Source organism: Stegodyphus dumicola, chromosome 9 (genome assembly GCF_044657685.1).
Source record: "Stegodyphus dumicola isolate Sdum_Otavi_A_Nest chromosome 9, ASM4465768v1".
Classification (NCBI taxonomy): domain Eukaryota; kingdom Metazoa; phylum Arthropoda; class Arachnida; order Araneae; family Eresidae; genus Stegodyphus; species Stegodyphus dumicola.
The window spans coordinates 181,093,941-181,166,029 of record NC_140776.1 but is presented as its reverse complement, the minus strand read 5'-3'; the positions used below and the strand labels follow the sequence as shown (position 1 = coordinate 181,166,029).

General features: G+C 35.0%; 1 protein-coding gene across 2 annotated transcripts; it reads left to right on the top strand.

Annotated features, from left to right (window-relative positions):
* The first annotated feature begins 22,413 nt into the window (after positions 1–22,413).
* LOC118186065 (uncharacterized) lies at positions 22,414–71,789 on the top strand. Of its 2 annotated transcripts, XM_035356057.2 has the most exons (16): positions 22,414–22,589; positions 29,075–29,178; positions 33,683–33,977; positions 37,488–37,757; positions 38,939–39,247; positions 44,353–44,604; positions 46,357–46,975; positions 49,921–50,084; positions 50,198–50,376; positions 57,832–57,980; positions 58,090–58,235; positions 60,693–60,786; positions 62,400–62,547; positions 65,227–65,434; positions 68,648–68,781; positions 71,363–71,789. In XM_035356057.2, exons 1-16 carry the CDS (start codon positions 22,520–22,522, stop codon positions 71,549–71,551), a joined length of 3,330 nt encoding a protein of 1,109 aa, XP_035211948.1. In that variant the 5' UTR covers positions 22,414–22,519; the 3' UTR covers positions 71,552–71,789. The 2 variants fall into 2 exon arrangements, with proteins under 2 accessions (XP_035211948.1, XP_035211949.1); XM_035356058.2 differs by lacking the exon at positions 44,353–44,604.
* The last annotated feature ends 300 nt before the right edge of the window (positions 71,790–72,089 follow it).

Sequence of the window (72,089 nt, the reverse complement as noted above, 5' to 3'; positions counted from 1 at the left end):
GTATGCTGACCACTACACCACGAAGGCACGCTTGGAAAACAGGAGAAATACCTTATACTACGTCTTTCCATTTCTTGCGTTACTTTGCAAAGGAACTGCCCCATTTCCAGCATTACCCGTTATTCGTCCCTTTTAGCCTTTTATTCCCAATGAAATTCAGTTAATTTCTCTAATTTTAATGCTAACCTCATTTTGGCTTGATTTTGAATAAATTTCTATCGATTTGGAGGCCGATCAGACACATGTCCCTCTTCTTCAGAAGCAAAAATATTTCTGGAAATTGTTAGGGTTGTATTAATCCGACAGCAAAGGGAGCCAAGTGAACACGAACGTAGCGCCATCTATCTTCGAGGAAAATAACAATGCAGCATGAAGAGTGAAGATATTAGAAAATTTATCTTCTTTGGTTAATGATATTAATTTCAATAACGTTTTTCCTAACGACTTTACAGTTCTAATACCTTAATTTTTCATGCATCAGTACTATTTTCCTGGACAAATGACTTTCCGTTCGAGTCCGCTTTCTCTCCTAACCCATTGTATCCGATATAAATATTGTCTTCACTCCTCCCATTTTGCAAAACTCATTTTGCTTCAGAAGAAGAAGGATCACCCTCAAAATCGATAAAGTTGCATTCAAAATTTACACCAAAAAAGTTTCTGTGATGAACAACCAAATTAATACCAAAATAAGGTTGCTGTGATTTTAAGTATTAGTAATCGAATAATTCAATGCATGTACTACAAACATCAATAAAATACCAAGAAGATTATAAAACTATAATTTGTGAAACTCATTCTTATAAAACAAATGAAAGAGCGTACAGAGCGAAGAAGTATACATCTAAACCTGCAGGCTTCTAACTACAGGGAACAGCAGCTTTCATAGTAGGATATTAAAAGCACACCATAAGGCAGTAACTGTAATTTATTTATTACCTCTTGCGTCAATTAATAGTTAAAAGTATGCCATTTACTAATGTGTAAGCCATTGTCCATTGCGCGGATTACTTTTTGAATATGATGCCCTCTCTGCACAACATATTCATCTAGGCGGCATTGGAAGCTTGCCATAACTCGGCGTAACGTGTTCCCTGGGACATTGCCGACGGCAGTTCCGATGCGATCCTTCAGCTCAGGAATGGTGGCACAACGTATTCGGAAAACTTCTTGCTTCAGGTAGCCCCAAAGGTGAGGTGAGTGAGGCGGCTAGGAAATGTAACCAAAACGGGAAATTACTCTAGCTGGAAATGTCTGTCGCAATGGTCCGTCCATCTGGAATTTTTCCATGACGTCCCAAGTTGAAATGTTGCTGAAATAGACGCTGAGTAGCAATAACAGAGTGGTTATTCTTGAAATAACTTTCAACAGCAAAGGCACGATGCTGTGTATTCCACCGACCGATCCATGTCATTGTCATACTCGAAATAGCAGCTCATGAGTACAAGAATGCGGCACGAGCTGACGCGCATTCATGCAGTACGTCATTGTACTACACAAGTAAAAAATTACGTTATGAATGCTGCCGCACCCTGTATGAAGAAAACATTTAAATCACTATCAATGGCTTTAATTAATGTAGTTAATAAATTGGCAAGTGCTAAAGTATTTGACATCAGTTACATGTCTTGGTAGCAGTGAAAACTAAATCGCTTCTTTTACTCTGCGAACTGTTTTTCTTACTCTGAGATGGCCTGACAATGGCCACATCACGCAAAAAAAGTTCACGCAAAATACTTAAACTCTCTGAGATAAATGGTCGTAGTTCATTGTTTATATTAGTTTCTTTCGAATGAAAACAGAAGGTTGTCCATGACTTCATAATTGACGACCCTGATCCTAATTCCAGTTGATCATGATGTTGAGATCAGGATCCTTCAAATAAGCGTGGATATTTTTAAATGCTGGGTCTTCCTGTAGCCCTGAAATCATTGTTTCTCGTAAATCTAAAATTGAAGTAAAGATAGCACATTTTAGTTCTTTTCCTGAATCACTTAGCTTATACAGTGCCTGCTACAACATTTTCTTTCCCCGGCGTATATTTAATTTTAAAATTATACTCCTGTAATTTAAGAGCACATCTTATGACTCTGAGTGACAAATTTTTCTAAGAATATAGATCTACTATCGTTGCATCATCTGTGTATACGGTAACAGGTTCCTTGCCATAATAAATCCGAAATCTCTAAACGACGAAGAGTATTATTAGTATTGTTAGTATTTCTCTCGCGGTAGAGGTATAATTTCTTTGAGTTGAATTAGGTGTTTTGCTAAAATATTCTCTACATTTCTTAAGAATCACCGCTAGCTCAATAAATAAAGGTGATTTAAGCAATAAAATGTTAATTCACATGTCAAAAATCTCTTGTACACAACATTTCTTGTGTAGATCTTTCCATCATTTTTAAGCTCGCCTTGCAGAGGACCATCCATTATTTTTAATTTTACGTCCGTTCTTTCACGAACTCTTGAACAGACAACATAAAGCTGACAGTGTCCAAATGCAGGGTCAGGTAAAAAAATGCCAACACGCTTAAGCGTTTGGCCCTGAGACTTATGGATGGTCATAGCAAAGGCAAGTTTTACAGGAAATTGTCTACGTCTCAATTGAAACGGCAACCCTGTGCCGTGGCAACTTCACCCCATTAGCTAGTACAGTTACGCAAGCAACCCATAAACTATCGGCGACAAACAGACACTTAAGATAAAGATATTTATTTATTTCATTTCATTTGCTTTTTAATCGTTGCCGGTTTTTGCCGGTTGCATATTTCCGAATTTTATTATATATAGATGTTAAATTTATTTATTAAATGTTAAATGCACGTGCTCTTGTATTTTTAATTTTTCCGGCTTAACTTCTTCATAATATTCGTCACGCGCTGCATTGCACGGGGAATAAAACAATTAACAGTTACGCAAGCAACCAATCGACGACAAACATTTAAGCCGCTTATATATAAACAGATATTGTTTAGTTATCTGTAATCGGTAACGAATCGATAACCTACTAGATAACTTCTGCTTCGCTTTTTCCATATTCTATTATATATAGATGTTAAATATTTTACCACCTGAACGTTTTTTAGAATGAAACCAGTTAGCTCATGCTCATTCGTCTGGTATTTACCATATAGTTCCTGAAGCTTTCGACAAACGTCAAAACCGAGCATCTGCGATCAAAACCATTTGACTGTTTCATTGATGCACGCAATGTATCTAAATGTTTCCATTGGGTTCCTTAGAATTATAAAAACTTGGGGGATAGGACAGGCTAAAAATGCACCATCAAAAGGCATAGTTCGTGAGACTTCTAGACAGATCTAGAATTCTGACTGTGTAGAAGTTTAAAGCAATAACTTTCAGATCCTGCTACACTAACAAGAGAGTTATCACTCCAGTCTGAATTAAGATGACAAATTTCTACAAAGGTTAAAATAACCTTTTTTTATTTAAATCTTTAAATTAAAAAGATTTATACATACAGATCAAAACTCTACCATTTGCGGGTATTTAAAGCATCATAAGATGAAATTCAGTTTTAAAGTAATATACTCGGTGACTTTCCAAAATGGTACTGTTGATTTTTCCCGTTAAATTCTATGTGATATATCTGACTTCGAACCTAAAATTTCTGAAGAACACAAAACCTTGTCTAAAACTTAAAGGTTTATTCAACTAGAACTTCAAAAATGATGAAAAACTTAACATCATAAACGAAAACTTAACATCTTAGGCGGAAACATTCAACATTTCCAGGCAATGCTTTAAACTGTCAGCTATTCCGGCACGGTGAAGAACACTTTCTTTAAAAGGACAAAATCCATCTGGCTCTTTCGGCATATATCTCCATTTTAGTTTCGCTGGATTCAGACTTCAGCTCTTACGTGTTTTGGACTTAAACGGCCGCACTGGAACTGGAACAGGACCAGATCAGGACCGGAACAAGACTGGAACCGGAACAAGACGGAAACCGGAACAAGACTGAACCGGAACAAGACGGGAACCAGAACAGGATGGGGACCGGAAACTACCATCCCCTGGCTTCTCCCCCGGGCAGGTCTATACTCTGGCTCGAACTGAAAATGAACTGCGCCGCTACCAAGGAAAGCACCTTCTTTTATTGACGGCGGTTGCCGTTACTACAGACGATTATTCAAAATATTTAACAGGTACATTTAAGCTGGCTCAAATATTTATATGGCGTGAATTTAGCATCGGCTAGAAAAACGTCTAAAGCGGGAATAATCTAGGGTAGAATTGTCTATAGGACGCAAGCAAGTTATGGTGCTAAAAGCTCTAACTCTAATACATTCGAACCTTCCGCATAAATACTCACACAAATAATTTGCATTCTGGTGAAGACTACGGAAAGAAGAAATTAATGTAAGGATTCAAATCATAATTATTGATTAATTAATATAATACCTTTTTCATGCCATTAACAATTCTTAGAGGTTTAAATCTCAATAATTAATATCAAATTCTGAAAGAAACCTTTTATTTTAAAAGAGGAATTTGGAATGGTATTTAAATAAATATAACTTTTTTGGTATTTCAACTAAAGCTGTAGAGCGATGTTTCCCAAACTTGTAAGGTATTTCTCTCGCTTTCCTAGCGTGCCTCCGTGGGGTAGTGGTTCTGCACACTGGGTCGGTATTATAGAGATCCGTGGTTCGATTCCCGGCGAAAGCGGTTGCTCATTTTTCATCTCTATTGCTTTTCCAATTAACCTAATGTCTCTACAGTGACCCTCGAACTAAAAGGGTTGTGGATGATGATTCTCCACACCCAGGATTTGGCGACTAGGTCCGCTAAAACCCTAGTCGCGCTTTCAAAAGGGCAGTATGTAAGGTATTTCTCCCGCTTTCCTAGCGTGCCCTCGTGGTATGGTGGTTCTGCACACTGGGCCGGTTTTCCATAGGTCCGTGGTTCGATTCTCGGCGAAGGCCATTGCTCATTTTTCATCTTTATTGCTTTTCCAATTAACCTAATATCTCTACAGTGACGCCCGAACTAAAAAGGTTGTGGATGATGATTCTCCACAGCCAGGATTTGGCGACTAGGTCCCCTAAAACCTTAGTTGCCCTTTAAAAACGGGAGTATGTATGTTATTTCTCCCGCTTTCCTAGCGTGCCTTCGTGGTGTAGTGGTTCTGCACACTGGGTCGATATTCCAGAGGTCCGTGGTTCGATTTCCGGCGATGGCAGTTGCTAATTTTTCATTTCTCATGCTTGGAAAAAAATCCTAATGTCTCTACAACCCATTTTGTGTTGTGCCCCACCTAATCCTCTCTAAAATTCTTATACTCTCCATAGCACACACATAATTTTTAATATTGAAAAATTTAAATGTTCATGAACGAAACTTGAAAGATAGATTTTAGGAAGAAATCGCTGGGAAATTTTGTGAGCAAACACACCAAGTAAACTTTCAAAACACATAATGGAGAACTGAAATTCAAGTAAAAATAATTTTAATGTAAGTTTTTTCTAAATTATTTTAAGTATTAGTAATTATGTACTATTCAAATTTAGTAATATTCTTGCACTTGATGCTTCCCGCAAAGAGATTTTATGTCAGGTTCCAATTTATTAACTTCAGTCTCAAGTCTCCCCGTTTTACTATATCCAGCCGATTTGTTTTCAGTAGCAAATTATTCAGTTAATTATCAAGATGGAAACAGTAACAATAGCTCTCTTACACATTTTGTTGGATTTGGATATTCGATTTCGCTTTCCTCACAACGCGCTCCTTTTATATTAAATAATGTTTTAATTGACTCATCATTTTGCACTCTGAGAAATATTTTCAGACGATCGACTATAGCATGTATAGCGGTATCCGTCACTTCGCATTTTTGGAGCCAATGAAAATTTTCAAAATTTTTGCCTTAAATATATGCGTGACATAATTCAATAAAGGTAATGAAACCAAATATCTTTGCTTTCGCATCGACAAGAGTTTTATTTTCTCCTTGAATTTGTTTATTTAATACAGTTAGCTTCTCAAAAATATTGGCTAAATAACTCACAAATGCCTTACCAGCATCGTTAAAAGATTTTTCGTTTCAGGTTTGCCGCTTAAAAAATAACTAAGAGTATCAAATAGTTCTATAAATCTTTTCAAGCAGTTCTTTTTCAACAGCCATCTTACTTCAGCCTGAAGTATAAGTCTCATGCTGTCTTCATTTTCTTCTTCACAAAATAATTTGAAGAGATGTTCACATTGTGCACTAGCTTTAACAGTACTGAAATACTTTATAACTGAATTTAGTACTTCATTTACAGCAGGCGAAATGTTTTTAGCTGCAAGTTTTTCTTTATGAGTAATAGCAACATAACATGAAACATTTCTGGATTCTCATCTTTCATTTAAGCAATCCTTTTTCTTCCCCATCATATTAGACCATCTGCAGCACAAGACGTTATAGTTTTCATTGGTATATTTTTGACATCTAAGTAATTTTTTAGCTTACTATAAATATCTTTGAAGGTAGTGGTGCTTTCTAGTGATTTACAGAACAACATTTCTTTCCCAAAAATCACTTTTATCAATATATCATATCTGATAACAGTACTGTTACTTAGTGGCATAGCTTTAACGTCTTCGTCATCTTTTTCTAGAACCGTTTTAAGAAATGCTGATATTGATGATTTGATTAAATTCTCCCCTATAATAAGACTTTTCCCAGATTTAGCGTTAAGTAATGAAATTTAATTACAATTGCATATGCTTGATGAGTAATGAAATTTTATTACATTTGCTCGATTAACAGTTGCATTATGAGTCGTAAATAAAGACTTTAATGTTACTCTTTTTTCAAATTTTTTCTTTAAAGTTTGAAGATAATTCAAATCTGAATTAATATGAGCATTATGTTTCGCCTTCAAATGTTCCTCGAGACGACCTCGTTTCATTGATCAGGCATTGCTGGCATAAAAGACAAAAAGGTAACCTATCATCGTGTTCAGTGGGTATGAAGCCAAATTTTAAATATTCCTCCGAATGTTGAGGAATGTTTTCTTGCTTGCATCACTCATTTCACTAACAGCTGAAAGAAATAAACATAAGATAACTAAAAACTTCATCACTCAGATAAATATAAACAAAGCTAAAAGCAGTTGCTGTTGCCATTCAAGGGAAGAATAATATACCTGTTGCCGTTCCTACAAATAAAAATAAAATGAATTCATTCGCCGACATGTGCGAAAAAGTCTCGAAAGCGTAATGTGTCAGCTATTTAAATGCCCTTTAAAATCATTCAAATGCCCATGTCTACAACGAAAATTCTTTATAAAATATTTTAAATTTTAATCTTATCGCAATTTAAAATCTTTGTTACGTATACATCACGTAATTAGTCTTTATCTTCGGAAATAAAAAAACGATATTTCGAAAGATTTCGACTTCTTGAGGAAAATTTGGAAATTTGAACATCTCTTATCCCCTTAAACTCTAGATAAGTCCATTTTTCAAATTGCCCCTTTAACAATTGAATTGCCCCCCCCCGTGGGGCGTGGGCCCCACTTTGGGAAACATTGCTGTAGAGTAAAGAATTTGAAAAAGTGCTCAATTAATGAAGATGTTTATTAATAACAGTTTAGGGACTTCAAATTTACGTTATTGATTTCTGAAGGCAAATGCATTGCTAAAGAGAGAAATGACGAAACAGCTATATTTCTGAAAAGAAAAACGGGACAGCTAACTAGCAAGTTGACAGGAGAGCTATGGATTGATAAACTATTAAATACCTTGCAGAAGAAATACGAAGATTACAGTAATTCTTCATCTGCTTTCTTTTCAAGCCACGTAATCTTTGTTTATGGCTCACAGACTGTGTTAGCAACTCAAAGCCACTTTCTCTATATTGAAGCAGAATCCACGGACACCATTAAGTGTCCGCACGCCTGAATATGGCAACAGATCTTAATTACATACAAGTGATTCATGCAAGATGCATCTCGCCCACATACTGCAGATCTTTCTGGATAACTTTTATGAGATGTTTTATGCCTTTGGAATGCCACGTCGGTCTCCTGAATGTTATGAAAGGGAAAGACAGTGGCCGTTTGATAGCCCGGATATTAAAGCATGTGATTTCTTTCTAAAGGGTGTAGAGTTCCTCACTTTGTAAAGGCTAAGTTACTGTTGAACGTGAAGAATCTTAAGAACTAATAAGCGAATAATCGCTTGAGTTCGTGTGACAGGAAACAACAAGATGGAAGGGTAAATAACCCTTTGTTATGCCTTTGTAACCCTTTGTTAACCCTTTGTAAATAACCCTTCAAATAAGATTTAACAGAACTCCGTCTTGGAGTGTACAATAAAAAGCCGACACTTGAGCTTTAACTTAAGAGGCTAAAAAGTAAACTAAAACTAATCTAAACTAAAGAAATATAGCCGAAGCTATCAAGATTCTAACCGAGTTGGCCCCTTAACGCTAATTGACTGCGAAGCTATCAAGGGCCTAAGTACGGCCGAGCGTGATAATAGCTTACGAGAGAGTAGCCTAAAAGGCGGACGCGTGCAGACAGAATACCTGGTAACTCTCTCCCTAAGACCAAAGAACTTCGCGGTTAAATACCGCTCCTCCTCATTATGTATTTAGATGTGATTCTAAAACTACGTTCTGGAAGTAGTAAGTTGAAGTTAAGAATTTGACAGGAAAGAAGTTTAACTCAAAATTTAACTGTTAATAAAATTAACATAATCCTTACAAGGGGTTTGGAAAAGCTGAAATTCTCAAGAAAGCCTGCAATGCAGCGCAACTCTTGTGCAGGTGAGCTGCGCAATTTCGGAAATCGTGTGAAGTTTAGAAGTTGTGGCAAATGCGAAATTTCACTTGCAAGAAGTTTCAAAACAACATGATGGACACGTTGACCCCATATTCTGCGCTAAAGTCACTTTCCATGTTACCTATGCTTGCAATTTTTAAAATTTTCAAAATAAATAGATATGTAATGCACAAAACAAAAGTATGACATTTTGTGCACCTCACTGCATTTAGAACATGAAATCTTTTGTTCTTTCAGAGGATCATCTGTCCATGTTTTCTAATAACATGGCGTCCATTTATGATGATAGTATATCATAGCACCTTTTACCTACAGCATTGCATCGCAAATGTGAACGCTTTATTTTAGATACAGAATTTTATGTCCTGTACCTTGAATTCCACAAGAAAAATATTTAATGCAGTTGGTGTCTATGTAAATATTTAGCTTAAAACATTCTTCCTATGTTAAACTGAAGTCTAAATATAAAGATCACATTTCAGAAATCATAGTTTTAGAAAATTTTTACATTTTAGTTTACAGAAACATTAGCATTTTTTTAAAGCAGGAGAGATGAAATTGAGCAATGCTCTCGCCGGAACGTGCTGACCACTACACCCCGATCACGTGCTAAGAAGACTGCAGAAATACCTTAAAATTTTAACAATTTTTGATTTTTTGAAATTTTTAAAAGTAAAATTTTCTTTGAGGTGTTAAGCTTACAACTTTACACTTCGAGATTGTTATTATTTTTTTATATTATTAAGAACCCTTGAAGAAATGTTATTGTTTTCAGTTAACGATAAAATCCTGTCGTTTCAAATAAAGATCAGAAACACGTTAGTGCTTATCTGTGGTGCATGGGAAATTTTTATTATTTTTTTAAAGTAGAAATGCAGGACAGACGTAACATAAATAATGTATAATTAAAATAAATCTCACAATGTTGCTGTAAAGGCGACCACATAAATTTTGCAGATAAATGGAAAATGTGATGAAGTTGCTAAAACAATTCTTAAAAATTACTAGTCGTTTTCCATATGAATGCTGTAACGACACCTATAAAAAATTTTATATATAAAAATCAAGTCATTGAGTGATTTTGCGACATTTACCTTGAGGTAAATATTTACCTTTTACTTAAGAGTTAAACATTTCCCATATGCAGGAAAGGAAATGACTGGTGATTAGAGAGTAGACGGCCTTCAGCTGCAGTGGTCGACAAAAACATTGTTCATGTGTTGTGTTTTGAGCACAGAGCCCTAGCTAAGGTTTTTCAGCGAATGGGGACAACTGGAGATCAAACCCCCCTCCTGTTTGCCAAGAATGAAAAATATTTCCTTCTAAAATTTCGTGACATCAAATTGGCGCCAACAGAATAGTTATACTTCCTAGCTGCGCAGGGCGATCGACGACTAACTGCTGAATTTAGGAAAAATTATTCTTCACGTGGTTTTAGTCAAGAAATTTGGAATGAGAAAACATTGTGCAAAGATTGTCCTAGAAGGACAGGACTACTGTTCCTTCTAATTGCCTTGTAAAACATCCAGAAATCCTCAGGTGACACGTGACAGCAGGGCTGGACAACCGGATGGCTTTCAAAGACTAATCGGGTATAGTCCGGGACCCGCTCCAGCTAGAGCATAATATGTTTAAAAATAAAATAGCTAGCGTTGCATTATCTACACGACGGATGGACACTGCATGGCGACATAACATAGATCAGCATAGACATGACATGACATAACATTTCGACGTGACATAGTATAGAATATAGTCATTGTTTAACGAAATAACATATTTATAACATTAAATACACACCGTAATGTAACTTACACGACAGGTGGATATATTGGGTCAATCCATACGTTCGTGCGCATTAAGAGTATGCGTGGAATTTACTATGACGCATTTACTAAAACAATACAATTTTGAACCTATTGAAACTTGTCATCGTTTGACTAACATATTATTCAGTTCATCACCAACTTTCGTAAATATCGAACGCATTTTAGTACCCATTTTTGTAGCATAGAAAATGAATATAGATAATCAATACAAACGTGCCGTGCTGCATTTTTTTATTTTCGTGTGGTGAATCTGCCAGGTTTGCAGCGATAAAAATTAACTATTAATTGTTATAACATACTATTTTACACGGTAAACATACTTTTTTACAAGGTAAGCATACTATTAGTGTAAGGACTACCCAGAAATGGTTTAAAAAATTTAAAGTTGGAAAAAGCAACATGGATGATGAACCCCGTTCAGGACATTTTGAACTGTTAGAACCAAATCAAACGATTCATTTGGAAGTTTATAGTGAACAACTTTGCCGTCTAAACTCACAATGGATCAAAAAATGCCCACGATGGGTGAATATCAAGAAGGTTTCATCATGATAACGTTAGTCCGCATACGGCTCGAACAACGCCGCAGTGTATTTAATTGGGAGCTGTTGCCACATCCTGCTTACTCCCCAGATATCGCCCCAAGTTTCACTTATTTCGTGCCTTACAAACTTTTTACGGGGAAAAAGGTAAATTATAAACAGGATGTACACAATGAACTTTCAAGTTTTTTTGCATCGAAACCAGAGTCTTTTTACAGCAATGGCATAAAAAAAGCTGTCTGTGAGATGACGAGACATTGTAGATAATGGAGGAAAATATATAATTGATTAAAATGTTAAATTGTATTTTTTTATATTATTTAAAAATTTACCAAAAAATGCGCACGAATTTATGGACTGACCCAATAGTATAGTGACATAACATAGTTAAGCATAGATAAGACATAGCATAATATTGCAACATAGCATTGCATGGTATATGGATACAGCAGTACTCAAGCTATATTGGTGTGCGCGTGGAATAGAAAAACAACTTAAGAAGGGTTACCTTTGCCCTTTATTTCTCACAGCGTACAGTTACTCTCGCACTTCGGGATACAGAGATCAACACTTTTGGTCCAAAACGTAAAAAATAAGAAATATTCACTTAATAACTAACTTAATAAGAATTAAACTTAAATGCTTCACAGAGGCTATTAACGCCAAGGTTGGCCTTTTGAACCTGCGTAGGTAGTGAGTTAGGTGCAAATACTACAATACACCTAATTATATCAGCAGGAACTAAGTTCTGGCCTAAAGGCATACGCGAACTGACTGAAAAGCTCGTGCGTAGCAAGGCAGCAGGAAGGCTCTCTTTCTCTTGGCTAGAAGCCACTTATTAAATCCCTTTTTACAGTTCACAGCATAAAAAAATCTACTCGAGCTTATTTTGGCCGGAAATGGGAAATAAGAGAGGATAGCAAAGTTTAAAATAAAATAAACGTTAGTAAAACTTAAAATCCTTATACGTTCAATTAATGAAAAAAATTAAATGAAAGATGTGCTGTATTAAGTAGTCAACTCATGATTTTTTTCAACACAGAGATTACGGATGATGAACCTTTTTTGAATTACCATCATAGGATCGGCACAGCACAGAATCAATATTGCACAATATCGATATTACTCAAATTTGGCATGGAAACATTAAATAAAACTGTCTTAGAACAAGATCGACATCGAGTAAAATCGACATAGAATAATATCAACATTTCGTGAAATCGACATAACGTAACCCTCACATGAAACAAGATCAGCCTTGCGTAGTGTCGACAGAGCATATGGAAGCGACACTGGCATACAAAAAAAAAAAAGAAATTAGGATAATATTATAACGAGTAAAAGGATTAATGCACGTTTGTCACCTGCACCATCGACACGACGATAACATTAGTTTATGATAAAATTGTTGAAATTGTTTGTTGGTTGATGAATTAAGACAAAATTACGGAAGAGCTTTCTGCCTAAGAAGGATATTTTCACTGCGAACTTTGTAAGTAAAATGCCTTGTATTCAAGTTACGCGTGGAAAAAATATTCCGAGGCAGCCATCTCATCCGTCGGAATGTGAACTGGGATCGAGTTACAAATATTCAAAAATTTGACCCCTCGGGCAGCGCATAATGAAGTGGGTAAAAATTTACATAGACCTATCACCGGCATAGAATCGACATGGAGTAGAATCGATACAGGTTTATGATCGGATGCATAGAATTGGCACAAGTATTGAATGGTGGAAGACATGTACAGGTTAAAGCAAGGACGGAAACTGTGCATTCCCTTAAGTATACATTAAGATTCTACCCAAGTTTTGAGCAATAACATCCCGCAGAGAGCTCGAAGGTCTCCTACCACCAGCCACTTGACAGGACTTTCGGCTCACCGTGTACTCTTTGAGTGCCCCTTTACTGCACAACCTCTAGACTCTTACAAACATCCAAGCCTTCTCCGGAATTCGAACTCAGGCACATAGGTACGGCAGTCAACGTTACTAACTACTATACCGACTGGGCGGCGGCGTGGAATATACAGGCATAAGGTATACATAGGAGGAATACTAAATATTTACTAACAGGGGATTCAAATGTCGTCCCCGTATACAAACTATCCAGATACACCAACGCCCTACAGGTCCACGAGTGTGCTCATGTTTCGCCTCACCCTACAAAGGCAAAGGACCACAAGCCTGCCATCGTTAGCGACATCTGGATTCTCTTCTGTTTGCTCCGGTTACTTTATTGGTGTAGAATATACACAGACTTAAGATAGTAATAAATAGAATAGATACCGGTGTACAATCCGCTCGGATATTTATAGACAAAGAGTTTGATTAGCAGCGGAGCGTAATCAAAAAAGGTATTTGATTAAATTATTATTTTTTAAAAGTACCTGAAATAAGATCTATACTTGTGTGTAAGACTGTGTAGAGATATTAGGTATTTTTGGAAGCAGGCAAGATGAAAAATGAGCAATCGCCTTCGCCGGGAATCGAATCACGGACCTCTGGATACCGGCCCAGCGTGCAGAACCACTACACCACGAAGGCATGCTAATAAAGTGGGAGAAATACCATATATACTCCTCTTTTTTAAAGTGCGACTGGTGTTTTCAGTTGACCCAATCGCCAGATCCTGGGCGTGGAGAAACCTCATCCAACACCCTTTTAGTTCGGGCGCCACTGTAGAGACATTAGGTTAATTGGAAAAGCCAGAGAGATGAAAAATTAGTAACCGTCTTCGCCGTGAAGCGACCTCTGGAATACCGGCCTGGTGTGCTGACCACTACACCACGAAGGCACGCTAGGAAAGTGGGAGAAATAGCTTGTACCTGAACTCGTTGAAATCGGTTTTCTGAGCTACCGTGCCGACTTTGTACCAGAAAGGAGAATGGCAATCCTGTCCGCATTCCATGTGTAGTTTAGAAACACAAATTCTCAAAAAAAAAAAAAAAAAAAAAGGCATGGGTGATGAAAGGGGGGCTGAGAAAAACGCGACTTCAAAGAAGCATAATCAAAATCAAAATAAGTGTTTTATCTTTGATATTGGCATCTGAGATACATCATTGTCTCTTAGACATATAATCAGCACCGGAGATAGGTCAATAGCATCAGAATCGAAATGGCAAAGTAGTTCATGGCTCTTCAAAAATAGACCTGGAGCAATTTCAGTATTAGAAACTGCATGGAAAAAGTGCGTTAAAAGTGGAAAAGACTCTCATAAAAATCTGAAATTCACATAAAATTAGACAATCTCTTAAAATTCTTAGATACTCGCGGCGCAATATAGTTATCGCTTTGACAACGAGCAATCAGTATTAGTAAACCTTGTTCCTCATAAAAGGCTGCAAGAGGATCATATCCGGTTTGTCTGCAATATATATCTGTTTAATAACTTGATAGCTGTCACACTGAAATTTTGCGAACGATTTAAATTATAAGATGACTTACAACGCCGTACTTTCACATTACCTTCGCTATTCGCGATTTAGTTCTTCTAGAGACTTATTTCGGACATTAAAAGAACTGTCTATCTGCTAGGAAGAAATTTGAAATTTTTTCCAAAAGAATGTTTATAAATTTAAGTTTTACTAACAACAACTTGTGTTTATTTCTTTCCTGTGTGCCTTGTGCCATTACACAAGTCGCTCGCTTCAGAGGTTTACGCAAATTTTACGGCCAGAGCCAAATTTAAAACTAGAGTGTATGTAATCTTGATCGACAGCTCAATAGAATATATTTTGGCTACGTTAGGTTATTTGATTACTGCAAGTACACTAGGGCTACCTGCCTAAAGGAAGCAATGTTTTCGTGAAGCCCTTTCTAAGAGAAAATGGTTCGCATTCAAGTTACACATGGAGAAAGCCATGCGAAATAAGCATATACACAGTACGTTAGTTTGGGTTTGAAACTAACAGTATTCAACGGGTTTAAAAGATCGGCCACTGGTAGGGCCACAGAATCTGTTCAGGAGTACCGCCCTTTTACTTCTGAAGCCGCTCGGAGAGTAGGAGTTTAGAAATATCGAAGTCTGTCAGAGTTTCGTAAGTGTCAGAAAGTTAACTAAAAAATTCGGAAGGGCCAACGGTCTTTTTCTCTTCCATTTTTTTCTTTTGTCTCATGACATTCGCCTGAGTAAAATGCGTTAAATTATTAGCTTATAAGGATTATGTTAATTTTATTAACAGTTAAATTCTGAGCTAAACTTCCTTTCCTACCGCTTCTTAATTTCCGAACAGAACGTAGTCTTAGAATCACGTCTGAATGTCAATTGGGGAAGAGCGGTATTTAACCGCGAAGTTCTACTGTCTTAGTTGGAGAGATACCAGATATTCTTCTAGCACACGTCCGCCTTTTTAGGCTACTCTCTCGTAAGCTATTATTACGCTCGGCCGTACTATAGGCCCTTGAAAGCTTCGCAGTCAATTAGCGGTAAAGGGCCAACTCCGTTAGAATCTTGATAGCTTTGGCTATATCTCTTTAGTTAAGATTAGTTTAGTTTAATTCTTAGTCTCTTAAGTTCAAGCCCGAGTGACGGCTTTATTATACAACTCCAAGACGGAGTTCTGTTAAATCTTATTTAAATAATAAAGGGTCTTTTAACTCTTTCCAAGTTTATTTACTGTCTCACGAACTCAAGGGATTATTCATTTACTAGTTCTTAAGATTCTTCAGATTCAACTGCAACTTAGAATTACACAGTGGGGAATCCTACAAGCTTGGTCATTTTAAAGTTCTCTACGAACCAGGTAAGCATCCCAGGCAAGCAAAGCGTCGTCAAGAATTCAAAGGCTCTTATACTACGAATTCATTTTCAAAAATATTCTCAAGCACTAATGTTTTCTCCTTGCTTTCTTTTCCCTCACGGTGTTTTGCACGATGGTATTTTCTATAATGATGCTTTTTGAGTCGTTTTCCCCACGAAGTTTTCGTCACGATGTTTCAGCGAATACTTTTATCTAGAAATTTTCTGTGCTTATTACAATCATATTCCCATAGCAGTATCAACAATCTAGTTGCAGGAACATTCGTTGAACCATTCACTGGGAGCAACTTGATACATAGTAAATCCGTGGTATTAGCGATTTACTGTGTATTAGCTCGGACGAACGTTCGCAGTTAATACAAAGGCAGATAAACTACGCAGGAAAACAGTAATCGGTGTCCTAATTAACAGATAAATACGATTAATAATTTACCTTTATTTTCAAGCAGTTTAAGTCCGAGAATAGGTTTATTTGCTTACATAAATTAAATCAGAATTTACAGTTCTTTTGGCTATTATAAGTTGATTTATTTAATTATAGCAAGGCACACGAGGACTATCTACCTAAGGGAAGGGATGCCTTCTTGGAGAACATACTAAACTGTCTAATAACTAAACTGTCTAATAACTTAAAAACCTCAGTTTAAATATGTGCGAACTAATTTGCATTCTGGCTTGAAAACGGAAACAAATGGCAGTAAAATCATAATATCTGGTTAATTAAAATAATAAAATCCCTTCTAGTATTTAAAACAAAAATACAATAAAAATATATTTTCACTTGTATTTCGATATAAATAATTTTGAAAATAGGATTAATAGCTATGCACTTATGGATGATTTATTTATACTTATATAGTCTATAGCATGTACATACTACTACAATACACAGTATGTACAGGTGACAGGTGACGGAGGACGAGGGCGCCTGAGGTTTAACATAGGTAAACAGGCATATGCCCCGCGTCCTCCACTATCTAGTGGCAACAACTCCCTGGACCCTCGTCAGGCTGCTTCGGGAGTTTATTTGGATCTTAATGAGAAAGTTTACATGGCCCTTACAAGGGCGGTTAACATAGTCTACATTACGAGTGATGTGTATGACATTTGAAAGTTTTAGGATTACAGTGGTTACAGGAAATTAAAAAAAGGGGGGAGGTGGCATAACAATATAAGACATAATACACATAACAACACTGAATAACCTGAAACACATAACACTTATAACATTTTAAACCATACAGTACACATAAAAACACTTAAAATACACAGAAGATACTCACAGACTACTAAGTAGAGTACTAATAATGCATTCATATGATGCTGTTAAAACATATAATGCTGGGCAGATGTGATAACACAGTATGTACAAGTGACGGAGGACGCTGGCACTGTCCCTTTACCATCAGGTTAATCGGTATAGCACCGCATCCACCCCTGTCTAGAGAGCACAGTGTATGTACAACAGTACATAGTACTACATACAACAGTACATAGTGTAGAGACATTAGGTAATTTAGAAGCAGACAAGATGAAAAATTAGCAACCGCCTTCGCCGGGAATCGACCCACTGACCTCTGGAATACCGGCTTAACGTGCAGAACCACTACACCACACTAGGAAAGTCACACTAGGAAAGCGGGAGAAATACCTTATATACTCCCAAAGGGGGACTGTGGTTTTTAGGAGACCCAATCGCCAAATCCTAGGTGTGGAAAATCCTCATCCAACACCCTTTTAGTTCGGGCGCCACTGTAAAGACATTAGGTAATTTTGAACCAGGCGAGATGAAAAATTAGCAACCGCCTTTCGCCGGGAATCGAACCACGAACCTCTGGAATACCGGCCCAGCGTGCAGAACCACTACACCACGAAGGCACGCTAGGAAAGCGGGAGAAATACCTTGTTGTCGGACTGTTGTGATTGAAAACTACTCTCAAATATTTTGAACATCATCTGCTATAACCACAACTATCCCACCACGTTTCTTTTCCTTCGTTCTGCAACAAAAAAACCTTAATCGAGATTTTTTAAGCAGGACCCTCAGTTAATCGAGAATTAATTGTTCTTAATTTGGAAGTAAGGTCATTTTTATAAGAGTTAATATCGACATATTTAACTTCAATAGCCAGTGTTTGTAGTTATTGTGTCACAACTACACTATCACATGAATATGATTGTTCTTCTGATTGCCATAGGCATGGTCATATAATTAAGTATTAAACTGAGTAAGAATTTAATTGCAATATTTTATATTATTTCCGTAATTTGATTAATACGTTCATTAGCAATGGATTCGATATGTCCCGGAAAATTCATGGCTAGCTGGGAAGCTACATATCCCATTTAAAAAACATTGGGACATGTTTGTCCCATACCTCTGAGAATTTACCCTTAAGTAAACAAATCAAATTTCATTGAATTTTGATTATGTTGAATATTGGTTGTTTGAATATGACAAAGCAACTAAGGGCTATCTGCCTAAGAAGGTAAATGCCTTCGTGGAGGTTTTTTCATGGTAAACTGGCTAATATTCACGTTAAGCATGAGAGAAGCCATGAAAACGAAATATGCATCCGCCCGTTCCCTTGGATTCGAGCCTAGGATAAACTACCAGTATTCAGCAGTCTTTAATTGCTCGGGCCACTAATGGAATCATTCAATTTGCACTATATACAAAGTTGGGACATATTGTACAACATAAAATAGAATAACTGTCGTGCATAAAAAATATACCTGTAGCGAAACGGTTAATTAACAGTTGTGTAAAATGAATTTAATTCTTTAGATTCTTGAAATCATAAAAATAAGACATATAAAAATGTGATAGTGTCTTTTGCTTAAATAATTTTAAATCAAAAATTATTAAATGAAATTAATTAATTATAAATTTTAAATGAAAAAGTTTTAGTTTACTTCGCGAAGTACTGTATATAAAGTATTTTATTGAAAAGAATTAGAGGAGGAACATAAACGTTCGTATAAAGTTCATGTAAAGTATAAAGTTTTACACTTTATGATTTTAAATGTGCAAAATGTAGTCTTTTGCATTTCTTACTTTTACATGAAGTATATTATTATATAATGTTTTATATTTTATAAAGTATGGAATTTTATATAATCCTTGAACAAAATTTCAGGAGGAGAGGGCCTTCTGATGAGATTTTCCCCGGGACTTTCATTCTTGAAAATCGGGCCCTATACGAGCAGCCTGATTTACAAAAATACTTCTCACTGCCCCGGTAATCAATTTTACCAATAACCCGGATTATTTGAAACCGGATACATTGAGAATATAAGTACATACCCCCAAAAAAATTAGATGATAAATACGAGAATAAATTCAAATGATTTCATTAGAATTAATTTTAAAAAATACATGGTTTTCGTAATCTATTTATTTTATTCTATAAAAATTGTAATATCTATAACTGCATATTTTTCGTGTTTACTTTCTTACCTTGGAACATTTCTTTGTAGCAACGAAATTGTTGCTACAAAGTTGTTTATCGTTGCTACAAAATTGTTTATCGTTGCTACAAAGTTGCAGTTGTTGCATTGTTTATCGTTAGGCGAATTGTAAGATTACGTTCAGTGTTGGGATGAGTTTCCGTAATATGCTCTGACAAGGTTTTTAACTATTACAGTATATTTTTATTAGTTTTCCAGCTGTTGAGTCTCGACCAGGCCCTTCAGTGCAGTCATGGTTGTGTTCATGTGTTGTTGTCCTCGCATACTTCATAAACCATTTGTTTATTTATGTTAATAATGCTAGCGTTCAATTTGATTCGAAATTACTTTAATAAGGCAAATCATCTAAGCAAAGTTGCTAAAACCGATATATTTATATACACATACACACTATTCATTATTTAAATTACAACAAATTATATAAAAGAAACTGTAGTGCTACTCACTCCTTCGTCTATGCTAAACGCAGAACCTATTGAGCTTTGTAGCCACTAATAACTCCTAAGCTCTCCTATTGAAGTAAGCTGAACCTTCCTTAAATACTCCTTATACCTCATTTACATGCAACGCGATACTAAAAACTCATTCTGGTAGGAAGTTGGAAATGGGAAAGAAGATGTTAAAGGAAAGGGTTTCAAAATAAAAAACAACTCTGTTATAAAATTTAAATAAACCTTACACAACATAACTATGTCCAAAATAATGCATTTGTTCAATTATAGCTTCTTAGTCCAAGATAAGAAAACCTCAAGTACTTTACCCCATCTCTGCGCTTGTTAAGAAGCTAATGCAGAACATTGTTTGGAGAAATCCGTTCTCCAGATTAATGTAAAGAGTGGCACATAATTTACGTTATGATTTGAATAGTTAATATTTTTCTATGCAAAATAATGCATAAATAATATAAAGTAAAAATAATTATAACTAAACAGGCAAAAGAAATTGAACAAAATTATATAAATTTATGATACTGATAAGTTTAATTTGTATAATTTTAACAAGCGCAAAATAATTTTTTAATTTTTAAATTTCAGTATCATTATTTCATAATATTCTGCTCAATTTCTTTTGCCTGTTTAGTTACAAGTATCTTTACTTAACATTTTCATATATTTACACAAATACATTTATAAGGTTTAATAATAAATAAAATAAAACTAAAAGTAAGAAATTCCTGCGCTTAAGCTACAAAGAATTATCCTATTATCCCATCTTAGGAAAAAATCGTGTAGGGAATTATAAGGGCTACTAGGAACGAGAGTAATTATTTGAAATATTTTTGAAGTAATTATTTGTTGCGTAATTATTTGAAATTATTATTATTATTTATATTACTAAAGTTGGAAAATATCTGGCAAATTTGATTTTTAAAAGGGAAATGAGAAAAGTAATTAAAGTGTCAAAAAACATACGTGAATAGCGTGATAAACAAATAAAAACTATTAATCATTCTTTGCTTAATGTTTCAAACAGAAATTTTCAAGGGGTAAATATTCAAAACATTAAACCTGGTTAATCCTGGATCATAACCTGGATAAAATGTTCTGCAGAGCTGATTTCCTCAAAAATATAGCGATATGCATTACTCTTACATAAGATTCAGATTCTATTTAAAGATGTAGTAACTTCTGCTAATCTCAAAATTCTAGCATAAAATATTTTTGCCCAGACTATTTTTTCCGTGGTTTTTTTTTTTTTTTTTTTTTACCTCTGGAAAAAAATTTGCCAACTCTGAATTCCGTTATAAAAACATAATAAATATTTTGTTGATTGAAATTTCAGCTTTGCGGGGATTTTATAAAATGTTAAGATTTTATTTTTCACGTGACCCTCGAAACTATGATGACGAAATTGTTCTTATAAAATAAAAATCTGCCTTATTTTAAGAAAACTCTGCAAATGGAAGGGCGGATGGGGCATAATTAACATTGTAATTTCAATAATAAATATCACTTATTCTTTCAATATTATTCATTCTTTGGCGTTCCTAAGATTAAATATATTCTATGGAAATACGTTTATATTATGCTTAAAAAATAGTATTTTGGAAATGACCGCCATTTTCAGCCTCGACTGGATGTGTTTTATCCAATAAATTCTCGATTATTCTCATTATAATTTTGGGGTCTAACTTTTGATTGCCGCATCAGATATTATCTTTGAACTTTTGTCTGGTTCACGGTTTATTTGCATGTATCTTTTCTTTCATGTAGTCCACATGAAACTAATCTGAAGCCGTTGTATCTAGGAAATACAAAGACCAAAATTCGAAAATATGGAAATCATGCCATTGGCCAAACATTTCTCTTAAAGGAGATATTATCTACCGTTTTAAATGTTGAACTAACCTATAAATCATTAAGATTAACTAGGTGCATTCTGAAAGCTAAAGAATTTGCGGTATGGTAGTTTCGCACAATAAAGCAGTGTTAATTTTCAAAATAAATCAGAATAAATTTCGTCCTTTTATTGATGATGAGCAGTGACAACATTAAATTGCAAAATCTCCAAACATTGTCTATATACAATCATCAAAAGAGAAAGAAAGCAAATAATGCAAGGAAAAGATATTAACTATTCAAGGAAAAGATAGTAACTATTCAAGGAAAAAATATTAACTATTCAAATCATAACGTAAATTATGTGCCACTCTTTACATTAATCTGGAGAACGGATTTCTCCAAACAATGTTCTGCATTAGCTTTTTAACAAGCGCAGAGATGGGGTAAAGTACTTGAGGTTTTCTTATCTTGGACTAAGAAGCTATAATTGAACAAATAACGATCGTGGAATTATTCCTTGGTAAAAAATGGAGGAGAGGGGTGCACCTGTCGTGCGGGTGGACACTGAGTGTGTCTCATTTCCTGCTGGTCGTGGCCACCCATTATGGAATTTATGAACTCGGAGCTCACCTTCCCGGATGCCCATTCTCGAGCTCCGGATGCGCCTGACATTGGCCCCCGGGTGACGTCACCGCTCTCATATTAGTCGACCTGGACGTTGGTCAGGCCTCACTAAACGCTCGGCCTCCCCTCGTGTTATCATCATCAGTCGGTGGCTGTCTGTCTCTCTGTGTGCGCGGTACCGAGGAATGCGAGCCGTGGTCAAGGCACAACCAACATGAAATTACTCTCAGCCAAAATGATATCCATGGTCTCTGTCTTAGCTTCTCTGCGTCTTCTCACCGATGGTAAGTGACTCTTGGTTTTATGCTTCGTTCAAGATTGTATTTAGATACACAAGATCACGTTTAGATTTTGTTTGTGCAACCGTCATATTCACCAGGACAGCCGAAGCCTAATGGATCCCATCTACTGTGCTTCTCAGTTTGTAAATGTGGCCAGAGCCTCAATAAGTGTTGATATTCTAATTTATTATATAATATTGCCATTAACTCAGCTAAATTTAGTAGTATTTTATTTATCTCGTGACACGTTTACTTACAAATATTAACCAAATTATTAGTTTTAGTTAATAATTAATAATAAATTTAATTTTTTCATCTTTTCTGGCGGCTTTTCACAGGGCTCCGGTATTTCTAATTTTAGAAATGAATCCCTGACACTCCCTAAATTTCGCAAGTGAATACAATACTGTGTTTATAGGGTGTAACAGAATTTTAAATATTGCAAGAAGATGACAAATGTAACAATTGTCGTAACACATTGCGTGGTATAATGCGAAAGGAGAACGTAAAAATATGGTTATAGAGAAAACGAAAAGGTGCTTTGATTACGGACATTTACAGAAATAATGTCTGATATTTACATGAATTGTTGAGATGAATGATTACAGTAAGGGCATCATAATGATAACGAATCTCTTTTACGAGATGTAAATTGTTTCTTCTGAACACCTTGTGGCCAGAATTAGCGTCGATGCTGTAGAAGTATATGATATATCGGACATTTTCCAAAGTGGACGCCAAGTCCCTTCGTCTTTCTTGTGATACCTGTATTGCAGTCGGTGATCTTTCATTTGATCAATTCCTATAAATATTAAATATTATTTTTCGTAACTATTCGAGATTAAAACGACTTTTCGTTCTCTATGTTCTTCGTACTTACTAACATTCCGCGTTTTCATTTCACAAATTGTATTACGAAAATTGTTACCATAGGCCATGGGTAATCACGTCTCAAAGTTGTGACCATCAACTCTGTTACATCCTGCAGATCTTATGTTTGTATAAAATTATGTTTAGATCTTAAGTTTTGCACAAGATTATGCTCAGATCTTCCGGTTTGCACAAAAGCAACACTTAATAAAAAGTCTCACTTGCTAACAAAAGACATTGCTAGATCTTATGTTTGTATAAAATTATGTTTAGATCTTAAGTTTTGCACAAGATTATGCTCAGATCTTCCGGTTTGCACAAAAGCAACACTTAATAAAAAGTCTCACTTGCTAACAAAAGACATTGCTAGATCTTATGGCTGACACAAAGACGATACTTGACAAGTCTCACTTGTAGGCAAAAGATTATGCTTAGATCTCGTGTTTTTCGCAACGGCATCACTTACTGAGCCTCATTTGCAGATATTCTCGTAAATGATAATTGGGGGTTTTAACGTTTTTAGTCAGTATCTGATCAACTCAAAAGCGAACTCAGCGTGTACCCACCTACAAATGATTCCGATTCTAGCTTTTAAAAATAACCGAATAGTTAAATGAGAAGCAGAAATAAAATTAAATTTCATGTTTAAATTTATGATATCTTTCCTCAAAAATCATACATTAGATCGTTCGCTACCAATTAGTATCATTTAGCGAACTAATTTAGGTTTCTAAATTAATGTTAACGTGAACAGCCAATTTGTCCTAATAAACGACCACCGTATTAAAAGCTCATTAATGTAACATTGATATGAAGTTCTTTTCATTGTTACATAGCTGTGCTCATGTACTTGATTATTAAACAGATAAAGAGGATAATTGCATCACTTTGGCTCGTAACATAGTGAGTAAGAATTATGGTACTTACGTATTAACGCAACTACCTTGGCAAAATTTGACTATTTTTTACAGATGAAAATGTAACAATTACTTATCGGGTGCAAGTTGGTGGCCTTTTTTTGGGGGGGGGGGGAATATTTCCAAACTATTGATGTCTATCGTAAGTCGGTAAAAACTATAAACATATGAAAAGAATATATACTTTAGCAATTAAACACATAAATTTAAATTATGAAATAAAGATTACGTGATATATTAAAAAATAAAACATTGTTCTTCAAATCTTTCTGTAATTTTGCTTCTTCCGAAGTGCACAGCGATCTGTTTTCGCTTAAGAAACATCAGCCAATCGCAGGGACTCCGCTTCGTGCAATCCTCGGCAAGAGTGGCTACTGAGGAAATGCATTTCCTCCTTGTTCCTTTTAGAACTGTAGAAATTTTACGGCGATATTCTGTATTTCTGTAGAAATTTTAAGGCAGTTTCTTCCATACCTGACAAGCTCATATTTAAAAATTAAGGCAAAAAAAATCACCAGTTGTTTTATATAGTTATTATATAACTGTTGGAGCTTGGAATAAAACTTAAAAAAAAAAAAAAAAAAAAAAAAAGCATAAGAAAATGGCGGCGTTGCTTGACTAAAGGATGGTTATGAGCATGGTTGCCAGAAGAATGGTTAAGCGCATGGTTGCCAGAATTTGGCACATTCTAAAAATTTGGCGACTACTCCTAAGGGTTAATACGTAAGTACCAGTGTTCTTTAAGTTTTTTCTTTATCCCCTCTTCTCCAGAAAAGAATAATTCCAGTTTAGAATGCATAAAATTATATTTTATACACACATAATAAACTGTAACCATAAAAACAAAACACGCAGAAATACATTTTGTGTTTGCTTAGATACCTTTAAATGAAAAGTAATAAATTATTAGATTATTTAGGGAAATAATTTATATAGTTTGAAATCACTGATATTTACTACACTGAAATAAATTACAGAGAGATAAGCCTTCGCAAGGGTTTTGTCCCGTGTCTCCAGTTTTGTAAATCAGATCACGGATTTTAGATATCTCGGAAATTTTAATTAATAATTTACTTCAAGAAATTGGAGATAGCATTTCAGAAATTTGCGATAATCTCAAATATCAAAATTAAAAGAAAAAAGGAAATGAAAGGAAAATATTGCAGAAAATTTGAAATTACTATCTAACACCTCAAAGAAGATTTTCCATAAAAATTTATAAAAATATTTAAAAATTCAAAGAATATAAAATATGATGAACTTCTTTAAAGAGATGCTTCTGTGCCAATTATGCAACATATGATGTAATTCTCTGTCACTTATGGTCCTTTTTGGAAGTAAACATTGTGTTTTCCGGAGATATTTTTTAACTCGGTTTTGAGGAGTTAATAAGTAATTTATTTCCAAAAATTGAGAATTTCATTTCGGAAATTCGAACGACTAATTTTTTGAGGCTTTTAAGGTGAGGTACCTTTTTGACGACCTTTTTGAGAAGTTCCTCAAAAAGAATTTTATCATTAAAAAATTCAGAAAAGTAGAAAAAGTATTTAGAAAATGCATAAATGTATGTATTTTTTTTTTAAGAATCAAATTGCTGTTGTACTAATTACAGAACATAAGGTAAGATTCAGTCTCACTTGCGGTCATTCTCGAACTTAGGGATTATGTTTTGTAGAGTTTTGGGCTATCTCAAGATTGGGGAATTAGTAATTACAGCAAAATTTGGATAATCTAGCAAGTTCGGGATTTTAGCGATGCCGAATTATTGATATGGCAGCGGACTAAAATTGCGCAATCTCAAAGAAAATTTCCGATTAATTAAATGTACTTAGGACGGAAGGAAATTGCATATGTTAAGTCTGTAAACATAGGTAATGAGTAAAAAACGTTATATTTGATGGGTAAAACGATTACTTCGTAATCAGACACGTAATATGTCAATATTAGACATCCTTTTTATTTAAAATAATATTAGATGGATATTCATAAAGTTTAGGATACATTAAATGCATTTTAAACTGCATCACGTATACGTAGACTTAAAAAACAAAATAAAAATTTAAGAAGTGTTTTTATAGTTTTCCAGTCAGTCTGTTAAACAGTAATAAACTGGTTAAAATTGCAAGATAAATTAAAGAGTTTATCTTTTGTGCTTTTAAATTTTAGGATATACTATAGAAGTTTATTTTTAACTCACTGCCTTATTAATCAGTAACAGGTTGATTTAATTTTTAAATGGTTTATTTAACTTTATATTTGAATCTCTCTGTTTCCTAACCAATTACATGCTAAAAGATAAAGAACTTAATTTAAAAGATAAAACCTGGTGCTTTCTTTCTAAACTGTGTCAGTTTGTTAATCAATAATAAGTTGATTTAATTTTCAAAATAAAATAAAAACTTATATATTGTTTCAAATTGCACAATTTATTATAATATAACAGGTTGATTTAATTTTTAAGATAAATTAAACAGCTTGGTTTCTAAACAGCACAGTTTTTTAATAGCAGTAGAATTTAGTTAAGTTAAATAAGAGAGCTTTATTTTTAAATCGCTTAGATTGTTAATTAATAGCAGATCGATTTAATTTGTAAAATAAATTAATGAACTTACGTTTTGTCAAATAGCAATAGCAAGGGAAAAAGTTATTGGACAGGCCGTGTGAAAGATAAGTCCTTATGTTTTACTCTGTGACAACACTTGCAACAATTGCACGGATAAAAAACGTATGACAGCATAATATAACGTAACGTGTAGTAGGTGGGGAAAAGTAACTATGTGACGAAGAATCTCAGAGTTATAGCGCTGCAGGTTGGTGTAGTCAATAACCTCTCCTTTAATTTAGATTCTCGGACGTTATTTAAACTCACATAATCTACATTTCTAGTAGAACAAACAAGAAGTGAAAGTGCAAGAAATATTAAAATTAAATAACGTATTAATGAAAATAAATCTAAAAATTTCCCAAATGTTAGGCCATTATGTTAAAGGCCTAAATAGGAATATATTAAAATTAGACAGCTTTTAAAAAACTACAGTATAAATAAAATAAAAGGATATGAGTATATTTGGAAGTAGAGTTTATAATGTATTTCTCCCACTTTCCTAGCGTCCTTCGTGGTGTAGTGGTTCTGCACGCTGGGCCGGTATTCCAGAGGTCCATGGTTTGATTCCCAGCGAAGGCGGTTGCTAATTTTTCATCTCTCTGGCAATTAACCTAATGTCCCTACAGTGGCGCCCGAACTAAAATGGTTGTGGATAATGATTCTCCATACCCAGGATTTGGCAACTAGGTCTCCTAAAACCCTAGTCGCGCTTTAAAAAGGGGAGTATATAAGATATTTCTCCCACTTTCCTAGCCTCCTTCGTGGTGTAGTGGTTCTGCACGCTGGACCGGTATTCCAGAGGTCCGTGGTTCGATTCCCGGCGAAGGCGGTTGCTAATTTTTCATTTCTCTGGCTTCTAATTAACCTAATGTCCCTACAGTGGCGCCAGAACTAAAAGGGTTGTGGATGATGATTCTCCATACCCAGGATTTGGCCACTAGGTCCCCTAAAACCCTAGTCGCGCTTTAAAAAGGGGAGTATATAAGATATTTCTCCCACTTTCCTAGCCTCCTTCGTGGTGTAGTGGTTCTGCACGCTGGACCGGTATTCCAGAGGTCCGTGGTTCGATTCCCGGCGAAGGTGGTTGCTAATTTTTCATCTCTCTGGCTTCCAGTTAACCTAATGTCCCTACAGTGGCGCCCGAACTAAAAGGGTTGTGGATGATTCTCCATACCTAGGATTTGGCCACTAGGTCCCCTAAAACCCTAGTCGCCCTTTAAAAAGGGGAGTATATAAGTTATTTCTCCCACTTTGCTATTTTTCTTCTCTCTGGCTTCCAAAAAAAATCCTAATGTCTCTACAAGTTGGGATTTTGCGATCCAGATATTAGTTTGGGAACACATAACATGTCGACCGTTTCGGACAGTTACGCTACCATTAATTGATGATGCACATCCTCTGGAAGTTGTCGCTCCTACACGAAAGACAAAACCTTTCACTCTGACGAATAACCGATTTTTAAAACTGATTTCATTCGATGTCACATAAGATCTTAAATATAATTTTCAAATTATAACTGTACTGCCTGAAGGCCTTATTTAATTCACATTTTTAATTTACCTTTTAATAATACACTTAACTGATGTACTTTGAAATGTATTTAATTTAGAATATATTTAAGGAATAACTTAGAATTACATTTCCAACATTGCTGTAATTAACGAAAGAAGTTCTTAACACAGCTGGTACTGTTGGATTATTTCTCAAATTTATTTTATCAGAAATTATTTAAAATGTTTTCATACATACTTTTGATAAGTTACGTGTGCTATGCCTTATATTTGTAATCTGCAAGTTCCAGTAAATGAATAATCCTAAAGTTTCATATCGTTTTAATTAGGAGATGATGTCAAGTACCATATTTCAGGCATTTAAATCGAGTCTTTAAGCCAAAAATGTATCCTATGAAAAAGGTCTGATCTTATTTTGACCGGGTATAAAAAATCATAATGACATCTCTGTTCTTGTTGTGAGTAATCTTGCTTGTCTGATATTAAAACAAACCCAGGAGCCATTGCAGTTTTGGATACTCCGCTAAACATGTATCTGTTGCCAATGTAACAAACCAAATATTTGATTTTTCCTTTCCTTTCCAGCTCAGTCTTGCAACAATGGTCTTGGCAAGCACGCTTTTGAACTGGTTATGAACTACAGAATGGGAGGCAATAACAACGGATTCGGAATGTCCAAAGGAGAAATAGTGAGTACCAAATATTTAACGTATCGCTTTCTACTCCTCAAGCTAAGTTGTAAGATTCTAGTTAAATTAAAGTTCCTTTTATTGGCTAGAACTTTACTTGAAACGTGCAGCGATTGTTCGCTAAAGTTCAACTGTATCAGTAACAATACGTGAGAAAGGTGAAAAGAACTCAACTCAAGAAAAGTAGTTATTTTTGGCACTCCTAGTGTTTACAGACCCACGCCAGCACTTTGGGCGACAACTCAAAATGGGAATATAAAATTAAAACTAAGTAAAAGAATCAGCCAAAGCTGCACAGAGATATTTCATTGCGTAGTTGGCTCTTAGTTACCACCGACGTAGACGAACCAGCAATTGATATGCACCATCGTAAAATAGCAGAGAAGCAACATGCCGAAATGCAGAGCACGCTCTGAAGTAACTCGGACACCAGCTTGAATAGTACCTTTCTACCCTACTTTGCCTAAGGCGAGAAACTGCAATCTCGTTCTGGCAAGAAAGCGTGGGTTGAAAGCAAGAGCAACAGAAAAGGTTGCTTCAAAATAAAATTAATTGTTAAGTTAAATTAAATAAATCCGCACAAATTAATTTTTCTCTTTTCCCGGTACAGTTCCAACTAGGCATTGTAAATTTACCGGCTTTTCCATTTACCTGTAATTCCGTTAATTTGCCAGTTAAAACTGGATTACTAGCAAGTTTCCCCCGAGATTTTATTGAAAATATAAGAGTAAATAAAAGAAAAGAAAATTTTTTATTCAAAACTTACTAAGCCATACAATAAAATGTATCAAAATGCATCATATCGTGAACGCAAAATAAGAAATGGTGTAGCATATATGCTTCAAAATGATTTGTGATATCTTAACAAATTATTTATACATCCAAACATGAATCTTTACCAAGAAAATATTGAAAACGTTTTTCCTTTAAATGTGCAATTAAATATTTTTTTACTTGTAAACGCTTTTTAAAAAGTAGATACTAAAAAAATATAAGTGACCTCATCGACATTCAAAGATAGTGTATTATTTTAATATATTTTCCCCTTAACATTTTGGCCCATTAGCATCCGAGCGGTAAAGTCGCATAACACTGGCAGTTCGACCTATGTATGATTCCAGGCGAATAGGCTGGCTGCATGGGCATTTTCGTGATTTTTCCCATGTGTAACGTGGATACGAACTAATTTCCCTTAGACAGTGCTTATTCCCTTAGACGCAAAATAAGAAATTAAATTAATTTAAGAAATTAAAATAATCTAATTTCCCTTAGACGCAAAATAAGAAATGGTGTAGCATATATACTTCAAAATGATTTGTGATATCTTAACAAATTATTTATACATCCAAACATGAATCTTTACCAAGAAAATATTGAGAAAGTTTTTCCTTTAAATGTGCAATTAAATATTTTTTTACTTGTAAACGCTTTTTAGAAAGTAGATACTAAAAAAATATAAGTGACCTCATCGACATTCAAAGATGATGTATTATTTTAATATATTTTCCCCTTAACATTTTGACCCATTAGCATCCGAGCGGTAAAGTCGCATAACACTGGCAGTTCGACCTATGTATGATTCCAGGCGAATAGGCTGGCTGCATGGGCATTTTCGTGATTTTTCCCATGTGTAACGTGGGTACGAACTAATTTCCCTTAGACAGTGCTTCACGAAGGCTTTCCTCCCCTTAGGCATATATCCCTCGCTTGCTTTGCTGCAATCAAATAAACCAAATCAAACCCCTTATCATTTAGACTAGATTCTTTTCCTCTAAAATAAAATCACTCCAGCCGAATGGTTAACACCACTGCGTGGTAGTAGTTCGACTAGAGTTCGAACGAACAGGCTGGCTGCATGATAGGGTTTCGAGGATTTCACTACGTGTAACAAACATAAAGTCTCCAGTGTCTCTTAAAAAAGCTCTCAACGAAGGCATCGCTTTCCCTTAGGCGTATATCCCTGGTTTGCTTTGCCATATTCAAATACCCTGTGAACCTAAACTAACCCTCACAAAGTCACGAAGCCTTAACTCACTAATTCACGAAGCTGGACGGCAATTGATGTTTCTGTCTTTCTGATATGTGAAGAAATGCAATTTTTGCAATTCTTTCCCACATACACAAGACACCCAAATAGACATTTGCTGCAAAAATAAAAATCCCAAGAAGTAGAAATAAGCTTAAAAAATCTGATGTAACTTGTACATGTGTTCCTCCAATTCCATTTTAGGACATGGTACTGGCGAAATGGCAACGAGCTTTAAGTAAACTATCACTTCCGGTCGTAAACAAAATCTTATTTATTTATAAACTTCACGGCTCAGTGTTGATTAAAAACTCTAATCATTTTTATTAGTCTATTTTAAAATACAATAGGCACTGATAATTAAGCGTTCTCACGTACGTATCCGTTCTCATGTTTTGATTTGAAAATTAACGCATCTATCATACTTTATCCTCTGGTCATATAGTGTCACAAAAATTTAAAAATCAGCATACATTTAGAGTTCCGAATAGAGTGGGAAATGTTATCATATATTTCTCTTTGTATTCTCTATATTATTTATATTTACTATATTACTATTTCTTTAAAAGAAATATATGGGCTATAACATTTGGTAACAGCATCATTTTATTTTAAAAGTGACTCCATACAAAGGTGAAACAAACGTAAAATTGGGATGCTTTCGTAGACGAAAAAATCATCACACGCAAACACACAGACGCACAGACAGATAGACATCATTGTAAAAGTAAGTAAAACGTGATGTTGGGATCCTAATTCGTGCTTATCACTGAAAACTCCCTATCGAATTTTTGATAAGAAAAAACTTTACCTCCCTTGCTTCTGTATATAGGTTCGTGGGGGGAAGTATTTTGCCCCACTATCAAGGTGTGCATAATAACATCGCGTTTTATTAATTATGTTGGATTTATTAATTACATTATTTACAAAAATTTATTTTGCTTGCAGAAAGTGGTTTTCAATTAACAAGAAGGTAACTCGCTCTAAATTCTGTAAAGAATTAACAGGAGCGTAACGCATTTAATTTCTGTACTTTCTAACTGTCTCTACGTTATGTCGGCTACGAAGAATTAAAAATGCAGTACTTAGCTCTACATCCTGTAAGGTGTAAAGAATGAGCAAGAAATTTACTCTTGCTAAACCTTATTATTCTTAACTCGCTGTGCACTCTGAAAGAATTACAGAAAAGTAATGCGTTTTAAATTCCATAATTCAAGATCTGTAAGACGTAAAGATTTTAAAATATGGTAGCTAACTTTACGAGCTGGAAATTTTAAAAAGTTAACAAGAAAATTAATCACTCTAAAGCATGCAATTCTTAACTCTCTGTATGCTCTGTAAGGAGTAAAAAATTAACAGGAAAATAATTGCTTTTAAATACAAATTCCTAACTAGTTCTACGCTCTGTAAGACATAAAGAATTAAAAAGACAGTAATTAGCTCTACATCCTGTAAGACATAAAGAATTAGCAGACAGTTAATTATTCTAAAGCCAGTAATTGTCAATTCGCTCTTCATTCTATAAGAATCAATGAATTAACAGTAAATTTGATAATAGCCTCCAGGCTTCGTAGGATGTAAATAATTAAAAATTTATGCAGAAGGGCAAACGGGGCTTTATTACTGTGTCCACATTCAGGAAAGCCTCCAAATATATTTATAATAAACGAAATTTTAAAAAAGCTCCGGAGTTTTGAGAACATAAATTAGAAGTGAGAACAAAATTTTAAATTTCGAATTTTATTTTTTTTTTCTGACTTAAAAAAGTAAAACAAAGAATTTCTCTTCAAACATTAGACGCTGGATTATTATCTTGAATATTCATTGATGAATGATACGAAATAGCGAAGCTACGATTTGTAAACTAACAATAAATTATATAATCAACTCAATATCACATGATTAAATGCAGGACTGTAATTTTGAAAGCTAAATAAATCGTTTCTATTCAACTGCTTGAGTAAAAATTGATAATAGTGAAGCATGTGCCTACATGGAAACAATAGACAAAAAATTCGAGAATATTCTATCTGAGTGTTTCTTTCTGTTTTCTTGAAACCGAAATTATTCAAAAAAATCATCCTTTGATGAATTATATTTCCCATCCACAAAGATCATTTAGTTCTAGTTAATGATCTCAATTCTAAAACCTCTTTACCTTGCGCATTTCAAGAAATTAGTCCTTAGCAGCTTTTTGCTCAAATTTATTTTAATACATAGCGGCAATGGCTTTTGCTTTCTATCAGTTAATTATAACATTCTCGAATATTTTGTCTGTTGTTCTCGCTTGGGTGCATGTTTGTTTGTCATCATTTTCGCTCCCTCAGTTAAAAAGAAAGGTTTTGTTTAACTTCCTAAAATGCAGTCCTGCAAATTTACGAACGCTAAGCAAACTCTTTTTTCCCATTATTAGTATCTTTAATATTTGTTCTTTGGCTTGTTTGTTTTTTTCTTACATTTTTCGCTTGGTTCCTGCAGATAACGCTAATGGACAGTCCCCTGCGAGTCCTACAGACCTGCAAACAGCGTTGCGAAGATGATCCAAAGTGCCTGTCGTTCGACTTCACGCCTGGACAACGAATCCCGGATTCCCAGCAAACGGAATATGCTACAGGAAATTCGGTGTCCTATTCAGGCAACCAACAACAGCACGTCGAGCCCGAGTACAAAGAATCCGTGTGCAACATGTACCACGATCGGGCTTCACCGGACGGAGGAGACGTCCTGGTCAGGCAGTTAAACACCTTCCACTTCAACAAAGTCTGCTTCACCTGTAAGTACTGCCTGTCGCTAATTCTTCCAGTACTAAATTCCCTAATCCTTTTCTTAGCCATTTGGCGGTCACAAGACAAATCGCTAAAATAGTCTAAATGAAAAGGGCTAAAGCTAATCAATGAGGCTTGTATTTTTAGTAGTTTACAACCTGATGTTTAAATGAAAAAAAATTAATTTAACATAAAAATAGCGGTATATTTACGTTATAGAAATAACGGTATTTAACGTAAAAATAACGGTATATGCCGAAATGTTTAGCCACTGAAATTTTCAGTACTAAAGTTTGGACTTACCTATGAGCATGTCTACCAGTTTAAAATGACATGCAAATAAAAATATTTTAGATTAAATAACTGAATAAAATATTATTTTTTTATTTAATCATAAAATATACTTTAATTAAATTTCTTAAAATCGGCATCCAACTTGGAATTTTCCAGCAGTTCTTCCAAGTCTTTGTTTAAGCAAGTCTAGATGTATGTCGTCATCCTCCATTTCGTCATTAGCATCGTTGTCATCCGCCTCTTAGATGATATCATCTTCAGTTCAATCCACAGAAACACTAAAGAGGTAATCTGTAGTTTAAAACGAACAATACGCACGCCGATTTTGTTCTAATGTCTTTCCCTATACAATAAAAATAAAAAAAATCGTATTTTACTTGTAAAATTGAGAGAAACTTTGCGTGTGCTTGAGAATGCTTGCGGCAACAGAAAGTCAGTGCTGAACATAATTTCGGCTAATCTTTGAAATATGGTAACAGGTAGTTTGGCGACATTTTGGTAAGGCGCTAAAGGTTACTAGGTAGGACTTTAGCAATAATCTGAAAAGTACACAGTTCGAATCACAGATTATTTTGTCTCAGAGAAATGAGAGATCATGAGACGTCATGTGACATTTTTCGGAAAATTCCGATCATGATTTAGCTAATAAGTACTTAGAAACAATTTCGCTGCTAAAGTTCGCTTTTTACAAAAGTAAGAAGAATTGGATTTTTGTCAATTTTCTTTGACTTTTTAAGTGAAAATAGGTCCATGTGTACATGGATAAAGTCACGAGTGTGCGCAATGCCATTTTTGTGCAATTCTGGGATTTTTTTAAATGAAAATAGGTCGACGTGTACATGGATACCGCGTATGTGCAATTCTTAAAAACGCGCGAAGCACTGGGCGATTCTGCACTTTCTCCCAATTTTGCACCTAATCTTCGTCATGATAAAGCACTTTTGTTCCATAAATGTTCTAGCATAAGCGTAATTCGGCTAGCATATCGTTGGAAAAAAATGTTGAGATTAAAAAAAGTTTAAAAAAAAAAAAATGCCTTTACTTTGTTAAAACAAAATGGCGTCCAAAAAAAAAAAAAAAAACTAGCAGGTTGCTGTAGCAGGCTTGGTCGCCAAAGTTTCGCCAAAAAATTGCCAAGTTACCATAATTTGAAGATTCACCATAATTTCTAATAATTCCTCTCCAAAATTTCCACAGCTTCAGAATCAAAACGCTATCAAGTGTCAAGCTATAGTAAGAAATAAAGAAGTTTTTAACTATTTTACATACAAACATATATATACATTTTTATTTATTCGTCGAAAAAAAATTTCGCTGAAAACTTAGAATGTTTTCAAAATTAGTTTGTATTTAGTTTAAGTAAGTTATTTAATGATTAATTAAGCACGTTAAAATTATTTGAAAAAATGTCCGCCTAATAATTTAACATTTAGGTGTTAATATATTTAAATTACAAATTGTAACCAACAAAATATCTTATAGTTTCCAAACTTTAGATTTCAGATAAAAAATAAGTATGAATTAGAATTGTTGTTTTCTCCTTTAGGATATTATTACTGCAGCGTACGTTTGTGTCGATAAATATTTAGTAAGCGAAATTTTAAATTTATTTAAAATATTTTTTTATTTCGTTAATTAAAATTAAAAACTAATTCTGGACATCAGCCATATTTAGATTCTACATTTGGTTTATATGGAATTTGAATATGAGACCACAGCTCTGAAGTAAAATACCTCAAGACGTTGTATTTCACTTAGCTAATCAATGTAAAGAAACATTTTCTACTGTAAACGTATCAATGTAAAGAAACTTTTAAAGTCGAATGCCAACTGCTATCCATGCTACGAACATTAATTCTTTCTCATCTGATCGGCACCTAGTACAAATAGAAACTGTTCCTCGCACCTCGCAATACAGGAATTTCAGTTTTAGAGACATTAGGATTTTTTGAAAGCCAGAGAGATGAAAAATTAGCAATCGCCTTCGCCGGGAATCGAAACACGTACCTCTGAAATACCGGCTCAGTGTGCTGACCACTACATCACGAAGGCACGCTAGAAAGGCGGGAGAAATACCTTATACAAAAACCTTCGCTAGGTTTTGCTTGTTTTAACTTTCATAACTATTTGTTCCGTTCGAATATATGTGACGTAAATCAAAGGGAAAACAAGAAAATATAGTAAATTAAACTTAAGGGGTCTCATACACCTTAAAACCCATAAGATGTTCGAATATGTGACTGTTGCAAGAATTGGGATAACTTATTTATTTTAAAAGCAGTTACTACCAACTTTTTACAGCTGACTATATAATATAGATGCTTTCTGAAATAGTAATCAGAAAGTTTGTGTTGCCACAAATATTTTTATAATTTAATCCGCTTTGTGACAACATTTTTCGTCATGTTTCCAACTTGCGCGCACAGTTTGAAACATTCTGTTTCATAATTTAATTCCATATTTAATATATAGCTTTTATGACATTTGGAAACTCCTGTGAACCTAAAATTCTAAAAATGTCATGTTAAATTTTGATTTTATTTGGAGTTGAGTTTATAAAATGTATTTTATTAAAAAAATTTGTAATGTTTTCGTCCATAAAATTTTTCAATATTAAAATATTCATCATATTGTTGGTTCAGTTAGAAAATAGTGCCCGTATAAAGAATTCCATCCAATTTTAAGTATGTACCATTGGCCATTTTTAAAATATCATGCGCGCAAGGTGGAAACGTGGCGAAATATTTTGTTACAAAGAGGATTAAATTACAAAAATATTTGTGGCAACACAAACTTTCTGGTTACTAGTTTCCAAAGTAGCTATATTATGTAGTCAGCTGTAAAAATTGGAAGTAATTGCTTTTAAAATAAATAAAATATCCCAATTCTTGCAACAGTCACATATTTGAAGATCATGAGGCGTTTAAGGTGTAGGAGTCCCTTAACTATTAAAAAAACTTAAAGTAGTCCCCGTATACATATTCACTGGGTGTTCATTCACAAACTGTCATTCGTAATAAAAGAACCAAAAGGGGATTTCTTGAAGTTGCTTAAGTCACAGTCGTGTTGCTTTTTAGACGAACTCACAGAATCATTAATTAATTTTATAAAATTGTAAATATGCCGTGTGTCTTCAGATGAGTTATCCCTAAAAGTTTAGGGAAGATGGGCCATCTACTTTTTAACCTTGCCATTGCTTGAAAGGCCGTATTTTTTCATTCCAGCATCTCGTCTGACCAGCGACTGTCCGAACCGCCTGTACGTCATGAAACGAACGCCGGGCTACTGTTTCGAGAGCCACACAGACCAAGAAGTATTTGCTACTAACAGGACAGAGTGCGAGGAGAAATGCATCAACGATCCGGAGTGCCTGTCAGCCTGCTTCGACAGGGGTGGACAAAAGTGCCGACTCAGCCGGAACACAAAGGCCATGAACCCAATGGGATTCATCAGTGACTCCAACAGCGACTACGTTGAAAATGTTTGTCTTTCAGGTGAGATACCACAACCTCTTTTGGAACTTTTACCGAAACTGTAATGAATTTCATTACTGTGTTAAAAATATATAAGGAATGATTCCTTTAAAATATGTTGCAGTCGATTGCAAATTTTTAAATAAATTGTTTACTTTCATCAGTATCTGTCAACAATCTGCATTTCCTTTCCTTTCAACGCTTGCATGTAAATTCCTTCTTAATTGATAAATAATTTTTTCTTTGTCAAATATTAACAGATATTGATTGCTTTTTCAAAACTGATTGATTTAAACTGATTGATATTCAAACTAATTGATATGAATCTGATTCTAGTGAAAATTTAAAAAAAAAAAATATTAACATAAAAAATTGGTTATTTTTAAATAAAATCACAGAAGCAAAGGCCCCAAAATGCTCCACTCAATGCGGTTCCACAGTAATTCGCTGATTTCGTAGATCCTTCAGCTCCAACTTAGGTCATGAGGGCAACCACCAGTGGCTGAGTGTATGAAATTGCTGAATACTGATAGTCTGGCCTAAGTTCAAATCCCGAGGAACGGGCTGGTTGCATGCGTGATTTCGTTGGGTTTCTTTTAAGCCCCGTAGATGTTTCAATTTGCGGCATGGAGATTTCCCACGACTAAGACTACAGCTGCATTTTTATGTAAAAAAAGTTGTATTTTCCCTCAATTCATAGCCGTTTCCCAAAAATGGTTTCTAATACTTAGAATGATCCCATCCTGTGTAACGGACAGCCCTCTAAGATTTAAAAAGTGTAAATGTTTACTTCACAAGCACTGTGCCCTTCCTTCATCTTTGAAATCACCCACTGCCCCAGCACCCGGCGTGTGCCCTCTCCTGTCATTAGCTTTTAAATTCAAGAACTGTAACAAATTATTTTCTTTGTCCTTTCACCACCCTCAGGTATCTACAATACCCGCAATTTTGAAGTAAAGATAGTTCCGTCAGTAACACTTCTTGGCAGATGTGTTGATCGGCCAATCTGTTGCAGGTAGTGAGATAAGATGTTTTCGTTGTTCTCCTATGTGTAACATGAATACGAGCCAATATGCCTTAGAAAATCTTCCACGAAGACAGAATTCTTGTTAGGCAAATAGCCCTTTTGTTTTTTGATGTAATCCATCAAATCCAGAATGACAGCCATCACGTTTCACTTACCCGAAACTAATTCTTTCCAGAAAGTCAAGCATGTCCCAACCGGGCTCACATAATGGAGTCTGGCAAACGTCCAAGCGGAGCCATCGAGATGGAGAACATCTATACTCAGCACTTCCAGAGTTGCTCTGACATCTGCGCCCAGAGCCTCGAGACACGGGGCTACTTGTGCACGGCCTTCTATCACGAGGAAGACACCTGGTTGTGCACCACTTACATGAACTACCTGGACTACTCGGAAGCCAATGATCTGTCCAACCAAGAAAATACTCCCACACTGGTGCCTAGCAAAGGCGACTTTTATCGAATTCTTTGCGGAAATGCAGACCGAGGTAAGGTTTTTAACATTGCTTTCCTAAAAATGGGATATCCACTATTCACGTTGCACTTATAAAATTTGTACTTCCATAAATTTGTACATATTTCAAAAACTCATATGAAGATTAAAGCTGTCACAGCGATTCCAAACTAAAACTGAAAACGTTAATCGTTTGATTTAATGTGAAAATTTTGAAATAGCGCGAAAGGCTTAAACGGAGCCCCTTAAAAAAAAATTACCAATGTATAATTGGCAATATATAAGCTTGTGTATTATAGTTCAGTTTAAGCTTATAGACTTATCACTGAAGTCTATATTTTGACTTGAATATAAATTTTCAGACGCTCTTAATATCCCATTATAGGAAGAGACTAAGAAAAATTAAAATTATTCAACATGTTATTTGGGAGCATGTTTAGTGGAATACTACGTCGTACCGAATTCTCTGCTGTATGTATTTAATCAGAGTTTCTCAAATTATGGTACATGTACTATTAATGGTACATTATATTATTTTGTGGTACACTTTTTATCCAAAAGATTTAAATAAAAATAAAATGGTGCCCTTATTGGTACATACATCGGTACATGATGGTACCGTTACTGGCGTAGTACGTCATAAAGAATTATCTGCTAGATGTATTAAATCAGGGTTTCACAAAGTATGGTACATATACCATGAATGGTACGTTATATTATTTTGATGGTACAATTTTTACCCAAAAAATTTAAATGAAGGTAAAATGGTGCCCTTATTGGTACATTCATGGGTACATATATTTTTTATTCTTATTTATGTGGTACAAAATTTAAAAAATGTGAGAACTCCTGTATTAAAGAATGTAAACTTGTTCACTTTCGCAATATGAATTTTGATTTTTAACAGCAAATGACTTACGGGCGTTACTTAAATGTTACAAATCTTACAAGGCGGCATTTCTAAATTATAAATTTAAAAAAACTTTTTTTAATTAAAAATTCTAAATTTCAAAGCATCATTTTTCGTTCAATGGAAGAATGCATTCTTCTCGTAGAATTAATTCATTGGTTACCCTTAATAAAGTTTAAATATTTTCATATAAGTAGTTAGATATGAATGTTATATACTTTTGATAAAATATTTATATAGCTATATCAAGATATTTTAAAATTATTTTTAGGTCTTGATCAGCAATGGCTGACCAATGCTCGGGACAGCCATTTCGTTAAGTGCCTAGTGCCTGATTTATGCAAGGGCAAAGAGCCTACATTCTAGGATTCCACTTTTAGAAGACCTTTAAGTTCTCTTATAATATGATAAAATTTAAAGCTATTTTAATTCTAATTTTATAAATGATATAAAATTAAAAGTAGGAAGAAAATTTTAAATTTCGTATTTTGGTATTTTATATGTGTTTTCAAACGCCAGAAAGCCGGATCATTATCTTGCACTCTTATTGTTAACAAATGTCATTTAGTGAAGCCTCAATTTTTTAATTTACTCTGACTTCCACATGCCTCTATTATAGTGTAACAACCTTACTTTAATCCTGCGGTGTCACATGAATATGATGGTAATTTGATTATCATAGTCATGATATCATAGGCTCTGATAAGCAACATAATTTCAGTATTTGTTGTAACTGTATTTCAGGAATGGCCCAGGGCACATGTCCCTTTTGCCTTTGTGTGAACCAAACCTTGGCATTATTTTCAGTACCAGTACAAAGAATCTCAGCATTACGCTAAATTCGGATGCCATTCCCAGTTTACTGACTGATTAGAACTCTTCCCTTCCAACATTTTTCTTTCTCCGGAAATTAGATTTTAGTTTTGTGAAAAGATAGAGATCGAGGTGAAATCTATAAGCGCGCATAATCACCCCAGCCTTCTATAACAATGAAAAACTCTAGCAAACAGTTGCTTCATTTCTCAGTGGAACTGCTGCAATAAAAATAAATAAAAATAAAATATAACAAAGACATTAAAAAACAAAATTCCTTCCTTTCGTTAAATGTTTCAGTGCCATAGTATGTCTATGTGTTGTAATAGCCCGAGTTCTGTACATTTTAAACAAAGAAAAATTGTTCAACTAACTTCTGTAAGAAAAACCGGTACTGTTTAATGAGCGTATGTTGTACATTGACAAATGAAAGGGATGAAAAATTTGCCGTCACAGAAACTTCCTCGGTGTAGCTCGACCTTCATCAGTAGAAGACAGGTCGCGTTTTGTTTAGCTTTAAACTAAACATGAGTCAGTTGAAAAGCAAAAGTTTCGAAACGACGAAAGGGATGAAGGAGAATGATTTCACATTTTTCGAAATAAAATTATAATGCAAGCGATTCATGCTTCTCAAAGGATGATTTTATAACGGCGTCGTACCATAAAAGTTAGAAAAACCTTTATGCAAATCATCGATTTTTCGGAATGGCAGAAACTTTCATAAAATTGCTCCGTCGTCAAAGTGCCGATATTTTATGCAAGTAGACCACTATCTGAAAAGAGTCAAACCTTCGAAAGAATGTCCCGTTGCAATGTGCCGGCAATTTTGCAAAAAGATCGAAAAGGCAATTCTTCATTGAGATGTCTCGATATAAAGGTTCCGGTATCTTTGTGAAAGTCGGTGCTATTTAAAAAGGCAAAAACCTTCACAAAGATGCAGGTACCATAAAGAAAATGGGTCGCTTTTCGAGAAGACAGAAACCTTCATAATAAAAACCTTCAAGAAGATCAGCTTCTATAACCTGTAGAAAACAATCTTCACTAAGAAAGTAGCACTTTTACGTTGGAATTTTGCATTTCGTGTAGGATTTTAGTTTGCTGTTCTGATCAGCAAAGCAAATAAAAATTCTTCCTCCACTATATTCTCATTTAGATATTATTAGACATTAAAAAAGTCCCAAAACGATTCTTTTCTATTACCTTACCGCTATAACAATTATATTAAACAATCAATAATTGAGACGAGCCCTTTAACAAAATTTAAAATAATTATTTACAAATGATTCCAAATGAAATCAGTTTCAAAGAAACCATGAAGTTAGTCTTGAAACAAAATTTTACGAATAATAAGACTCAGATTGCGTTTTTCCTTAAACAGGACACAAAAACTTATTGACAATATTGATTTCCTCAATATATCAGAAACATTCCCACTTGTAAGAATCTTTGAGAAGATTAAATTTAGATTTAGTAACAAGATAAGCTTTATTGCAGGATTTTAAACTATAAGCAACTTGCTAAATGCAAGCTTACCATCCAGCGTACAAGATCATTTTGTTTTGTTGATGTCTTGTATATATTGTCTTATAAGATTGCACAGCATCCAAACCAACGGCTATTCAAGAAAGAGAATGGTAAAATCATTGGAATAAAATTTGCTAACCCCGAAATAGTAATATATCTTAAGACACTGTCATCACCATGTTATCAGTATTTACTGGCTGCTCACATAACAGAATTTTACGTAGTTTTTGAAGTGTTGCTCATCACGTTTAGCCATGATCAACGCAAAGCTTTAAACTGTAAACGTAAAAAAAAAAAAAATTTGTAAAACGAATATATATCTTCAAACATACTGTCGATCATTAACCAGGTTTAAATTGAAAAATAAGTATCAGTTTAAGGCATTTGCTCCTATATTCCACCACGGGTGCATTTCTGTTTTGTAAACAGACCATTTCGTCTGCTCGTTATTTATTTTGGCTGCTTGTTCAAAAATAAAGGACAGATAGGTTACGTAAAATGTTATAACAGAAAATAAAAATAATGAGCAAGCTATGTAGACTAATCAAGACAAGAACAAAGAGCTGGTAGGCGACGCTGGCTAACTGGAGCCTAACGCTGGCTTTACTGGAGCCTAAGCTCCAGTAAGCAGCAGCGAGATTTTAAAACTGATTATTCTTTCCGATTTCAGTTTGTTAATGGCCATGAAAATGTTGAAGATTTAACCTAAAATACAGACACTTCTAAAGGGTTTTAGCAATTGCTCCTTCCTTTAGTTTTGTTCCAATACTCAGTTATATTATAGTTCATTCTAAAACTCACTCAACATTCCACTCTATAAATTTAAAATTTACCACATGAAAAATTATTCCTCTAATTCTGTAAAACAATATCAAAGCTAACTAAGTAAAACTGGCCGAGAGTGGCAAGGATTAAAGTTAGCAGGCCAACATTTTGGCTCATTATAGGGAATAAAGAACTGTAAATCTGTTTCGGGTAGAAACAGCTTGACAAAGATAAATCCAATTCATATTGACGGAAAGTAAAGCTAATAACGAAAGGTTTGTCTCCGATTGACAGGCAGACAGAATAATACGCAAAGTCTGATTAATACGAATTAATTAATTTTACCAAATCAAAATTCGCTCACATTATATGGACTGAAGCTAACAAAGTAAATTTGTCTCGAACTGATACGTTTCACTAAATTAATAAAGCAAAGTTTATTCATATTGATTAGGATCAAAGCTAATGAACATATGTTGTCTCGCATAGATAAGGTAAGCTAAAAATAAACAGCATTGTGATTGCATTGGGTGAAGTAGATGGAGATTAAAACTATCGAAGCAAATTTGGCTGGAATTGATAGGAAGGATAAAAAGCGCAAAAATTGGTTCATATTGATAGGAATTAAAATTGAATGGGGGTTGAAACTAACAAAGAAAATTTTGTTCGAATTTATTGAGGCTGGAGATAGAGAAACAAGCTTGCATTGATAGATAGGATGCAAAACAAATGAAGCAAAGCTAGACCTGATCGACAGAGACTAACAAAGCTGGCTTATAAAGATTAAAACTAGCGAAGCGAAGCTAACTCGAATGCACAGGAATTAAGCAAAACAGCCTCACAGTGATCCGGACAAACGCTCACAAAGCAAAACTAATCCAAATGGATAGTGACTAAAACTAACGCAGGAAAGCTTCTTCAGATGGGTGAGGCTAAAGAGAGCCAAGCAAAGTTGTCTCGGTGGATCGATATGACCTAAAGCTTAAAAGACAAAGTGGCTCAATTATCTAGTGGTTAAAATTAAAAAAGATGGGCTCTTATACATAAAGACTAAAGCTAATAATCTGTAGTTGGTTCAGAGAAGTGTCGTTGTTAAGCCAACCACATTTTTGTCCTTCTCCCACTAGACGCCTACATCAACAATGCCACCGTCGAATGCTTCCGAAGGAAACGGCTGGACGTGGCCCACCAGGTTGAAGTCAAAGTATATTCCTTCCAAGAGTGTTTAGACGAATGCATGAGGCGCTATAACCGTGACTGTCAGTCGGTTGAATACAGCTCTCGGTTTCAGTCCTGCCGTTTCAGCAGCCAGTCCAGTGGAGCCGGGAAACCCAACCTCGTTGACGACGAATCTTATGACTACTACGAATTCAAATGGAGTAAGTACATCACTCGGGGTGGAAATCGGTGGTGGCGACAGCATGTTTATCTGTTCAGGCTAAACGGGAAGATGAGACGGGCAACTGAAAAAGAATTCAAATTCTCGTGGACAGAGATTTCAAAGATGGAAGCTCACAAACTTTTTCATTAAATATCGCAATCTCGATTAAATTCCTCATTAGTTTATCGGTCCCTTAATTTAGCTTGAACAGATAAGTTTTTGCAGGTGTGTGGTTCGTTTCTAAAATCCAGATTTAAATTTGCATGTGAGGTGGCGGGATGAATGCAGTGTTTCAATCGTGCAAGAAAGTTTTAAGGGAATATACTTTATCGTATTCATAAATAAACCAACGTTCGGTGGTGGAGAATTCTAGCTTGCATTTTTAACTGGTGAAGGTCGGGCATATTTTTTTTTTTTTTTTTTTTTTTTTTCGTTTTCTCTCATAAATATTTCTATTTTTAGCGTTTTATCACAAATATTTATAAAATTTCATTGCTTATTTCATTGTCACAAATATCATTAAGTTTTCATGTTTTATTTCGAAATATGTTTCAAATTTCAGTGTTTCATTGTGCTTATTCCTCAAATTTTGGCGTTTTATCACAAATTTTATGTTTTGTTCCTTTAAATTACAGTGTCTTGATGCAAATATTATTAAAATTTCAGTATTTTGTCCCAAATATCGCATAAGCTTCACTATTTTATGACAAATAATTACTCAAACTTTAATGTTTTTCCACAAATATTTCTCACACTTCAGTGGCAAATTTAAAGTTCTTTCACAGAAATGCCGTAAATGTCAGCGTTTTATCAACAATGTTATATAAATTTCCCTAAGTACAAATATCCCATAGATTTCTATGCTCTGTAGAAGATGTTATTCAGAATTCAGTATTTTATCGCAAGCATTTCTAAAATATCAGTTTATGCTACCTTCATAACAGTGAAAGTCTAACATGACATATTTAACAGTCTAACATCACATGAATTAATATTTTTATACTAAAATATAGCTAAAAAATATTAAACTATGATGACATATATTGAAAAGATTCTGAAAAGCATTACATGAAAACATAAAGAACTGTATAATTCATTTAATAAATATACATTTTATTGTATACTTAGCATAAAGCGTCTACAAAGTTTTAAGATTGAATTTTCTTTAATAATTGCAGTAAAACTGCCAAACGATATCTAGTGGCAATGGTCATTGACACATTCTAACCTACTACAGTTAACTTAAATTTCGCATATTAAAAGATACCTCAATGAAGCTCTTCATTTAGATTTATATACTAACGATACCCTCCAGTTGAATTCAATAACTCATTAATAAAAATCAAAAGAGTCTTCTTCGCACAATACAACTTATTGCAAATAAAAGCTAAACCGCTTGTGAGCATTAACCTTACTCACTATATTTGAATTCTATGAACTATTATCTTTACGCATAAGTTAAATATTACCTTAAATGCCATTATTTTGAGAGCATTTCATAATTTTTAACACATGTAACGACGGCTGAAAAACTGACATTCCTAAAGGAATTCTTAGGAATGTACCAACAGAACAGCATCAGAAGATATATATGTATAAAATATGTCTGATATAACAGCAATAAACAACGATACATTTATTTTTGCCAGTTCTTGATTTTTAAAGAATTCAATCCTAAAACTTTGAAGATGCGTTAAAAGTACTCGTTTGTATTCATAAAATATAATCCTTCATTTTCTTTCTATTGAAGTCAGGGGGAACGGCAACCGAGGTCACAGCTTCATCCACAGACCAGGCTATGGTCCAGTCGGAGGCACCGGTAACTACGGACCATCGCGATGGGGCCTTGGTGGCCCAGTCGCCGGCAATCCTGCAGCAGGCCCTCAGTCATGGCCATCTGGACCATGGAGCGGTAGCAGTTGGAGTCAAAACGCACCTCATGGTCAAGTCAACTACCCCGCCTATCCTCCTCCAGCTCTTCCCCCAGCTGCTCAGCCATGGGGTTCGGGAAATGCCCACAGTTGGAGTCAAGCTGGCGGATTTCCACCAGTTGCGCCACCCCAAAACCCTCATTCTGCTCACGGTGGATATCCAGCGGGTTATCCAGGTTTCCCACCATCCAATCCTTTCCACGGAGGTGGTGTTTTCCCTCCAGCTGGAATGCCCCAACAGCCTTTCCCTAACAATAATTACGAACTGTGCAAACCCGGAGGATCCCTTTACAGCGGAGGTGTGTTCAGGAGGGTCGGATTCGGCACTAGGCTCAGAAGCTTTTACGTGAGGCGAGTTGTAAGGACAGAGCGTGTTGAAGACTGCGAAAAGGCTTGCTTAGAGGAAAGAGAATTCATATGCTTGTCTTTCAACTTCAGGTGAGAGGCCATGCTTTAATATCTCCATTATGAATTAAGAATTTAACCAATGGTATAAACACTAAGCAATGGTTGCAGAATTTACATAAAATATTTCGGCTAGATTTCAAAATGCACTTCCTTAATACATGCCAATCAGAGAAAAGTAAAACTTAATGCATAATCCTGCTCAGATTTTCGGTCAAATCTAAATGCCGATATATGTATTTTGTAGAGACTATGAGAGGGTAATCTTACTTTGACTACAAGCGAAGTGGCAAAGCCATTTGGCGTGTTTTCATGCTTCAACACAATATTTTCTAGTGTTGTATTTGATGGGAAAGACCGTAAATGCTGCCTAAGGGACGTAAGATTGCTTTAAAGGACAATAGTCATCTGACCTGATGAACTCCGCAGTTCCACTAAATCATGGCGATTGACAATTCCGCATTCAGTGCTTCACGAGCGAATGCCCATAGCTTCGTTTACCGGAAGCAGGAAGGGCGGGGGAAATATCTTATTATAAATATCGTTGGGTTTCTTCTACTTTTTCCATAAAATAATATAATCGCGACATTTTATGCGAGGGCCAGTTTAAATCCAATGCATAGATCATATATTAGAATACTTTTAACATGATTAGCATAAGATATTTAGTGTACAATGTAATCCAAAAGCCATATCCTTTTTTTTTTAGTTAAAAAGTAGCAAATTAACCAGCAAATTAATTAGAAGACGAACGCAACAAAGTTTGGGTACCTGAGTACACGTAAACTCTTGTTGCTTGAAAATTTTCAATTACTGATTTTAAATCTTCAAAGAATAATTCGCAAATACTTTTTTTTATTTTAAAAATATAAAACATAAAATATATATAAACGGCCATACAAATATTTCACTTCTTTTTCTAAACTAAAACTAATATGCACTGTTCACAACTCATAAAACGATTTTTATCGCTGAATAAAATTAAAAACTGAATTCCAAAAGAATGTCAATGAGGTCAGTAATCTCTTGGTAAACAATTTTTTACTCGTAATGCCGTGCACTTGCCTGATCGACAATGGCCATTTCTAAGGCCAGAAGTGGTGGCCATTTTATTGTGGAGGTTGCTGCCATTGCTTCCTACGAAGGCACAAACAGTTAAAACCGTACATTCTCCGGGATTCGAGCCTAGACCTTTCGGTATCGCAGACGACTCCGCTAACCAGTCTACTTTCTAGGCAGCTCTTGCCTAGACTAGGATAGCTCTTTCCGAGCCTAAGTACAAGTTTCACCGAGATTCCAACTCCGGGTGAATTATCAGCATTCAGCAGTCTTACCCACTCGGCCTCTGGATAAAGCGACCATATATCCCGGACTGTGTGAGACAATCGTGCGTTTCAATGCAATATTCCGCTTCAAGAGACAATCTTCACTTAGTAAATATTTACAGGTTTTACAAATAAAATTTATATGAATTTTTAGTGACATAGTTCTCAAATTCATAAAGGAGTTTTTACGGGTTGGGTTTGGTTCGGTTTTTTTGAGTTGATTATGACAAAGCACTCGAGGGCTATCTGCCTAAGAGGAAGAATATATTCGTAAAGAAATTTTTAAAGAAAACTGGCTCGTATACGTATTACACATGGAGAAAACCACGAAGATGCCCATGCAGCCAGTCCGTTTACCGGAATTCGAACCCCAGACCGAACTACCAGTGTTCAGCTGCTTTACCCCTCGGCCGCTGGTGGGCAGTTTAGGTGAGTGAGTGCGGGATTGAAAATTGTGAGGGATTTAATAATTTTGCTTCCCAGATACAGTTTTACGGAAGTTATAGAGTCAATGAAGAAACTGTGGATTTTTAAAACAATTTAGCTATATTTCATAATTAAAAATGAGCAAATTCAAATCAAATAGGTCATCTTTTGAAAATATTGCAGAATACAAACACGCGAAAAAATGTAGAAAGCTATTAAAAACTACATACTACTGAACCTTCCTTAAATATTTCTTCTAACTCATTTGCATACAACGCGATGCTTCTGGTGCTTCATTCTGGTAGGGAATAGTAGATGGGAAACAAGAATAGACAGTAAAGCATGTTTAAACTTAAAATAACTCTTAGAACCTTAAACTAACCTCAATAAAGTAATGAGCATTGATCCAAAGCACATGTGTCCCTAGTATCTATTAGAATTGCAGTGATTTCCCGAATTAATGCAATAAAAAACATAAATAAAGTTGTTAATGGTTTAGACCAGTGATTCTCAACTTTTTTGCCCATAGAATCCTTTTACCATTGCTAGACGATCATCTCTTCTCCTTTCCCAAACTAAGAAAATACATATACCAACTCTTCAAGGGGCCCGTAACCGTGCCCATGTTGTGAACCCCTCTATATTTCTATACATATAAATTAATTGTACCAATATCATATGAATGTCTATGATTAACTTTGTAACTATATGTAAATCTACGCACTTGTACCTCTTAATCATATGTAATGCAACAACAGTGTAAGTATTTCCATATTCAGTTGTAATCTCCTATTACTTGATTTATGCAGTATGACAATAGAATGTTAGCAACTCTTCAAGGGCCCCGTAACCGTGCCCATGTTCTGATCACCCCCTTGTTTTTTTTTTTTTTTTTTCAGAAATAGAACATTAAATTTGCCGTCTCCACAAAGTAGTGTTACGGTGGGATGGTCCTCTCTTGGCACTCAATTCCGTATGGGTATACCCAGATATATCCGGGGCGGAAGCCAGCTCTGCGGTTTAAACATATACATAACTACTAAAACTTGAATGAAAGTATTTATTATGTCCATTAACTTAAAGCTAAATACTTAAGAGATAAATAAAAGGTTGGCCGCCATCTCCCTTTGAAATTATGAAAGTCTCCCCCGCCCCATCCGGTTAAGAGCCCCTTGATAATGTCTAGTTATTTTTTAAATAAACACAAAATGTTTCCTTCCATTTCAGAAACGTCATCCCCGACAACTGTGAACTCAGCGACCAGGACACCAGACATCTCCAGCTGAACAATCCGGGACATTTCGAACAAGATTCTCAGTTTGATTTCTACGAGCGAGACGCCCAGGCTGCTAATGGAATTCCAGGAGCCAGTGCACCCAACTGCATCGACGGTAAATCCATCTTCCCTTTTTCGTAATATAAAAGAAATACGTCCATTAAAATGAACTCTTCCTAAAAGTCCGTCCGGTGACGAAGTAAAATGATAGACCATTGATTCTTTCAGTGAGCCAAACTTGCAGTCCCGACGGAATCGAATTCACCATGAAGACACCAGAAGGATTTTATGGTCGCATTTACACCTACGGTTTCTACGATTCCTGCTTTTATGATGGCAACGGAGGAACGACGAGCGTCCTCAGGATATCCAGAGGAAATGGCTTCCCTCGCTGTGGCACTCAACAAGTAAGATTTCTTCGATGTTTTCTGATACATTTACCTCGACGAATATAGGTTAAAGTTACTCCACAGTTAACGAATCTGGATTCAATGAACGATATTTGAGAGATATTTTAATCTTTATTATATTGTTAAATGTTTTATATATTTATGATTGGCAACACCGTCAGTTATTCATGCTTCTATTTCTTATCCTCTTGACCTGAGAATTTCTCGACCAGGAAAATAAATTCATCATAGTCAAGGGGCTGTAAACGCCCGTTCTTGGCTGGGGCCTTACACCAAATTCTGCCGAAGAACGAGAGTCTCTTGCATCTTCTTTCCTTAACTCTTACCACCAGCTTCTTAAGAGAACTTTCGGCTGAAGAGTATTTTATTTGCCGCATACCGCTAGACACTATACGCTTATCAAAACCCAGTATCTGAACCCTAATCCAACGCTGTAGCACACTCTCTTCCCTGTTACGATACCAGCAGGGCGACATATTGTAATTTGTTTGTGTTATTTAAGATTTTCTACTTTATTTATTTTATTATTTCTGTTTATGGGCAGATTTTATTGCAAAATAAAAGCTATAAATTGACAGTTTTCGATTATCAAAACTCCACTGCATAAGAAAAAATTACACTTCACAAAAAAGTGTCGGCCTCCAGTTCTATTCAGAGCCGGCTAATTAAGATGACATTGTAATTTACACTTCCAGATTTCAAATACAATATAACTTAGACAAAAAATAAAGTTTTGGATGATGGGAAAGCCGAAAATCCACCCCGCAGTTTTGTTAGAAAGTTGACCTTGGATATGTACGTGAACAATGTAACTCATACAAATGGTTAAAAAGTATCCTCGAACATGAAACCCAAAGGCAAAATAAACGAGGGGGGACTCAAAAGCGACACTTTCCACACGGAAGTGATATTTAACGAGATGCAGAGAGAGAGTCAGCGCTTTTTAATAATGGACGAGTAATTAGTGGCCAATGAGTAGCTGGGAGTAACAGATGTTGATGACGGTCGCTCTTATTGTTGATTGCTGCTGGACTGGAACAAGGTCAGAGATCCCAAGTTCGAGTTCATACCTTTCACTTCGTTAGGTTTAACGCCAGATTTGGATGTTAGGCTGTATATTCCGTACCGCAAAACAACTTAGATTTTGCTGTAAATAGGTAAAGCCTAACCATGAATGTTAAATTAAAGCTTGACGAGTCATTGTTCTTAGTACTACTTATCTCTCAAACACAAGATAAGACTCAAATGTAGAACTTGAAATAAACTTTATCAGCCATGACTTGCGAAATTTATAAAACTAAAATGATAAAAAACTAAAATCCGGATGTTCTGGCCGAAGTTTACAACTGTTTGTGCTTACACTAAAGTGGTGATATCATTATATCAATGCCCAACTCAGCATTTCTCAATCTGCGGTCCTCGAAGCTTGTCTTGTAATCCTAGATTTTTCAAAAACGACAACATCAAGTTAGACTACTAGACAGATTATCCAAACTCTCATAACCTTGAGTTATTTTCTTTATTTTGTATTGTGTGAGTGTTTTAAAGATATACAATCTGTGTTAATATGTTTAATCTGTATTTTAATCTTTTAACTTTTTTGTTTGTTTGTCTGCGTCGGGTGTGCTGCGTTAACCATAAGGCCGATTATTATCGGCCAGGAGGGTTGCAGCATACTCGGAAACTAAACTGAACTAAACCTTGAGTTATTAAAATAATAATATAAATTTTCTTCAATTAATTTAACTATTTAACGACATAAAATTAAATGATTTGTAGTTAAATGCATTAAGTGGTCCCCTCTTAAAACAAGTTTGAGAAACACTCTCCTAATTCAAATCTGAAATCCATTGGGTTCATAATGGAAAACTAACTTTATTAATTTAACTCGGCGACACTTGCTCGTTAGCATAACTTAACTCGGCACACTTGCTCGTCTTATGCTTATGCTTTTAACTTAAAGGTTATGAGAGTTCGGATAATCATACCTTTGCAAGCGATTTCCATACGCAGAATAACGGAACGAAATCCAATAGCCTCAGAACTCTAATAGCTAATATTACTTTCTACTTTTAAAACTATGACGCTTTCTATTGCTTGTCACTTTAATATATAATTCTTGTAATGCTCATACGACTGCTTGAATCTCTCTTAGAATTTAACTTTTGAAATTCCGTTTAAGTCTCTGGTTACAGGTCATTAAATCTCATCAGAACTGGTAAAATAATAACATTTGAGTAAAGATTTCACTTTAAGGAACAGAAAGCAGTCTGAGGTGCCAAATCTGCTGGACAAGGCGGATGACTGATAACGCAGACACTTTTCTTCGGTACTGCTTGAGATAATGTAATTCGGTGGCGACGTAATGTCGTACGGCAGAAACCGACTATTCGGCTGAGTTTTTTTTTTTTTTTTTTTCTTTTACTTATGCAATTAATTCTTTTTAGAAGAATGTCTGTTATGTCTTTATAAAATTTGGAATTCACCATCCGTTCCTTCCTGTGAATCACTCTGTTCCATTCGAAAAAACCTCACCAATACGGTTTTTACACGAGATTTCTTAAACCAAAATTTTTGGGCCTATTCTATCCCTTCTTTAACTCAGCGAAAAGTTCCCGTTTTGTGTCACAATCATAAACAAAGCACCAAGTTTCATTTCCAGATCGCAGACATGTTGTATACGAAATAACAATTTGCTCCGTATAAATAAAAATTTGCTTTATAAGCATTTATTTCATTCAGCACCAGAATATTACTTTTATTCACTTAATGGCAAATTCCTTCTTAGGATTATGACCTAAAAATATCTCAGAATGCAAATTTATGTAGGTATTTATAGATATCTTATTTCGTCTTATCTTTTGCTTTCAAGTAAAGGGTTTATTCCTGCGATAAAAAAAAAAAATCAGCCCCTTTATCTATAACCTTAATCATGAATAACATAACTCCGACACAGTTCTTAAACTTGTACCCTTCGGCCGTGAAGTGATGAATAGATAAAGCACAGAGCGTTGCCAGAAGTAAGAGAAATATTAATCTCACTTATCGTTGCGGAAAATAGTTGCAGGAAATTTATCTTTTTTATCAGAAGATGATAAAAATTTCTTTGTACTCATATCACTGAATACGCTATCTCTGAAGCTGAAAATAAAGATTATCTGAAAACACAACAATCAGCACTTATTTTCTCAACGTTTAAATTCTAGCTTTGGGGAAAAAAAAAAAAAAAAAAAAAGAAAGAAAAAAAAAAAAAGAAAGAAAAAAAAAAAAAAGAGGACGAGAATTTTTTTTAATAAATAGATAAAGAGTAACAAGCTTTTATTTTTTTAGTAATATTTATGAATAAATAAAAAAAAACTAATCTTTATAAAAGCATTCAGTTGATAAAAAATGAAATAACACTGCAAATTTCCATAAAATTATCAGATAAACGTACAATAAATTAATTATATTTTAAATTTTACATGTTAAATAAACTATTAGCCCAAAAGGACAATTTGCCCAGAAGAACTATTAATTTCGTTTCGGCATTTTACTTCGTCCACTATAAAATAGTTTTTCACTTTTCAAATTGTTGCCATCAAATATTAGAGCTCTGTATTATACTTAAATAAATTAAATAATGAAAAATCTGTATGAAGGTATGTATGTTTTTTCACAATGCGAGAAGTGCTTCATGTTTCTTGCACTGTGAAGAAGCAACGATGCCTAGAAACATCAAGTTTTGAATAACGCAGACATCCACTCGGACATAATCAACTGGAAGCCCAGATTTGGAATTTGTTTTATTACCTGTTTCATATTTTGTAAAACTTTAATGAATTTTTGATTAACCACCTCAATGACTTCAAAAGCGAGCAATGGCAACACTGTACGTGGCAGGGGTCATCTATCTCCAGTGCGCGGGACTAGGTGTCGGAAATTCTAAAGATATGCTCTTTTTAAATTATTACGTGATATTGCTTTTGATTTGAATTTTATGGTTTAAGTGCGAAGAACATGATCTTTAATAAATAAAGGTAACACACAAAACGTTAAAAAAAGCTCTTTTGGCCGTAATATAAAATCTGAAATCTTAAAAGTTCTTTTTAATAAAGTTAAGATTTTAACTATTAAGAATACGTTTATTGCTTTCAAATCGCCAAGTCTATTAAGCAGTCAAAATAAAAACTCAAATTTTATGTAACCTCGACTGGTATTACTCTTGAACTTGCGATTTGTCAGGCCGTGTAAGTAATAAATGTGTAACGTGAAATAACTTTGCAAGAATTGTACAAAGATTTTATCAAAGACATTTCGATTGTGAAAAATTTCTTGTTACAGCAGCAATATTTGTAAATTTCAGTTTCTTAGTTTTAAAAATTTTTTACAGTTATTGCAAGCACTTGCAATAGCTGTAAAAATGTACTATGAATGATAAATGCATGACAAATATAAAATAGCAGTTCGAAAATTTTAGTAAGACCTTTACCAAGAACTCTTCCAACATCAGTATTTGATATTCTGCAAGAATTGAGAGAATTTCAAATCGAAGCCCTGTGGCAAAATGACGGCCATTCGACAAAGCCAGTGGAAAATTTCCAAACTCCTTGTGTTTGTAAAAATTCGCCAGACCTACGAAAAGTGAAAAGAGAAGTTATGTCCATGTATGTTCGAAAGTAAATAAAGTTCAAAAAGCCGTCATTGAATGTTCTTTCAACCGTATGAGCTACGTTTACAAATTAAACTGAAATCGCTTTCAGTCGTAATATATCCGGGGGGGGTGCACTTTCAATACAAATACGAAATTTCTCCTTTTACTTTTCAAATGCAAAGCAGCTATTTCGCTGAATATTTAATAATAACAAACTCAAAGCTTTACTTGCCCTTTACTTTTTCCACTGGAACGAAAAACCGCCTATTCATCGAGGTCATAACAAGAGGATAAAAAAATAAAAATAAATAACCTTATTTATTTATTTATTTATTTCACTCTGTCCTCCATTTTACACGGGAGATGATAGCGATATCATTATGATTACACATCTGGCTGCGTGAATTATTGAGCTTCTGAACTCCCGTCATTTTCACTTAGCGACGAATTTCCGATTGTTATTACATTCCGGACGGTGGCATCAGCCGGAAAGATACAAGGTAAATCGGCTCGCTTTTCAATGGGTCCAATTGTCCGCACGTCTGAATGACAGCGTTTCCTTTTTCCGGCCAATTTTTCTGTTTATTAATTTGTTTGCTTTATTTATTTATTTATTGCTCATGGGATATGTGAAGTTCGATGCATAATGAGGTCTCTTTCTTGTTCACAAAATGCTTGTGTTATGTACTAGGAAGGCAACATTTGTTCAACTATTCTTTCAAAAGAGGTTTTTTTTCTTTCGTAGGAATTTTACTTGAAGCGCAAAAATAAAGATGCATAATTTTTCACAATAATAAAATAATCCTTATTATAATTGAATTTCAGTAACTAAGATGCAGTCGTTTGCCCTACACAAAAACCATTGAAAACTTAAAGTTCACACTTATCACAAAGAATGACATTAAAAGTGCTTTCATGCAAAGATAATTGGAGACATTAGAATTCTTTATTGTTTTTAACGACATTTTATAGCTTATGCGTTGTGCGTTGCCATACATTTTCTTAAAATTAACGTACAACATTCTAAAAGAATATAAACTAAGTCTTTCAAGTTTTCCAGGTTTTAGGCTAGGGTTTGATTTATGCGGGGTAAACGGGACACAAGCCCGACCTTCCGATTCACAGAAAGTCTCTTTAGATTTTAGGAATATAAAATTAGAAAGTAAAAATAAAATTTTTTACTTTATATTTTAGGTTTTTATGTCTTTATTTTATTATGCATTTTAACCATATACTTGACTATTACATTCGTAAAAAATTAACTCCACTAATTTGGTCATGAGAGTAATAAATAGTTTAAGATTCGTAATAAATATAATAAGAATTCTTTAGACTTGTAGCTTAGAGTAGTGCGTAATACATACGTTACTTTTTAATAGTGCGTAATATGTTCAGATTTAAAAAAAAGTTGTACAGGTGTAAAATACATTTTTCTTTAAATAATTTTAAATAAAATAATACTGAGTTATGAGACTGTTTTTGTTTTAATACTCCATGTAATTCGCATTAGTGATACCTATTATATTAAAAGCGAAAGAGACCTTGCCAATAAATTTGAACCGAGCTTTCAGTTTTATAAATCATTCTTTACGTTATAATACCAGAGCACTTAGCTTCTACGCAGTCTTAGCAACACTGCCACTCCCTCAGATGTAAAAACTTTAATTCGCGTACTATATAAATTACGACATTTAATTCGCGTACTATACAAATTACGACATTTAATTCGCGTACTATATAAATTACGACATTTAATTCGCGTACTAATAACCCAGATTTTAGATACGTATTACAAACAGCCATTTTGTGTTGCCACTCAAGATGATAAAATAATTTTAAATTAACTTGAAATTTTATTTGTTTTAATAAACTGAGGGATTTAAAAAACCATAAATGTACTTCTTAAGATTTGCTTTTTAGGTTAAAAAATAATTTTACGTAAAGACTTTCTAAGGGTTTTTTTTTTTTTCTTACGTTGCATGATAACGTAACACACAGAGACTTGACAAGGGTTAGATGTTAGTGACAGTTGACAAGTGACAATCTCTAATTTGTATTTAAAATTTAATGAATCTGGATTTATTTAACATGTAGAGCCATTTGGATTTTTTGAAAGCCAGGCATGACGAAAACTTAGCAACCGCCTTCGCCGGGAATCGAAGCACGAACCTCTGAAATACCGGCCCAGCGTGCAGAACCACTACACCGCGAAGGCACGCTAGGAAGGCGGTAGAAATACCTTATAAACAAACTAAGGGACTTGAAGCATTTAGTTAAATAAAAATGCCCAATAAACAGATATAAAATTGCTACACAAATTGCACTAATGAAGTAACTAAGTTTTTAAAAAAAGCATAAAATATTTGAAAATTAAATTACAGTGAACTCACGAAGATGACACTTAATTTTTTTGACGAATGAACAACTTGCTTTTAACTAAATTTAATAATATTTTTATATTACTTCGGATTACGAACAGTTAAATTACGGCCACTGCTCTTATACCGCTCATTTATTTTTACCGTTTTGCAGTTTATGTAGACAGTTTTGTTTTACGCTGGTGATTTGCAATAGCAATTTCTCCATCATTCAGCAATAATCAAATTTTTTTAGACATGACACGCTTAATCCACAAGTTATTTAATCTGTCCTTTTTCGGGAGTATGCTATACATTCAAATAACCGTAAACTATAAATCTAAAGCAAAATGTTTCAGGAAAGTATAGATTGATTGAAATTCATCATTACCTTTTAATTTTTTCTTGGTCTTTTGTTAAATGCAGCTACTTAGAAATAATTTTCAAACATTTCTTCCTCAGTACGGGGACGTGATGACCAACATTGTGGTGGTGCAATTCAACGATAACGTCCAGACTTCCAGAGACAAAAAATACAACCTCACGTGCTACATGTCCGGTCCGGGAGAGACGGTGGTGACGTCCAGCTACATGGACACCAGAACAGATGGGTAAGTTTGTTCACTTTTGGCATTCAACAATTCATTTTTCTGAACAGTAGCTTTCGAAGAAATGTTTTCGTTGTTTAAGCATTGTAATTAACTCTTCTTGTTCTTTTAGGCGCTATCCGACTCAAATCGAACACCTACCTGCCCAAAACATGCTTACGTCGAATATAGTGCTGCGCGTGCTGTACAGAGGAGCGCCCACCAATACCATAGCGGTCGGGGATCTGCTAACGTTCAGACTAGAAGCCAGAGGACATTGTAAGTACCGCCAAAATACGATGCTGATGTGGTTCATTATGATAATGATGGATCGCGATTGTCAATAGCTTCGCTCTGGTAAATGTATTGTTGCGTGGGTACGGGTTTGTAAGGATATAAATGCATGCAGAACCGGTGATCACTTAAAGTTTATTTTTAAAAAAGCAACATTTTCCAGGTCTGGAACTTTCCACAAAAATGCTTGCACAGTTCTTCTCAGTATAAAAAAGAACAATAGGTAACTTTCGCAATTCATGTCCGAAAGATATTGTGCTTTATTAAGGTAATCTGCAGCCTTTAAGTCTTAGGTCAAATGCATGTTTAGTGAAGTACTATAATAAGCTCTCCAGTCTTGGCCTCCAGAATCGTACCTCGAAATCTCTAGGATCATGAAGCAATAACCAGAGGCTCAAACGTCGTAGTCCCTTTGGACAGGTTGTTTCTGACCACCTTATCGCTAGTTCTGTAGAACATCACAGCTTATCGACCCCTCTGAAGGTCTCGATGGGGTTTACTTTCGTGTTAACCTTTCTGTCCAAGTTAGCATACAGATGGAATTGCCGTGCTACTTGAAACAGCTAACTCTTGAAATAATTAACAGAAAATGTCGCTATGGACGCTGTTCACATGTATACGGACGACAGTAAACTTGTTAATAACAGTTCTGGCAGTGGCATTTATATTAGATTTCGGGATCAAGAAATAAGAATTCAAAGAAGAAATCCAGACTTCTGCTCAGTATTTCGAAGCGAGCTCTTTGCAATTCTGGAGGGTTTGGACTCCATCATGTGGCTGCCTCGGTTAAAAGATATCTGAATCTTTTCGGATAGTAGAAGTGCCGTCCAGCACTTGGCTAATTGGCATTATATGAGGGATAGTACAAGTGCAGACATCCTCAGGAAACTAAATCAACTTTCCCTTTCTCATCGGATCCACTTTCAGTGGATTCCGTCCTATGTCGACGTAGCTGGAAATGAAACTGCGGACAGCTTGGCTAGAGCTGTCCGCAGTTAGAGCTAGGGAGACCACAACGCCTGCCGCTCCTCTTACTTATATGGAACTATTTTCTAAATGTAAGGCAAAGAATAAGGCCGTTTGGAGTGTCCCACCAGTGCACCCCTGGTATCAGAGTAAGTGTCCTGGTGGCTCCTTGGTTCAGAGCAGCAATAGACGAGATCAAACTGCACTTACTAGATTCCTTAGTGGCCATCTGTTATCAATGACTTTTGTCGGTGATAATAAACGCACAGACCTCTCCTGATCACGTGTTATCTTGTCTGGGGCTTACCAGTAATTACACAACTAAGAACGTTAAAAACAATGCAATGCAAAGCTCATATAAAGAGCGAAGCTCAATACTCCCCAGTCGACTCTGAACTGCGAAAACTGACTGAAAACTGACGCTCTCTTCGGTCTTAGACAGTTCTGCCGGCGAGAAATTTCTAGTACCTGCCATTTATTGAAATTACTGGAAGGCATATATGATTAAAGCTACATATAAGCGCCGGAGATGGTTACAGTAACATATGGAGATCAATTACAGTTATTCATTTACAGTATCAATTACAGTTATTCATTTATAGTGTCAATTAGTTATACAGGAACCAAACCCAAATGTCGCCAAATGGTCGCCAACATAAACTGCTTCTGACGATTTTTCGCCAAATTCGGCGACAAAAATTAGTCGCCAAAACCATGGCCAGCTTGGTAATATCTCATCAATTAAGCGAAATAGCCATCTACCTCAATGTAAATTAGACATGCCCCTGTAATCTTATTTTTCATGCTATATTATACAAAAGATACTACAACTTTAAACATAATTTCACTAGAATTATTTATATGTATGCATAAATTCGTAACAGTATTCATAATAAGAATTATATGAACATGCATAACGTTAAGTAACACAGCTTTAGCTAAATGGGCTGAAAAGAAAAAATAATTTTTTTAGCCATGAGAATATACTTTGCTGCTTATACAAAAACTGTACTGGGATAACATAACGTAACATTCAAGTCACTTAAGTTTCTCTTTCACAATTTTTTCCCCTGGTCAGTTTTTGATTGGAGATAAAAATTTGGCGAAATAGTGATTTGTTGACAGTTATAATAAACCATAGCCAATAGAAGATGATAATTTGCTTAGAAACTAAATGAGGAAGCTCTTCACAATTTATATCAAAACATCGCAAACGATTGTCAGCTCAACAAGCGCTTTGCGCATGTGACGTAACTATCGTATAGTCTGCTCAAAACTATTCCTTATTCTCTTTGTAGCTTCGTTTCTCTTACTTGTATTAGTCAAGTGACGTAGTCGAACTCAGGCGTTAGAAAGAGCCCTTATTAGTCTACTGAGTTTACGAATACTGAAGATAAACATTTTCTCTTAACTGTGAATGTACGAAATTATTATAGTAAACGTTTTCTGATCTTCCAACTTCATTGCTTATTTCAGATCACTATGAGTACTTTAGCGACATTTTTGCCACCAACGTCATTGCCAAAGATCCATATTCCGGAAGACAAGTACATCTCATCGACAACAGAGGGTGAGTTTATACTTCTTTTTACATCAAAAATTAAAGTATAGGCTACGGAATTTAATATTACACATTTTCAAAGTAGAATAAAACGTTTGTTGTACTCATCAATAAATGACATTGAAAGGCAGTGTACTGATACAAAAAAAGGTCTCACTTATTTCTCCAACAATACGCGTGGGACATGTCTTCCTTGACTACCAAGGCAATCCTGCAATCTTCTTGCCACGAAACAATCTAGTGTGTCTTGCGTAGCATTTGCAATCTCCTGACACACTGTATTTTAAAGGTTTTTAACGTCTGGTAGGGCTGAGTAAACGTTTCAGCTTATAAATACCTCTATAAATGTATGGCATCTTCGGGAGGCTTTTATTTTGGTGTGGAGATATTCCATGAGACTTTTTCAGATCACCAGATCTTATTCTAGTAAATGTTATTTTTTTTTTCAAAGGGTCTTTGTTATTTCCGCCGTTTACCCCCTTACCTACTTCGATGAATTTTTTCACTTTGATAGTCAAAACACGTGACCGAAATCGTATTGCATTAGCACCGGTCACTGGCCATCGTATTGATTTACTTTAAGTATTCCTTTCGTACCAATTCTGAGTCTCCTTTTATTGTCTTGCCGAAACGGTCGCCCCCAGCATTGTACCCAGTAAACCATGTAGCTGAAGCATTTCATGGGAATGCTCCCAACGTTGCCCGGGGCCGAATTGAACCATTTGAACAGCCAGTGTCATCGAGTCCCAGTACATCTGCTTCGGACACCAGTCTGACGAGACCAGTCCTCAGACCCAATCCTTGCCGCGAAGTTGCAGATCGAACTTGCCAACTTCCCTTACGTACACTATTTCAGCGGTTAAAGGCTGTCCACCTTGGAGTGTCTAAAAACTCAAGGGTTCATGCACACTTGCTGACATCCACAGCTTTAAATACCCATTTCAATAGAAGACTGCGAGTATTTCGCAGGGTAGTGTACTTCATGTCATGGCAAATACCATCTGAACAGCCAGTGTCATCGAGTCCCAGTACATCTGCTTCGACCCCAATCTGACAAGCCCAGTCCTCAGACCCAATCCTTGCCGCAAAGTTGCAGATCGAACTTGAAAACTTCCCTTATGTACACTATTTCAGCGATTAAAGGCTGTCCACCTTGGAATGTCTAAAAACTCAACGGTTCATGCACACTTGCTGACATCCACAGCTTTAAATACCCATTTCGACAGAAGACTGCGAATATTTCGCAGGGTAGTGTACTTCATGTCATGGCAAATATACCCGAATCATGAAAGGAATGACTTAATTGTCCTCTTCAAGATAATGATCGAAGAAGTACGGCTTGTTTAGCGAATCCGAGATAAAGACATCCCTAAGCATATTTCAGTTGTATTTTTCACTGTGCAAGATAAATGTATCATACCGCTTTTAAAATGGTCAATACTAAATTCTGCATCCCATATTGTGTATATTTTTTTCCTGTCTGTAAATTAGAGCTATATCTTGTGCTCCGTGTAAATGTAACAGATCCAATAGAAAAATGTCCGAGTAAATGGAGCCTATGGAATAGGACCTTAGACCAGTTGACCCTTCCTTGATGTAATATTTCAGTTTTATTTAAATAGGTGTCCGGTCGATTTGTACGTCTTTCCAGAACTGCAGAAGACGCCAGATGGAGCTCTCCAGGCCGATTTCTACGCCTTCAAAATTCCTGACTCGAATCTTCTAGTGTTCCAGGCCACAGTCAGGACCTGCAGAGGACCATGCGAACCGGTAAGACCACTTCGAAGTAATTGTTTTCCAAACTCAGAGAAATGTTATTGTTGTGCTAAAATATATAACGCAGCTTTTAAATAAGTAAAATAGGTTATGAAATAATAATGGACGACATGAGTAAACGAAGTTGCCAGTCGACAACAGAAATCGTTTTCATTTAAGCAAAAAAGATAAATATTGTGCTAAATAGGCTTTCTAATTGAGATCATTATCTAACAGGAAGACTTTTATGGATGCTTAAAACCTGCTCAGCCGTTTAAAGAATTTTATACTCAGTTGCTTCCCATGCATATTTCCATGGACAGGTGGCGTCAGGCATTGCCCTTATTTAGTTAGAAACTTCTTCGATATTTACATCCAAGAACGCGTTTACATTAATCTCATTGTTAAACTCAAACTAGAAGAAGTTAATGTTTGACATTCGAATCTCTAGTACTTACCAGTACTTTATTTTCACAGCACTTGTCGTTGTTACATACAATGGTTGTTGATCGGGGATTAGATGCTGATAGCTGATTGGAAGTTGAAAAAGAACCACTTACACTTCTTTTGCGAAAGAGAGTAAGAAATAGTTTGCCTTTCTTTCAATGCTAAAGCAGGTAGAAAAATTTTTTGAAACAGTTGTTCGTCTGAAACAAATAGATATGTGATGCAGCCTAATGACATCGAACATTGATCTATGCACTGCGATGCATATTACTTCATTTACAGCTAGTGGAATAAGTTGTTCACCAAAGGTATGGACTTTCCGACTTTACAATCAGTAAAGAAATGTTATAATAAGCATGCAGAAAAAGTTTAAGCTTTTCTCTTTTTTGTCACTATGGGCTTTTGTCAAATGTTCCTTAAACTTCATTGATTCGTTTGACAAATTTTATTGAACAGAAGGCTTGTAGGTAAAGTACTATATCTAAGTAACGGAACAAAACCACACTTTATATATTCAGCAATAAGCTGTCTGCATATTTTGTTCGGCCTATTCATACTGTTATATGTTAAAAAAATCTGATGTGTACACCACATGACTTCCATACGCACCATACGCATTTTTTCTTGCATTTCATTTAAACTTATTGAATTGAATTAAATCTACTTCGCCGACAGAGCATAAACCACAATAGAATAAATGCATTCTTTAAAATTCACTCTAGTATTTGTTTACCATAGCGACACTCTGGCGCTAGATTTACTTAACAGTATTCATAATTATATAACAGTTAACTTATATAATAATTATGTAACGGAAACTAAGTTAACTGTTATATAATCCAATAATTATATAACAGTTAACTTATATATTTCGTTCATATTATAACTCATAATGCACAAAATTTATATCATTTAAAGAAAAGAATTATCTAATCGTTGCCACATGTTCTATTCAAAAACTATAATAAAGCTAGAATGATGTATAAAAGAAATTAAGCAAACAAAACAAAAAAAAGAAAGAGTTTTTCACAGATGATTGAGTATTTCTCATTTAATTAATTCAGTTCTCACTTCGCGAGAAGACAAAAATACATAAAAACTCAAAATATCTATATTAAAAATTACGAAGTAAATCTCAAACACTTATTTCCTCGAAAAACTTCCAGAAAGAATTAAGCATGATTTAATTGGCAATAATAAATGAATGCGTTATCTTTGTTGTTGCGAAGCTAAGTTTCTCTAGATTGGCAACAAATCCACTAATATCCTGTTTCAAATGTAAACATCAATGGCCGCCATTAAAAACAGGCTTAGCGGATATTAAACAACTTTAAAATTGCTGATAATTCTAAACATATTGCACACAGATTTACTAAAGGCATAAAATCCTTAACCGGAAGATAAAAACAACATAATTCAATCATTTTTAAAGCAAAAAATGTACAATTTAAAAACATATAAGAGTAAAGAAACTGAGATCACTGAACCGGGTAATAGAGTGGATATATATATAAATATATTTATATACGTTTGGTGCGGCCGATTGCAACCAAAATACGAGGTGCATATCTACATGTTATAGCAGTCCTATATACAAAATTTCAACGTTTTGAGGCTACTCGTTTTTGACTTATGCGAGATACGTACGTACGTACATACGTTCGTACAGACGCCACGAAAAATTCTCCTCAGAATTAATTTTAAAGCAGTTTTATAATTTTTTTGAAGAAAAGAGTCATTTATTCTGTCCTTACGTACAGATATCACGCAAAAACATCGTTAAATTGCTTTCGATGGAGGTCAAAATGGATATTTTCTTTGAAATATGCTGCCTGAAACTTTTCGCGATTACAATACTTCCTTTTTACTTCGTTCAAGGAAGTAAAAAGGACGCAGTTTGTTTCATTTTTACTCAAGACTTAAATTTACTATTTATTTTAACTTTCATAATAATTAAAAAGATTTCATAAAAATCAGTCATAAGGGCCCCCTGGGGGTTCGTAGGAACCACCGATTTATCGAATCGAATCTTTGTCCTTTTCTTTCGCAATCGAATGCTTTCGTCCTTTTCTTTATCAGATGCCTAGAGTCTAAAAAGGTCTTTGTCCAATGTCTTTGTCTGATGTCTAATGTCGTCCTATTCATAGAAAATTAAAGTTTGTCTTATACACGTTTAAAAATAGTACGGTTCGTTTTTCACGCTGAAAATGACGGAGCTTGTATATAATCTTAATGGTTTTCCTTTAGGTGATCTGCAGCGACCGCGGTCGCCCTGGTTCTTTCCCGTCCTGGGGGCGGAAGAAAAGATTTGCCGCCAATGAAACCGCCGCCGTGTACGCCGACGAATCGAGTCAAGACATCCCTGTGGGCAATGCGACGGACGAATCGGAAGTGGTTCACGACTTGCTGAAGGTGTACCTCTCCAGATCGGATATACCCCCTGAAGCAGCAGCAGGTAATTAGGAGGAAGTATTATCTATGCTACATTGTCAAACATACCTGAGATTAAGCTTAAAAGTCTTTAATACATTTTATACTGAATATGCGCTTATTTACTTTTCACATCTCCAATGCAGCGAATTGCAGCAAATATGATGGTAGATTGTTTTTCTTGATTATTTATTAAACTGTATAAAAAAAGGGGGAAAAATAAAATTGAAAGGCTTTCAGATTTTAAATTACGTCCAAAGGGGCCCATAATCTTAATATTTTGTCTGTTACATTTATTTATTACTTATCACGTTCTTCGCACTTAAACCATAAAATTCAGTTCAAGAGCAATATCGCAAAATAGTTTTAAATTGCGCATATCTTTAGAATTTCCGATACAGAGTCTCGCGCGCTGGAGAAAAAAAATGTTTTTTCTGTACAACGTTGCCATGGCTCGCTTTGAAATCCTTGAGTTTGTTAATCAAAATTTCGTTAAAGTTTTACAAAATAGGAAATCAATCATAAAACAAATTCCAAATTTCAAATTTGGGCTTCCACATGCCCATATTCGCAGTAGGATTACGTCATCCAAAATTCGATGGTTCTATATACTGTTGTTTTATCACAATGCGAGAAATATGCATACATTTATGCAGATTTTTCATTATTTATTTTCTTCAAATATAATGCAGGACTTTAACACTGGGTGGCAACAGTTTGAAAAGTGAAACGGACATTTATAGTGAACCAACGCAAAATCTCAAAACATATAAACGGAAATAATAGTCGAAACGAAAATAATAGTCCTTCAGGAACAAAGCACCTTTGGACTAAAAAAGAATTATTTGGAATTATAATCTTGATTTCATGATTTTTTTCTTGAAATAAATTGTTTTCAGCAAAAACATACTGCAAAATAGTGAAATGAGCCGATGACCATATTTTAAGACATTGACGAACGTAAAGAGCAGTGGCGTAGCTAGGGTGGGACAAGGGGGGACATCTGTCCCCGGGCGCAGCATCCAGAGGGCGCCAAATTGATGCTACGAAATTTTTTAATGAAATGTTTTCTATTTTTGGCACACAGGAAGGGGCGCAAATTCTTCAGTTGTCCCCGGGCGCTGGAATCCTAGCTACGCCACTGGTAAAGAGCACGCGTTATATAAAACGTTAATAAATTACATTCTGGAAAGCTCCGCTTAGGTAGAATACAGGATGGAAAACCTTTTAGACGGCGAGTTCTCACGAGACATGCTTGTAGCTTCCAATTAAGCTTCCTCCTTCGATCGCAATGGTTGGTGAGCGAAGGAGTCAATATGTGGACTCTGGTAGGTCATAAAGGCACATAAAAATTAAGTAGTTTTGGAAAGAGTTGAATACATTACATTAAATGAAAATTTCTAATTTATAATCAAAATTACAATGTAAGTTAGCAAAATGTTAAAATACAGGCTTTCCGAGTTGAAAAGGAATGGTGTGTCTTCGATAAATGTGTTCCTGTGTTTTTCAGCACTTTCAGAAAACGTAAGCCAATAGTTCAAAAATTTTTAATAATATAAATTTGATACTTGTAAAATAAACTACATTTAAAAATCAAACTTTGATCGTTGCTGCTGCCATCTATTGACAGATATCTAAACTAAATTTGAACGTTAAAAGAAAAAGCTATATTAAATAGTAAAATAATATTTGATAAAGCTAACAATATTAGAAATAACAAAAAATTAAAAAGTTATTAAAATTATGTATAAGAAATATTTTACGTTATAACTACATTTTATAACTGGGTTCTTTCTTCGTCCACTTTTAAAGGACTGGTGCTGCCATCTTTGAACGAAACAATGAGTATGTTGCATCTTAATGGGCCCTGATCAAGATGGCGTTGTTCAGGCGCGAGACCTGATGTGGATGCCATCATTATGAAAGGACAGGTGCTGCCTTAAACTTGAACGAAACGTCATTTCGTAGTTAGATTTTGAAATGATTTAATGCTCGATAAATTTTATAATGCTACAGATGTTTTTTTTACTGTTATTAATAAATTGTTTAAAATACATGATTTTACATTTCGTAATCTTGAAGGTCTTCAGACTTTTAAAATTACTTCACGTGTTGGAACGCAATCTGAATACTATAATAAAATTGCCCCTTTTTAATTTTTGTGATTTTTTAATTTTTTTTTATTTAAATTTTAAAATTTAATTAATTTGTTAATTTTAATTTTCAATATTAAACATTTTTATGAGCTCCCTGTTCCAATAAAATTGCAAGTTCAATACAAAGTCCAGACTCGGCGGTTTCGGATTTCGGAAATTCCTGAATTTTAGATCATCAGTTTAAATCTAGTAAGATTATAAGGTATTTCTCCCCCCCCCTTCTTAGCATGCCTTCGCGGTGTAACGGCCAGCACACTCGGCGCGTATTCGAGAGGTCCATGGTTCGAGTCTCGGCGAAGGCATTGCTCATTTTTCACATCTCCTGCCTTCAAAATAATCCTAATGACTCTACAGTATGACATATAGAAATGGAAACATTGGGACTTCACTTATTTAAGTCAGATAGAAAAGTGCTAATCTCAAAAGGGACGCCCTAGAATAGGCGCAACTGATGCGGCCGAAGTGGGTGTCAAAACTTAAGAGACGGAAAAATTTTTAAATTTAGAAGAGCACCTATCAGCAAAAATTAGAGACACCAGATTTTTAGAGTTAGGAGAGACACTGGGCAAAGAATTTAGGGGCGGCGAAAATTCTTAGAATTTAAAAAGATACCGTGCAGCAGAAATTATAACCCGCAGAGATTGCACAGGGAGAAAAAATATTCAGTGCCGGCCTTGTTTTCCCCTCCCCCCGGCTAATTAGGGCTGAAGGTGTAATCCAGGGCAGCATTAATACAATGCACTGTTATCTGACACAGTGCGACTCCCTAGCCAGCGCGTGCCTGAAAGTGACACGTGAGAATCTCAGTTAGTGCAGAGAGAAATCCCATTTACAGTACGCGTACTTTTTTCGTGATTATATACTCCATTCTTAGATATTGTAAGATGAAGAGGGGAGATGTTTTTACTATTTCATTTTTATTTATTTATTTATTTATTTTGGAAGTATATTGGACTTCCGGATTGCAGACTCCATATTGCATTTTTTTAGGTTAAATTAGATTCCACACTGAAATCTTCAGGTTATATGTTTTTATTCAAAATATTCTTTGATTAACCTTTCTTGTTTACATTTCTTTTCAGTGACCAAAACGAGCACGGTGTGTGTCGCCCAGGCTGGATATTACACCCTTGTCATCTTGTCCATCGTTCTCGTCTGCGCAATTGTAGTCGTCGCTGCTGCAGCCATGTATTTCTTCAAGAAATCTAAGCTAGCAGTGAGTATCCTAAAAACTGTAGAGTTATTGAGTTCGTGGCAAAGCACGATAGGGTTATCTACCATCGTGCACGACTTTTTAAGGGAACCCGACTAGTATTTATGTTACATATGAAGAAAATCACGAAACTTATGTGAAACCAGTCCGTTCATTGGCATTTGAACTCTATCCGAACAACCAATTACCGCTTAAAATTTAAAGAAAAGATTTCATAACAAAAATGATTTAAAACGAAGAGTGGCATAAATTACAATACTTACTTTGCCTTTTCTGTAGAAGATGAATAAAAACAAAGCAATTCATTACGTAACATTTCAAAAGAATGCTAAAACGTAAAGCCAACTTGCATATTAATGCTTAGTACGTTCTTAGGTCTTTTCAGCTAGGGTACCATCCATTACCGGCTTTTCAGCTAGGGTACCATCCACCACCAAGCGCATTTTCAGCTAGGGTGCATTACCGGTCGAGCGGTAAAGTTGCTGAACATCGGTAGCTCGGTACAGTGTTCGAATCTCAGTGAATGGGCTGGCTACATGGGCGTTTTCGTAGTTTTTCCCATGCGTAACGTGCAAATAAGCCAGTTCTCCTTCGAAAATCCTCCATGAAGACATCCCTTCCTTTAGGAAGATAACTCTCGAGTGCTATATCATAATCAAATAAGCCAAACTCTCGTATCACTGAAAAAAGGCTCACTGTATTTTGAAAGACAGGAAAACTGTTTTCCCACTTTCACGAGTAAATTTTTCCGTACACGTACGCCTTTGTATTGTTCTGTGGCTGTGTTTACGCTGAGGATATGTTATTGCTAATTTCAATCTCGTAAGTGGTAATACACTTTCAGACGTCTTAAAAACTGGGATCTGTAAGCCATTTAAGAAAATTTAGGGGCTAGGGAACATTTTTAACCGTGTTACGTAACATATGCAGTTAGAAACATCTTTTGTTAATGACAACAAAAACAGCAAATGATCATAAAATTATCAGATGGATGTGTTATTAACTAAAAATATTTAAAATTGTATCAATAAAAAGTAAAATGAAATCTTAAATGATTAACAACTGCGTTGATTGCTTTTAAATCGCTCAGTTGATTAATCAATAAAAACAGTTGACTAATCAATAAAAACAGTTGATCAATAAAATAATCAATTGATTAATCAATAAATCTGAAAGTTAAATTAAAGAATTTATGATTTCCCGTATGGCACCACTCTCTGAAGCGCGTGCATATTAAATTAAAGTTTTATATTTTTCTCAGTGTTGACAGTTACCTAGAGCTGTTTCTACGAACTTTCACTTCCTGTCACTGCCTATTTTGCCAGAACAGGATTTTAGGTATTAAATGAAAACGATACATCTCCTGCGAGGTGTAATAATAAATTAGATCTTTTGTGTTATAACACAATACACCCCAAACAGTTTTCTCTAAACGCGTTATTTGCCAAACTGATACTTTCAACGAAATAATATACTTTCGTGATCAGCTAAGACCAGATGTTCCCATTCGTTGTCAACAGAACTGATCTGTGGTAATTTCTTTTTTCTGAATATAAAATATATTCCAGTTCATTAAAATGTTTATTAGTTAGTTTATTATAAAAAAGAGATAGAAAGAAATAAAACAGCACATTAGAAGTTTTTTACTGACGATACTTTCTTTGAAAACAAGAACGTTATTATAAGAGATAACTTATAACAAAAGGTTCAATTTAACGGTGAAAAGTGGGCAGTGCTAACGTCTATATCATTCTACAAAAAACTGTCTGGTGAGTGTTGTCATATAACGAGAAATATCCAAGACTTTTACTAATTCTTTGCAATCCCTATTATGTCTTTAGTGTATTACTTTAGAATAAACACTTCGAGGTAATTTTCTTCTCCATCTGGTTTGCCTCGTAACCATGGCAATGACTGCTGCGAAAGATGACACCTCTAATTATATAATATCTCTTAATTGCCTCAGTGCCGTAACGATGATTTATTTTATGATCGTAAACGAGAGGAGGGTCTGTACGACCTTGAAGAGCCTGTTTTAAAGTAACAGACTATAAGTAATAATTTAAAGTAACGGTTTAAACTAGACACAGATGCAATGCTATTCAGAAAGTAAGTTCCGTGTTCACATAAAATGTTAGGTTCATATTTCTTTTCCTATTAATATCTTTCGGATTAAAGCATAAATGATATTTAATAAGAAGTAATAGTAATATATGTCTTATATTTTAACCATTAATACGCAAATGCTAAATTTTGCGCGGGGTCATTTTCTTAACTTTATGGAATCAGGCTATTATAAAGCTTTGAAATTTTTGACGTTGCTGTTTTAGATAATATTCATCTCAGTGCATTTATCAAAATTGAAATCAGTGAAGGAAGTGATTTGTTTAGCAAAGTAATGTATCCTCCCGTCTTCTCGGATTTCTCTTTATATAACGTAAATGCGAATCAGTTTCTCCCAAAAAATCCTTCACTAAGGCATCCGTCCTTGCAGGCAGATAGCCTCAAGTAGCTTTGACTTAATCCAATTAATCTAACCTAACCTCTCTACTACAGCGATAAATATCATTTTCTTTTCCTGCAGGCCAAAGCAGCGGGCATCAGTGGCCCCCCACCAGGACTCGCCAACCTTTACGTCACTAGCCAGTACCCGAACCCCAAGATGGACGATCCCAGCGAACCAATCTACACGGACCCGTCCCTCTTCGAAAGATCTAGAAGCTCGAGGAACGTAGCCAACATGGGCAAGTCAGTGTGCAACGAGTTCAACTGAAAACGACGGACAATTTATCAAAAAACAAAGTTCAACAACCAACTCATTCAGTTTCTCCTCTGCAACGGGAAAATTGTGTTTACGAACATAGGGATTTTAAGGTTCTGTCAACTGCATCTATAAATAAAGTGTACATACAATGCTTAGTCGCAATTACGGTGTATGATATTTCTCTCAGGTTACAAAAGCAGCTGCGAAAAATCGACATTTTTTTAAATAAATGCTTTGTTCCAGCGTCGTTTCAGTTTTCATAACGTTGATGTTTGTACAACATATTCTTCATTGATTATACAGTAGACCTAGGGTTACCAAATTTTAAGAAATATAATCCAAGACTTAATGAGAAATTAACAATTTAAAATCTGATTCCCCATTAGACATTCAGAAAGGGGAAGCAAATGCGGTAATCCTCCCATGCTTTTGTACAATTAGTTGTATATTTAACACGATTTTGTATTCAAGCAATACACTATTCTGTAAGTTATTTGTGAACTACAGCGCCAAATTAAAAAATAAAAGTTTAATACAAACTACTTAT

Bases quoted from the DNA above. Each gene is read 5' to 3' on its own strand.
- LOC118186065 (XM_035356057.2), top strand. From the start codon at position 22,520: ATGAAATTACTCTCAGCCAAAATGATATCCATGGTCTCTGTCTTAGCT. The intron at 44,605-46,356 runs GTAAGTACATCA...TTTCTATTGAAG, and splicing joins CTACTACGAATTCAAATGGA to TCAGGGGGAACGGCAACCGA. The intron at 68,782-71,362 runs GTGAGTATCCTA...CTTTTCCTGCAG, and splicing joins TCAAGAAATCTAAGCTAGCA to GCCAAAGCAGCGGGCATCAG.